The sequence below is a fragment of the Spea bombifrons genome, chromosome 4 (genome assembly GCF_027358695.1).
Source record: "Spea bombifrons isolate aSpeBom1 chromosome 4, aSpeBom1.2.pri, whole genome shotgun sequence".
In the NCBI taxonomy this organism is placed as follows: domain Eukaryota; kingdom Metazoa; phylum Chordata; class Amphibia; order Anura; family Pelobatidae; genus Spea; species Spea bombifrons.
Genome location: NC_071090.1, coordinates 53,796,653 through 53,868,741, shown reverse-complemented (window position 1 = coordinate 53,868,741; position 72,089 = coordinate 53,796,653). Strand labels below are relative to the sequence as shown.

General features: G+C 38.7%; 2 protein-coding genes across 2 annotated transcripts; both read right to left on the bottom strand.

Annotated features, from left to right (window-relative positions):
* Positions 1 to 14,496: 14,496 nt before the first annotated feature.
* On the bottom strand, positions 14,497 to 33,781 carry CAV1 (caveolin 1). Its single transcript, XM_053463493.1, has 3 exons — positions 33,633 to 33,781; positions 29,999 to 30,169; positions 14,497 to 16,215 (listed from the first exon to the last, which is right to left on the bottom strand). The coding sequence occupies exons 1-3, from the start codon at positions 33,660 to 33,662 to the stop codon at positions 15,874 to 15,876; spliced, it is 543 nt and encodes a 180-aa protein (XP_053319468.1). The 5' UTR covers positions 33,663 to 33,781; the 3' UTR covers positions 14,497 to 15,873.
* An 8,346-nt stretch (positions 33,782 to 42,127) lies between these two features.
* Positions 42,128 to 47,477, bottom strand: CAV2 (caveolin 2). The gene is made up of 4 exons (XM_053462589.1): positions 47,116 to 47,477; positions 46,752 to 46,939; positions 42,998 to 43,621; positions 42,128 to 42,782 (listed from the first exon to the last, which is right to left on the bottom strand). Exons 1-3 carry the CDS (start codon positions 47,257 to 47,259, stop codon positions 43,471 to 43,473), a joined length of 483 nt encoding a protein of 160 aa, XP_053318564.1. The 5' UTR covers positions 47,260 to 47,477; the 3' UTR covers positions 42,128 to 42,782; positions 42,998 to 43,470.
* Positions 47,478 to 72,089: the final 24,612 nt, after the last annotated feature.

Below are 72,089 nucleotides of genomic sequence, written 5' to 3'. Positions count from 1 at the left end.
AATCATCCAACTATGGTATCAAAAGAAAGCTCTATCTCTCCTTGAAAAAACAATATAGAGTTTACATGGGTACACTATTCACAGGAAAGGGGAATAATCGCCAAACCGACATACCGCAAAAATGGCAAAATTTCTATGGGACTTGAGGTACCAAAAACCCCTGGGATTGAAGGGATTAATGTCAAAAGTCATACACCATGGCAAGACTGACCAGTGAGCACAACAACAAGACACATGGTAGCATCAACAAGGTCTCTCCCAGGCATACATTTTAAAGCAAGTATAGGGTTCCAGATGTTCTGTCCACACTCTTTTAAAGATGCACTAAGAAATGATTGAGTACCGTAGACGCAGTGGTTGGCCAAGGAAATGAAAGCAGATGAAAGACACATCATGCTTACTTCCCTTCACAATCGGAAGATGTCCAGCAGTGCCATCAGTTCTGCATATATTTGGCTGTAGCAGAAGGCAGTTTGTTCACCAAACATCTGAAGAGCAGTACAAGAAGGGGAATTAAAACCAAATTGAAATGCTGATACATATTAGGAAATTGGAGATGACTACAATTCAGATTGCAATGGTCAGTCATCAAATGCAGCTGACCATAAGCGACAACAAATGATTATTCAAAAAGGTTATTGTGACAGCATGCCAATATCTTATCCTTTATTATCCCAAGGATCAAAAAGGTTCAGAATTATTTTTTTTTCTATTTAAAACTGCTGGGAACAAGGAGAATTAGCATCTGACACTCATTTATATTGAAATGGAATGAAAGGCCTGTTAACTGTTCTTGCTATTGTTGATCCATTGATTAATATTTTATAGTTTCATTATTACGCTGTTATCTCAAATAATTCCATGGCTGTTTTGCATTGCAGAAGAGAAATCAAAACAAAACAATGGAGAATTGTCTTCTCCATATATCAAATACCAACTAGTTCTACATGCAATATTAATGTGGACCAGTCATTTGAAACATGTGGAGATCCACTGCAGTAAAATACATTATAAATATACACTGATCGTTCATAACATTATGACCACCTGCCTAATATTGTGTAGGTTCTTCCTTTCCCACCAAAACAGACCGGACCCATTGAGGTATGGACTACACTAGGCCTCTGAAGTTGTGATGTGGTATCTGGGACCAAGACGTTAGCAGCAGATCCTTTAATTCCTGTAAGTTGCGAGGTGGGGCCTCCATGGATGCCTCCTGGTGCCATGTGTCCTCCAGGTAAGCGATGCACACACACCCAGCCATCCACGTGATGTACAAGAAAACGTGATTCATCAGACCAGGCATCCTACTTCCATTACTCCATGGTCCAGTTCTTATACTCATGTCCCCATTGTAGGCACTTTCGGCAGTGGACAGGGGTCAGCATGGGCACTCTGACTGGTCTGCAATGAGTTGTGTGCTCTGACACTTTTCTATCAGAACCAACATTCACTTTTTCAGCAATTTGAGGTACAGTAGCTCATCTGATTTGACCACACGGGCCAGCCTTCGCCCCCCGCAAAATGCACATCAATGAGCTTGGCCGTCCATGACCCTGTCGCTGGTTCACCGCTTTTCCTTCCTTGGACCACTTTTGATACTGGTTAAAAAAATACATTTAATTTGGTACTGACCACTGCAGACCGTTAACATCCTATAAGAGCTGCTGTTTTGGGGATGCTCTGAACCAGTTGTGTAGCCATCACAATTTGGCCCTTGTCAAAGTTTCTCAGATCTTTACGCTTGCCCATTTTTCCTGCTTCTAACTTTGAGGATGAAATGTTCACTTGCTGCCTAATATATCCCACCCACTGACAGGTGCCATGATAACAAGATTATCAGTGTTATTCACTTCACCCATCAGTGGTCATAATGTTATGGCTATATACTGTATATATTGTATTTTTATCCCTATGCTACCATTGAGATAATGGGGTTATTTAAAATGATTAATATCTTTTTTTCCTGTACATTTTCTAGCAATTAGCTGCCAAGTGAATCCTTGTCATTTTTTAATGATGTGTGTTTTAAATATTTACACCCCCAAGAGTTCCTGTTGCCAACTAGTTTTCTCTGCTTGTACATTGTATGGTACCCCTGGTATCAGGTGGTCTGCGGTAGTAAAAAAGCAGCCCCCCCCCTTGTAGATACAGAAGCACAAGGATGAAAAAGAAAGGGTATGAACAGCAAAATCAGGAACAGTCCAAAAAAGTCAAGGCAATAATCCAAAGAGAGTCAAGCAGAGGTCAATGACAAAGGCCTTTTAATCATAACACCTGCCTCTACCCCTCCTCCACAGGTGACAACTGCCCCCTGCACTGGACATGGATTGGATTGTGTTTGGGGGCGTCCACAAACTTTATACAGTGGCTTCGGCCTATTCCGCCTACTCTTACAGATCATGCAGCTGTGCAGCAGGGGACAGGCAGTGGGGACCACTGACCACCATGCTAGGTAACAGCCTGTGGTGCCTGACAAATTTCTTTATATATAATAAAAAAATAAAATATTTAAAGGCCTATCTCAATTCAGTTTACTTATTAAATTCCAAATGGCCTGCTGGATCCCTAGCAAGAAGTAATAACATTTTTTTTTTACTGTATGATTCCTAGGATTACCAAATGACAATGTAAGGCAAAACTACCTATTGAGAGGTTAACTACTGCCATCTAGTGTTAGGTTTCATGTTTTCATTATTATAGTAGCCTGTTATTTGGCGTTTAGTGCTGTGTCCAAAATGGCACCTAGATACCTCCCAGAAAGTACTGGAATGAAAGCAAATCTGAATTTAAATGCGACTCACCTGCAAATTCAGCAAGTCCACTTGACCCAAGTTAGGTCGAGTGAAGCAGTTATTAAGTTGTTGGTTTTTTTTTAATAAAACGTACTCCTTAAAAAAAAAAAACAGTTGGAGGGAGATGAACTAAGTGTATTTTTCTTTTCACAAACCAATTACCATTGGAGTTAAAGATTTAATTGTTTGACCTGAATAAACTGATGAGACATGCAGTGACCTGGCCCAGGCCCTCTCGGGCGATCAATCCCCCCAGTGTCCCTCCACTCAGTGAGACGGTTACAAGCAGTGGCATAACTACAGAGATCACAGTGGTTGCAGCTGCGATGGGCCTGTGCATATAGGGGGACTGGGGAAACCCCTGTGACAACCTGTTCATCTCTCCTCATGCAGGTTCAAAATTGTTTAGAAAGGGCTGTTCTGACCTGGACCACACAGCAATGGGAGAAAATAGTGCTCTGTGGCCTCCAGGTTTCAGGAAAATACCCATTTCAAAATGTTATTGTTCTGGTACCGGTAGCAATACTTTTCCCATTACTTGCATATGTGGTGGGACTGCCCAGTAATTTAAATGTTCATAAAGAAAAATCACTCCGCTAGCATTTACTCTGGAGGCGATGCTCCTTTGTCCCACTCCTCAGTGATTTTTGCTTATAAGCAATCTCTGACTAGGCACTTGTTGAATTCCACTGGTTTATTACCAGCTTATTGGAAGTCTGATGCGGCCCCATTCCATAGGGATTCTGAGAGTTGTAAAAATAATTAATGAAATCACTCTCTCATGCTCTCTCATACTCTCGCTCATGCTCAGGGCCAGGCTGGCCCACTGGGAAATTTCCTTGGGGGGGGCGGCAGCCCAACATTCAGGGTGGCCACGAGGTTCAGAGCACCCCTCCGCTAGCCACCTAATAAAATTAAAGTGGCTGGTGTGCATAAACACTGTGCCGCAGTGAGGCTCTTCTTCCGTGACGCTCAAGGGGGCAGGCTCACAGAAGTGCTACTCATGTCAATGGGAGGATGGTCACGTCAGAGAAGAGCAGGAAAAAAGAAAAGTAAAACTTAAGTATTTCCCCAAAAAATAGTTAGGGGTTAGAGGAAAGGGGACCCATATTCAAGGGGGGGGGGTTGCCTTCGGAGATCATTAAAAATGAAATACTAAATGTTTTAGCATTACAAGATCAGGGAGTGGTGGCTGGGAGTAAGATACGTGCAGTGGGGGGGGCATCAATAGACAATGGAGGGGGGTTGGCTGGTAGGCCTCACATAAATCAATACTAAGAGAGGTCTAGATGGGGGGCATCACATAAATCAATACACAAGGGAGTTAGCCAACTGCTCCTCTCTGCTTTCCTGCAGCTCCGCTTCATCTCTTGCCTCCTTTTTTTCTGTTCTTTCTTCTGTCTTTTTTGTCGACATCTCCCTTTGACTTCTTTGTTCATCTGCTTCTCTGTGAACCTGGCCTCCCAGATCCTGTATTTGGCACTTTGCCCCCAAGTAACTCACATACACACTGGCACACATTTTTGCACACACTTACACTCTCAAGCCAACAAACATACTCATTCTCACACAAACATATACATTCATGCTCACACACAACCACTTACACTTCCATGGGCACACAAAAGTACAGATCCATGTTCATACACATGTACATCTAGGTTCACACACACATCCATCCTCACACACATCCATGCTCTCACACACTTGCTCATACACACACACACACACAAAAAGTACGTATACATGCTCATACACGGATACACATCAATGCTCACACATGCACATCCATGTTCACTCACCGATATTTACACTTACATGCTCATACAGACTTAGACATTCACATCTGTGCTCACACACAAAAACTTACACATACACATCCATGCTGACATATTTACCCATACACATGCATGCTCACACATGCTTCCAGATCCATCCATGTAAGCATACATACTTACCTCAACCTTGTGTTTAACTGCAGGGTCACGTAACCTTGCGGTACATGACCCCGTTACATTCCTGTCTCCCTGACCCCCCCCAGTATGCCTCTGATTCTGGTGCACTTCTACAAAAAGGCAGGTCTCATGGGCACACCCTCTTCCCAGATTGGAGGAATGGAGAAGACTCTGTCCCAATGGCTCCTCCATTTTGCACAAATGCACGAGAAGCCAGAATAATGCAGATAATGCAAATAAACAATTCTCTTTCTCCGCAAATCTATCCGGAAACATGTCTTGGAATGGCAAATTGTGCCCCTGTCAAAGGGCTGCCTGGGTCCCATTTACCCACTGTGTGTATGTGAGCTTGAGTATATGTAATCCTATGCCTGTTTGATAAACAGGTTCATATTATTGAAAGATTTTGCAGTATGTGTACTAGATTATTGTTTTATTTTTTAATACCTTATGGGTGCAAACAAAGTTTAGTTAGATCAGGAAACAATGTTTGGTAAAGGACAATTGATCATTAAAATGTTGTATATTGAGCAGATATTGAGCAGATTGTTAGTGGACCAAAGTGTACTTGGGGATGATCAAGTCCGTCTTCTTTCAACCTAAATACTAAATGACAGAGATAAACTGACATAGTAGAAGACTCTGCTCCCAAGCTTACAGTCTACAGGTTTTGCACTGATTCATTACTGGATAATAGGTTAATGCCCCCAGATAAGTTACTTCTACTTCTAAGCTCAATATCGCTATACATATTTTTATATTAAAATCCAGTAGATGGCAGTCTTTGCATAACAATGACAGAACTGCGACAAAATAAGGCCAGAGTGCTTGAAGAATACATGTTTAACATCTTATACCTTTGGTGCCTTATGATATATATTAATATGCATATATCTATAAATCAGTATTTGTGAGAAAGAGAAAAATAAATTATAATAATTTAATCCAGACTTATTTTTTCTTTATTATAGTAAAACAATATATATTTTCGGGATTAAGTACACATATTCTATAAATTGTTGATTTGTGTATATTCTTTATTTGGGGCTTATTATTATTATCTTTTATTTATATAGCGCCAACAATCTACGCAGCGCTTAATACAATGCATATATTCAAGGGGTATGACAAGACTTGAATTGACAGACTAAGACAAACTGATACATTAGGTGGAGAGTTTATCTACATAGACCTGTTCATAACCTCTGGATGCAAAACAATTTTCATCTACAGATATCTATAGAGCCAAGGTACACTATTATTGTATGTGATTCAAGTGTAAGTGGAACAGAGGGCAAAAGACCTTTGCAAAATACACTATACCCCTTAGAATTTACTAAGTCAAAGGGTTTCATGCTGTATGCAGGCAATAACAATTTCTAAACGTTCCAGAACAATTTATTCAGGCAGTGAACAAAAGCAATTGTTTTAGATCACGCCTCTGTCAGGAAATGATTGTCAGGAAAACAGTTTGTACTTTCCTGGTATTTGGTTCTGCATCACTCATATTGTCCTCTGTATGTGCAACCCTGTCACATATTGACTGCGCATCCACTCTTTGCCATCACAAACATATTGTCGTGCTGTTCTTAGCCAGCCGCACATCACTTCTCCTGCTTTACAGTATGGGTCACACTGACACATTGTAATTGCCATTGTTCAGCGTTCTTTGTGTTGTCTTAAAAACATATTGCTTGCAATTTTGCACACCGAAAATCCCATACAGCGAAGACATGCTATATACATCTTAATCTGGGTCCTATTTTCCCAGTGCTGTGAAGGTCAGCAATGAATGACATTTTAATTATATGAAATGGGGAAGGGGGACATTTTATGGTGATGAACTCTTTGTGAGGCTATTATTTTTGTTTATTTAGAAAGTATTCATGTTTTCTCATTGAGATTCATGACAGCAGCACCATTTAGATCTGGCATAAATGTAATTACAAACAAACAGTATTGTGTCAGAGCTGACAAGGTAAAGTGCCCCCCGCTAATATTGGCACACGTGGTAAATATGAGCAAAGAAAGCTGTGTAAAATTGTTTAACCCTTTGATATTTTGCTAGTAAATATTTTTTTGGCCTTGATACAGGAACCCCAAACTAATCATGCTTATATAATTTTAGGTGTAATTGTAGAAGTCTGACTGTACGACTCATGTATATTTAGATGCAAACAAAACGTTGTATTTGTAAGTTAAGTATATATATTTGCATCTAAATATACATGAATCGTACAGAAAGAATGGACATGTATTTTACGCCATGAATAATATAGTAGGAGGAGCATATATATATATATATATATATGCTCCTCCTACTATATTATTCATGGCGTAAAATACATGTCCATTCTTTCTGAATACATTTAGACCCCTCAGTTTATCCCAGAAATTAAACAATTTTATATATTTTTTTTAAATATTTATTTGGGTACAATATTTTAGTGGTTTCATCTGCTTAATATATGATGCAAGAGCAATCATAACCTTTTGTTCTGTCTCTGGCAAAATCTTCCTAATTTATTGTACTGCGGACTGTAGATGTACGGGTTTAATCATTTCATTACAACATGCAATGGAAGCATATTAAAAATTAATAGCATACATGGGTTCTACCTCTATTAATTTAATGTAAATAGTGTTCACATATTTCCATTAAATTTGTTAATTACTTTGAGCACACATGGTGTATTTGCATTTATCATAGAAGATGTATGTAGAGGTGCAGTCATCAAATACTATACATCTGCAAACATGTAGGGGTACATATAAGCATACTTAAAATATTGTTGTTGGTTTCAGTAAATATATTGTAATGCAAAAAAAACTAATTTTTTCAGGCAAGTTTTTTTTTTTTTCATGCATGGGTGTGTGTGGTGCAATTTTAAGACGATGACACCTCTTTGAAGCCACTTTTGCCTTTATAACGTTCAGATCCCACATGTTTTCCTGCAGAAACAAAGGTTGTAAATTAAGTGATAGAATGTGGTATTATTAACATAAATATGTTAGCCAAGTAAACATGTTAAAATAATATGGAGCTCAGTGTATACCAGCACAATAACAAAATAGAGTAAACAATTGCGTATAGGTTTGTGGTATGATTGTGGATCTCCCACAGGATACAGATGCAAAAGCTAGAAGGAAAAGCGCCTTCCCGGCAAACACTAAAAAATGTTGCAAACCTTATTGATCCCATGGGCAAATTAATCTACATGTGTTTAAGTTAGCCCGGCCCTTTGTTAAGGAGCCGTTTTTAGGCCTATACAAAACAGAATGATATCTTAATGATGTTTAAAGCATGCTAAATCATAGTCATATGGACAGCAGGAAATGCTTTTGTTGAACAAGGACTGAAGTTACCTGGGTACCTGTGTTGTAATTGTGTTGAGAAGAAAGTCAAGGATCAAACTTCTGGAAATGTAAAAATCAACTACAGCACAATTTCTGTTGTGATGCATTTAGAATCACCACTGTTTTTTACTATTTAATATTTAAAGATGTGTGCACCCATTGCCAGTAAAACAACGTAAGGTATATGTGCTATTAAAAACATACTGGATATATATATATATATTTTTATGCACTTTATGAACTATACTATGGCTGAAATGGGTGCCACCCAACAAAAACGAGCATAGAAGCACAGAGTTTTACAGTAGATAATAGCCATTAGGCGCATCTAGTATGTGAACAGTACTGGACTGGAGTGGTATAATGAGCCCTAGTGCTTTAAACCCAGTGGCTTATAAATCGCAGGCCTGTGGATTCATTCTACCATTTTGTAGTATATGGCTGCATGCTAAAGGTATGTGGAAGGTGTTTTTGAGCACTGGAGCACCTGGCACTTGCTGGTGAGTGCAACAGACAGTCCAGGCCTGTATGTGTTGTGTACGTGTGTACAGGGCCACCATCAAAAATTTTGGGGCCCCTTACAGAACAAGTGATCTTTTTTGCTCTTTTATCTTGGGGCAAAGAAGGCACAGACATGCTTTTGGGGGGGGCATCAACAAGCTGTTGATGGCACAGACAACCTGAGGGCACTGACAAGTTGTTTGGGAACAACAATGGCCCAGTAGAACAATGTGATACACCAACCACTATGTAATCAAAGTGTCACCATTGCCACCTTTGTAATAAACTCTGCCACCTGTTAAAAAAAAAAAAAAAAGATAAAAACTCTCTCCGCCAAGGTGTAGTATAGACTGGGAGACCAGTATAGACTGGGAGTCCAGTAGGATGAAAGGTGGGATCTAAAGGAAGGTAGCCAATAGGATGAAACACAAACAGAAAACTAAGTTAATGGCCAATAGGGTAACAGAGAGACAGGACACAGAGTTAATGACCAATAGGGAGAAGGAGAACAATGGTACTTGACAAGAGCTAGGTGAACCTGGGCTATACTATAATGAAGGGGTGTAATGGCAAGTGAAGGGAAAGAGTAAAATAACTCATAATTTAAGCCAGCATCCTTTCATTGACCCTGCCAAGTAGTATTTAATAATAAACAGAGGGACAATTTGTCTGCCTGATTGGACCCCCAAGACAGCGGAGCCCCTTACAAGTATAATGGTTGTACCCCCCTGATGGCGGCCCTGCGTGTGTGCGCGTTTGTGTGTATCCAGGAAGTGGCCAGATGAGTTGACTTAACTGTGAGTGGGAGGTGCTATCAGGCACCAACCCCCTGAGCATTGGCCTGGAGGCCCTGAAAGCCTATAGGGGCCTGCATTTATGTCCCTAACCCTTCATCTTCAACTATAGCAACAGGTCCTAGCTTTCTTCTCTTCTCTTCTGAAAGCTACGTGGGTCATTGTTCTGAGCCTTCAATGGCAAGAGTAGTAGCTGGGGATAATATAGTATAGTAGAAATAATAATAATAGTAATAATAATAATATGCATTTTAATATTGCATTGTTACACTTAATCCCGGTTCAAGAAGTTACTTTCATTAAAAAGTATGTGATTTTATCCATATCCCTTACACTTCCTGGTTTAAGTAATGAGTTGTCAGCTATCGTATTATTCTTTATAAAATTGTGCATGCATCCAATATTCTTCAGGTGCTTAATATATTTAAGAAGAGTAAATAAACAAAAAAACAGCTTATTGACTGACCTGAGAAAAAAGATAAGTGCTTCTTATGAAGTTAATTGGAAAGAACTGGCCTCCATTTAATACATAGCACAGCAAACATGATTATTCCTTTTCATTAAATTCTCTCGCATGGTACACAACTTAAACCAGTCCATCAAAATAAATTTGTTTAAACACTGAAAATTGCTTTCTGTGGCTCTGCTTAACTGGTTGCTTGGCATAATATAAATACTAATGTGATGGAAATAATTGACAGCCACAGTAAAGACAGATGAAATTGTCATTTTATGTATGCTGTCATAATCAGAATTCCCTTTGTGTAAACATTATGCAAGATGCATATTAAGTATTTAACAGCCTGGCACTTATAGGATTACGGGTACTTTGGTAATATGGAATGCATGGCTCTATATTGATTGTCTGTACTGTATATAATAAAATAATCATATAATATATACATATAAACAATCAATAGAGCTATCATAACATAACAGGTAGCCTCATTACATTTCACAGTCCCCCTTCTTGTAAATAAAAAACACAAGCATACATATACAAATATATTTATTTTTTATTTAATGAGGTGGCAGAGTGTGTACCCAACCTATTAAGGGATCTGGATTCCCTGCGCACCACGGGCTGCTTGGAGAAATCAGATATCTCCCTTGTAACCAGCCCCTAAACACTATGAAGAACTTTGCCTAGCTGACATAGCCTCTATAGTGAACCTTCTCAGCACCCGGAATGAAAACCACTGGGATATGACATCATTTCTCACCACCTGGCAAAGTGAATGGTTGTTGTGAAGGCACAGAGTAAGTAGGGTCACCACATGTCCAGGATTGCCCGGGACTGTCCCGCAATACATTGTCCTAGAATGAGAATTCTGAGTGATGGAGTTCTCAGCTAATCAGGAGAGACTTCTCAATTCTTCTTTCTTGGCTCGCTTCCACCTGCTCTACTCTGCATTAACATGGCATCCCAGACCGCTTCCACAATAGGGTTGAGTTTCCGCACATACCACCTCCCCCATTGAAAGAATGGGGGAGAGACTATCCCCGTGGGTGCGGCATTGCTCCACATTTTTGGGAAGTACTCCAAGAGGCCAGAATAATGCAAATCTGCCGGGGGAAAAAAACTGGCCTGGTGTAATACTTCAGCAATTAGACAAAGCCTCGATGTACACCCTCTCCCCTGATTGGATGAAGTACTACCAGACTGTTAGAGAAAATTAGAGAGTGTGAGAGAGAGTGAATGAAGGTGAGTGACAACACATTTTGTTTCCAAATTGAATTAGCCGGAATGATAGCAGGAATGAGACGACTGCCCCTGGATGATGGCAAGCTGATGTAACAGTAGAAAATGATATATGTTATATTAATAATAGAATTCAAGATTTTAGGTTTTATGTAGCAAAAAAATACTAACCATATTTTTTAAAAATAAGCGCTATCAAAAATTATGGAATAAAATAATTTTTCAGGGATTAGGTATTATGCAGAAAAACAGGTTATTTCTACAGCATCTCCAGAAAAATATATTTATATACTATGTGTTGGAGTTCATTATATTTAAGTATCCTCTGTGGACAGATACATATTATTGTATAAACATATTTTTATTTACACATCTTTGAGAAAATAACTGTGCTTGGAACATTAGTTAACAGCCTCTAATGATTAGTTTTGTTTTTAAACATTTTATTAGAGCAATGCAACTTTACATGTTGCATGTTTAAGATTTTCCTTTTATGGGCAATAGGGCATTGCAAAAAAAAAAAAAAGATTCCAGAATGCCTTAGGGTATCATTAACATCTATGATTGGAAAAATGTTAGGCTTTATAGCAACAAAGCCAAACTCTTCTACAGCCTGTGAGATTATTTCTAAAAATTGGACCTTGTGCAGTACTTGTATACTTTCTGGAGTCTGGACTCAATCAACACGGTTTACTTCTTACATCAGCAGCACTAGAATTCTGCGAACAACCTTTCTAAAAATAAAAAAACCCTTTATGTACTAAATGGAATATTTTTTTTTAAAGGTGCCACCAAAAAGTATAATAAAATGATAAAAAATGTGCATGTTGCTTACATCAATCAGACATATGATCAAATCGAATTTCCTCTCCAGCGTTTGCAAGATACTGATTTTCACAATCCTGGGCAATGCCTTGATGTCCTTTGGTGGGGTAAGCAAAGTTCCTCTCGTTTCACGTTTTTATATTCTTCATCCTCTTTTCAGACACTCCTTGGTAGCTTTCCAATCCCAGCCACCAGTAATCTTATTTCCCTGATTCCATGACATGATGGTGAAAGCAAGGAACCAGCAAAGATCCTAATCTAAACATTTCCGCTTTTCCACCATAATCCTGCAAGAATTTCTGTACACGTGGTTAAGAATTATTTTTAAAGAGAATAATGAAAGTTGGATATGTTCTTCAGGGATAAACATGGATCAGACATGCAGTGGGAAGCATTTCCTTAATTTTGATATAACCAAAATAGATCAAACCAAAACAATTTGAGATTTATTAGATGAACTTTCTGTGGTTACTATATATCTTATTTTATTTTTGGAAATCTGGAGATATATTGTGTCTCACGCACTAACATGTGTTACTAATAACAGAAGACATGTTTTGTTGGGAACTGGGCCTGCTCAATCTTCATGGAACCAGCCGATAAAAAAGGTCATCCTTATTTCTGGTTCCAAAACAGAGCCTTGTAACAGATACAGAAGATCTCACTAAGAAAAAGGTTTATAAAGACCCTGACTGCTACTCTATTTTTAGTTACAAACATTAATAAAAATCTACATATTTGGTAGGGAGCAACTTAAACAAGCATACAGAAAATGATATACTTGTGCTATATTTGCATTTTTATTGTATATGTAATAAATATTTTGATTTTGCCTATTGTGATTTTTTTTTTATTTCTTTCTACACAAGTTAAAATAAATTATTAGTGGAAATATGTATAAAATATTAAAATATGCTTGGATACAATATATTCTGTAAATTATTCTTCAGGAATAACCATACTGGTAAAAAACTTACTTGATTCCTATTGGATTTCATATTTTACATTTAATTTGTAATAGAAAAATAATTTTGCTAATTTTAGTTTTTTTAGTCAAAACGGCCCTCATTAATGAAGAAGTACATTATCAGAAATAGTTACTAAACATCTTCAACCCACATGCTGCTAAAAGCAAAGTCAAACTATATTCTTACCTTCCAGAAAGCAAAATAATCTAGATTTAAAGCTTGCTGATAACAATACCTTATATGAACATTTTAAGCTGGAAGTTTACCCCGTATTTTTACACTTAGGAACTTGGACGCTTACTAATGCTATTAAATCTCGTGTTAACATAACCCATGAAATGATTACATTTCATCCATCAAGTACTGTACAGTAAAACAAGAATTATCCAAACATTGAAGGTTCCCTGAAACAAATACTACCGACATTTCTTTTGTATTTTATTGTTTGATTAAAAAAATAATTTATTAAATAATTCAGTCTGACACTTTTTAAGCCTTTCTGTGATTAAATTAGAACTTTCTTTATACAGGAAGGACAAAGCTAAATTTGTATTTTATTTTAGGATACGTTACAAAACGTTAATCTGTCATCTTGAGTTTAGGTATTAGGTATGTAGTGTTGAATGCATATTCATATGGAAAACAGGTGAACATGTCCACCATTTTTGGGTAACTGAATGCAGAACCGCTAAACTATAGCTTGTATGGCTGACTGCCTGTTTTTTTGTGGTTTATACTATTACATTTTAGTTCGTGTTCCAGAAAGCTAAGGCGGTTTATGAAAGCATATCCCTACATTTCAGGTGGCCAAATTCAGACACCTGAAATGAGGGTGTGTGGAAAGGGGCAACGTCAGCCCTAGAAGTATCTAGGACCAACTCTTAAGTGAGCGGTACAGGAGGCATGACCACTGCCCTGTCCTACCTGAACAGCCCCTTTGCCACACTAGCGCCACTAGCAAGCAAAGTCAGGGCTCTACTGCAAAAATTGGGACTGTTGGTAGGTATGTGAAAGGCAGAAGGCATCTGCTGCAAAACCCCTTAGGAATAAATACCATATTGATTGCTAATTTAATAAAACAAAGCACTGTTGACTCTGAGCTAATCTTCAAGTGGTTTACTACTCTGTTCTGTGTAATTGGCAACTACCTATAAGAACCCAAATTATAAAAATTGATAGCAGACAGTACATGTTGCCTCTTTATGCTTAAAGCATCATGGCAAGTCTTCATTGGTGACATGTGTTAGACTTGCATTAGATGGTAAATATGTCCTAGTATAGACCATATAATGGACCATATCTTTATACGGATGCTGTGTATGATGTTAAGTGTATTACTAAAGAAAATAACCAAAATAGACATGAGAAGTTATGTATCAAGAACAGTTGTGGTGCAAAGAAGTGAAAGTGTTGTAACCACCATAACAACCAACTTAATGTCGTTGCAGATTGCTCCACGTCACATCACAGTCGCTATGCTTTTAAACAAGCATTTCGGTTTTTTGCATGAAGGTTGGGTAAATTATAGACTTGGTCTTTTTTGAGTCTTTTTCAAAACAAAGCTTTACGTTTACGTACAAAAACAGCACAATCAAAAAGTTTCACTTTATAATTCACTTTATATAAATGAAAATTGCAAGTAACACAAACATTAGTTTGACTGTAGTAACCAAGCAGTGGCATGTACATCAGATGCAAAAAGTGTTGTTGTAGTGTAACAAGTAAGCAACTAAATCAATGGAAATAAAATATATATATTTATATTAAAAAGCTGGCTTAGCAACAGCCATAGATGCATTTATTATCACACATTTAATATCCATGAACATACTAGAGTTTTTATCTCAAGAATACAAAATTCTTGATAGTTTTGCAGTCAACCATCCAATAGAAATCTCAACTTTTTTGGATGGATAATTGAGATAATACTAAAAACAGATGGTTTCCCAGTGTCCATTTTTTACAAAAATGAATTGGTGTAAACATTAGAGGCAGCAGTGATATCTGATACTAGGGCAGCTAGGATCACAGTGAAATAGTATTGTTAGCAGTATAACACTCTGGGGTATGCTGGAGGAAGGTGTCATGATCTTGCCTCTCTCGAATAATCTGCTGTTTTGGCAAGAACAGGTAGAAAAATATATATTTGCAAAAATACTGTACATAGCCTTTATCGCTTTATCAGAAGCTGGTAAAGGGCACAAGAAATGTCTTAAAGCTGTGTCTTTGCTCCATTATGGTCAATGTTCTCGGTACATTGTATACAGTAGCATGCATTAGTGCCAAGGTATTGCCTTACGCTATCCATAGAATCACTGAATTTAGAAATCTCACTAGAAATGAGATGATCTACTTGACTAGGAGGTTAAAGATAGTGATTGCACAGAATGTAAGCATTGTTGGCTTATTACATTCTCAGTGATAGTCAATATTCTGCAAAAACTGTGTAGCCTTATTTCAGAAAACCCTTTACGTACTAGAGAGGTGACCTACAAACTACAATACAACGTGATAGTCACCCTCTGGCACTCAAAGGTTCGGAAATCAAACCAGTGAATTTAACTACAGCAGTTAGCTGATAATACAATGGGAAGAACATTCTTTCACAACCTGCCAAGCTGCATAGATCATTCCACTGCAATAGCTCTATGCATCACACCCAAAAATTGTCATAGAAAATATCAGCATGATTTTGTTGGATTTCTTAGTCTCTGTGCTGCACCAATATACGTGTTACATGTAAGTACAAGGTGCATAGAAAGTAAACAAAACAGTATTTCACACACATATGGCTGTCAACATATGAATTGTTTCACAAAATGTCAACTTCCTAAAGACAATACAAATTCTGATAATTACATTGCATCTGATATAAACTCATCTAGTGTTTTCTTTGATCTTATGTCAGTGCCCAAAAATCTCTGCAGTTGAAAACTGACACTCAGAATGTGACCTTTTCCTCTTAGTTAACGTCACCTATACTTCTTTGCGAACGGTAATTCGGACAAAACTGAAGACTTTGCCAATGGCTTCGAACAGGGGGTCACAGAAGGTGTGAATGCAGATGGAATAGACTCTGCTGATGCATTGTATCTCGATCAAGTAGCTTCGTATGCATGGCACCACTGCCCAGATGTGCAGGAATGACAAGATGGCAAAGTATATGCCCCAGATGAGAGCCAGCGGGATGCCAAAGATTGCCGACAGCAAGCGGTAAAACCAGTATTTTGTGACGGTGAATGTGGTGAAGCTGGCTTTCCAGATACCATCAAAACTGTGAGTTCCTTCAGGTTCAGCAATCACATCTTCAAAATCAATCTGAAACAGATACAACATGAGGTTTTGGACAGGTGGCTTTAAAGACATTGAAATACTTTTCACCATTCATTACACTAGAACACATTATTTCATATGGTATATCAACAAAATTATAATGGAAAAAATAAGAGTTAGAACAGAAGCTATCCAACAAAAAGCAAGATATCAAAGCATTAAACACAATTTTGAAGGACAGACTTACAATGCAGACACCCAGGCTGCCAGATTCCCTGGCCAGTGTCCTGATTTGGGCACTGTTGGCACCTTGGGTATATTGTACATGTGCTAAAAGGTGGAGGATGCTGTGACAACAAAACATTTCCCCAGTAACATACCCAGAGCATAACTGGTGGAGACCTACACATGACATCATATGCTGTTGGCTCTCCTTGGATTGGTTAGTATGCTTAAGATATGTAAACTACATCTATATTATCATAAATCAATTTATGTTGTTTCTTTTTCGATGTCAGAAAGGGATCAGGAAAATAAATACAATAGAGTATCTCAAATATCAGCAGTTTTAATGGCCAAAATATTTATTTTGTTACAAACTCATGGCACCAGGTTATTGTGGATCTAATAGTTTTCTTTTTTTAAAAAAAATGTCAAATGTTCGGTTTTATAGATTACGTCCCATCAGGCAGTCTGATTTAAAAGTAGACAGTAATCTATACGTACTGGAAAGACTAAATCGCAGAATATTGTATTTTCCCCCTGGTGAACTACTACTTCACTGTCAGAAATCCTGTAAACTCTATATTATTGGTCAGGCATTTTTAAAACTTCTGCATCTCTACCAGACATCAATTTTTCATGATCTGCGGAACTATTCTTCCGCTATAAAACCTCATTTGCACAAGGAGACATATTAATCTTAAAGTTTAATCTCAACGCCAAAGACATAATGTTATTTCTGGAAAAATAACATTTTTATCTTGATGGATGAGTAAATACAATATCCATTGATAATGTTAACACGTCCAGGCCATTCATAATACGATCATAACATTTCACATTTTCTCTCTTATGATAACGATTTCAAAGGTTATAGAACTGCATATGGAAATTGCACAGCACAAAATCATTAAAATCATACCGCTATAATAATCTATAAAAGTTGGCCTCATCTGATATTAAATAAGTAAATCTATATAGCAAATGGAATTGCAAATAAGGTAGTTTTACACTTGGGAACTACTTTCTATTGCAAATGACTTTTTTTCCAATTTTTAAGCCATATCAAGGTTGGACTGCTTTAGAATTTACATATGTATATTTTCCTCCCATCAAATCCTTAGTTCGATAAAAAAAAAAGCCATGATGGATTACAGGACTGAGTATCCTTCACTTGGTTAACGAAGATACTCTTAGGGCATCACCTCAATCAGGAAAAGTAGTAACTCAAATGTAATCACAATAAAAAACTCACATTTTGCCCATCAGCTATGGAAAGGATCTTGGCAAAATTATTTAAGTTTCATGTAGAAACCGAGCAGCATAAAACAAGCCGATATATTGGGTGAAGTAAGTGTCATTTCCTGGGAATTACATCAAAGGGATTCTTAGATGAATTATTTCTCTGAATTGCAACTGATGTTTTATTAGCTAGAAAGTTTCACATTTTTCAATTTATTAAAAATCCTAATAAAACTCAGACTCGGGCAGAGCCCACACAGTGCCATTTACATTTTAATTATCAAAGTCTACAGAAAAATGCACTGCAAATATTGCAAAGTGATATATATTTACTGCCATGAATGCACCGGTTCACCTTAATGACTCCATTTATGTAGGCAATATGAAAATATTTCTATACGTTAATAATTCAGAAAACAATGAAGTCGTATGCAGGGCGAGATCAGATTTATACATATACATGAGAGAGCAATTCAGGTGGTTTCAAAGGGTCTTCGGCATATGGTTTAGTTTTATAGGAGAAGATGCTAATAAAAGCTCGGATGAAAAAGCATTCTAATTGGTGGAGGCAAGTAAAATATTCTGCCAATCAAGGAAATGAGCAGAACACTCTGCTGCTCATCAAAAGAAAATGGGACCTTAATCCAAGAGAGGGCGCTATGATATTGGCAATGCTTCTAAGAACTTAATTAATACAAGGATGCCGCCTTACATGGAATTGAAAATGAAAATATAACCTAGTTGCCCAGATGATTTGGATCAGAGCATCTAAGTATTCTGCTGTCCACCATCCTAGTCCTTGCTGGGGTATCTTTCAACTACCTACACAGAGATGGGGTATACTGCATGAAAAAATATAAAAGTGGCTACAAATTGTTCAAAATAGACAGAGGGTCATCTATCGAATCAAAAAAAAATAACCTTCATACTGCTATATTAACAGGAAGGAGTATCCTTATGAAGAGTAATTATGGAACAAAATAGCAAGTTGGCCAGTTTCTAGGAACATTCATTTAACTGCAATGGTACCGTCATAGTACTTTCACGTGCCCTATGAAAAGTTGAAAGGGGGGGGGATAGCTTTTGGAGAAGCTGCAGAGCTGCAGCTACCTACCCTCCCTATGGTCTGATGTTTCATGCCACGGACTGGCTGCTTGAAGCAGTCAATCAGGGCAGGAAAGTGCTTCTTCTGAAATCAATGGGATACATTTCTGCACATGTACACTGTGTGTGTGTGGGGGGGGGGTTCTTAGAGCTAAATATATCATGTCTCTTGCATGAAGTGTGCAGGGAGGTAGGTGGGAAAAGACACCTTGTAAATTTAATAGAAGCTGAAAATCAGGCTGCAGCTTTTTCTATTGCAAAAATACATTTCTTACTGCTGTGTAACAATACACTTAATTTGTGTTCTGTGATGTTCTGGTGTGCCCAATGGGCTACATGCCAACTTGGTTAATTGCTAGTACTGAGCCATAATCGTCTCCAGTCACATCTGGATTCTTTTTGTCCAATTGTAGCAGTTTAAGGTCCTAATTAGTTCCATTGGAAAAATGGTTTGCCTATGGTTCATAAAATGCACTAATGGAATGTGAATTGAAATAACTTTTCAATGAAAATTTACATTAAATTATCCACGTTAACACCATCTTGGATATGTGGTTCTCATTTAAAAAAAATATGTTGATTCGATGCCCTGATTGCCATGGAAACCACTTTAGGATATGTTGTGTTATATATGGAAACTATGTGCATAGTAATTCCTACCAAACGTTACATCTGTAGTCACATATGCTACTCAGCTGGGAAGAGAATTAGTCATGAGTCAACATGCAGAAATGTGTAACTTTCCATCCTTAGCCATCAAGCTAATTTAGTCAGGACTTTGATTTCTTTTTTGAGATTTAAGAGAAATAAAATGTTAGACAGTATAGTAACAGACATCAACAAACAGCCCTGATTATTGCATTTATAATTGTTGTGGATTCATCTATTTCCGATTAACTTTGAGTATGACAACATCAATGTCATTACACGTTGCTTTATTCCCATCATTAAACATCATTAAACTTTGCTTTATTCCCCCTGATGCAGAGCACATGGTCCTGAAGCCATGCAGGTATTTTTAAAGTACAAGTCACTGAAATACTGTACATCATTGTGGAATGTTTTAGGCAGACATGAAGATTTTATTTTTTGACAGTCACTAGCTTCATACTAGGAATTAAAAACACAAACATATTTCATAATTTCCAAGTGCACCAAGCTTGTTTCCCCCACCCAATAAACCCATATTTTGGGCTAGATGCCATTGTAAATCAGACTGAATCCTTGCCATTATTTCCACCCATGTCTGGGGTCTATTCCCTACTTGGCTGAACTTAAAAAAGATCTAAAAGCCATCGAAATCTGGAACGCCTTAGAAATTTCTAATGTTTTAGCCAAGCAACTTCGAGGCTCTAATAGTTCTTCTGCGTCCCTGTTGACTATAACCTGTCTCCTAGGGATTTTCACTACAAGTACCGCATCAGCAAATTTATCGCAGCAGGGAAGCTAGCTATGTAATGGGCTATTTTACTTAACTGTACTGTATCAAAATTATCCCCAAATCACACATAGAAAGTCAGCTCTGTGACATTATTCTTCCGACTTCATCTTACGTTTTATTAAAAAATGTGACCGGCATCACATATTAAACTCTGGGGCCTGGGAACGTGGACAATTGTCCTCTTAACATTCTTTTTTGGTAATGTGGCAGAGTATTGACTTTGTTTCATGTGTTACTATTAACCAGAGCTATAAAGAGTATAACAGATGTGGTGAATGAAAACTATCTTCAGAACACAGAGAGGAGCTCTCCTAAGATCATGTTATTTGTTTGTCAAGTCACTGAAGGAAAATCAGACAGAATTTACTTGGAATTTGGATGAAAAAAGACAATGACATGACCCCATAGCAGTAGGCTGGCAGCTTGCATTGTCTTCAAGCACCTATGAAGAGAAGGCAAGGTAAGCGTGTGTTGATAGTGTGTGTGAGTACGTATTAGATACAAGGGGAGAGGGCAGGGCTGTGGGACAACAGATCTTAACATGTCCCCGGGTCAAAAGCATAAGCTTTATCACCTGTCAAGTAACAATTTTATAATGCATGCTTTTGTTTCTAGGACCGTTTGATTGTCAGGGATAGCAAGCCACGACATTAAACCCTTATGATGGACTATTACATTATTAATTTGAAAAAGTCTCTCACTCCAAATTAGGATACAGTTCATGCCAACCATCCATATTACTGCCAGCACATGTATGCAAAACAGAGCTTTTGCTTTTAAGAACCAACCATAAGAATGCTGCTAGTTGTATTCGTTTTTCTATTATGGAATTTGGTAACACAGCTAAATACCAAGGTTGGTCATAATTTCACCTCAGCACAGTTCACTGAAAATGGCAGGTAACCTTTGTCCCACCACAAGCACTTCCTTCCCTGAGCTTCACTACAGGGTTGAGTTCTTACAAAATCCTTTGCGAGTTTTACACGAGGACTCGCATTTAATAGCAGCCACATTATATTCCTTGAAAATGTTGAAATCTTTTGTCAACACCTGGGAAATCGAAGGGAATCAGCCAGCAAAAGGCGATAGTCAAAAAGGGTCAGAAGTTTAGATGTAATGTAAGGAAGTTTTCTTTTACTGAGAGACTGGTAGATAAATGGAGCAGCCTCCCATCAGAGGAAAGGCTTTATGTTGGAATAAATTACCATGTCTATGGAAGAGGTGTGCTGTGTCATTTTTCTGGTGGATATAGTATATTGGGATATAGAGTCCTGGGATTACTTGCTATTACTCAACAATATATCATACTGGTTATTACATTATGCTCTATATGAGATGACATGTATGCAGTAACAATTTTAACATCTCACACCTAAACCCCCCTAAATGCCTTTATAAATTCTATATAGAAAATTATTATTTTAGTTGAAACTAACGAATACAGAGGTGATGTCACATTTTCCATCCAGCAGAATGTTCTACTAGATTTGAATAAGCAACACCACTACAAATAGAGACATCAGTTCAAAATATTTAGCTGCGTCCTGCATTCCTTCTCATAAACTTACATTAGGTGGGAGACCATGTACAGTTTAGTTCTCAACAAATTCAAAGAATGTTCTTTGAAGACAGGAAGGGTTGTTCATCCTGTATGATAGAGACCCTTTTGTACAGGAACATTGTGAGGTTGTAACTACAATAAGTATATTGGTCCCCCAAAGACTTTTTTAATTAACCCGGATTTAGCAGGTAATCTGCAGTGATTAAAACTAACCATATGATAAAGGGTTAACCCAAACATATTATTCCTGCAAGGAAGGACGAGATCACCCTGAATAATGCATGGTTAAATCATTGATAATTCTATATTAGTTATACATTTAGCCAAGACAATGCAACTTTCCTTGCAGGAGAAACTTGTCAGCTTGTTAAATTGGTGACTTGACATTTTTTTACGATGACTATGATCCACACAATGACAAGGTACAAAATAAAAGGACCCACGCTGCGTGTAACATATACATTGTAAATCATGGTCGCAAGAACTGATGTCTCATTTACTGTCTTTAAGATGTGTCTGCCATACCCAGGGTTTCCCCCCGATGTCTACACCTGTTATCTACCCATGCTTGACATGCTTGACACTCAACGCAACCCATCTATATACTCACTTTTTCGTCAATTATCCCATTTTCTAGGTCATGACAAGGGCACTTCTCACCCTTAGCATTGCTTGGGCTATGAATTCACCTTTGTACAACATAGCTTAAGGACAGATGTATAATTCAATAAATATTGGATACAGCTGGACATTTTCAGTGTGTGTATGCTGTAGATGAAGTGTCTTTTCCATTCACATTAAGCATGGTGGAAATGCTTTTCCATCCCAAGCAATAAGGATGTCAGGCTTAGTGGCAAGGGGTAGTTGGAAATACAAAAATATAATGGGGGTACCAGTAATTAGTGAGGCAACACTATCTGTTTCAACAAAATAGTGATAGGGTCACTTTAGTTAGGAACTGTTAGATATGAAGATACAAAGCATATGGTTTAGTTGTCAAACTGCATTGCTGTTTATTAATATTTAAATGGTTACAGCTAAGATCCAGAGAAAATACTTACTAACAAAAAGAGTTCTAATTAAAAGTATCTTATAGTACATAATGGGTAAATTGTTTTTATGCTTAGTGCATACAATTCCAGTGACACGTTAGTTTATTTATTGCTCTGCTAGATTAGTCAGCCTACTGTAGTCATCGCCTTGCTATTAAAGCTTTGTCTGTGATCTCCAAGTGCAAAATTCATTTCTTATCATCTTTCATGAAGAATGCAAATCTTTCACCTTAAGCTGTTTTGGAATGTCCATCTTTCCCACTCAAGATTAGTTTATCAGCTAACAAATACAGGAAGCAAAATGTGTCTCTCAAACTTCAAAAAGCACAATCTCCTGCTGGCCTACAATAAAGCAATTTTGTATTTTTAATAAATATGTTTTTGGAGATGTTCCATAACACGCAAATGTTGATTCATTGTCTGGAAGGGATTCAAGACTGAGGCACATTTAGCTATTTATATAAAGCTTCACAATGTGAAAACTGTTGCACATATAGAAAACAAACATGTAATAGGAGAGTATGAAATAAATATGTTGGGTAATTCCTGCTGTTGACCCAGGCTACAGGTGCATGTCCAAAGCACCTGCATCACTCTGGTCCTATGCGTATTGACTAGCCTGGTTCTTCACACTGGGGCAGATGGTGAGCTGATTTCTATTGTTAAAGCTCCCATTTGCATTATTGATCTTCTAATGTATATTAATAATATTACCATGATAAATCTGGTCTCCATGGTATTAATGGGTTGGTTGGGGAGATCCGTGAACAGCCCACAGATCAGTAAATAGTGTTGGTGGTACAGTCATAAGTGGCATGAAAACTGGGCTACTGAGGGGGTGGTGAGCTGCAGTTTCTCCTAAAGGTTAATGACTTTTTCATCTGCAAGAATGCAAATTAAAGTTTTACATAGTAATTTCATATCCATTTCATGTTAGTGAGATTTCAGTAGCATTCAAATAGGTTTGACACCAACTCTGCTGAGAATGGACAGCCCATTGAAATTAGAACATGGTGGCTGTCAATTCTGCATGCTATGCGGGCACTGAAATGGTCTCCAGGGTTCATTTTTAAGAATCCTGTTCCTCGAACATTGTTGTACACAGTGACAAGACGTCTGCTTTAAAACTTAAACATGTTTTAATGGAAAGAGAGGGGCTACAGTTTCCATATAAATAGAAAACTGATGTTTACAGTTAAAACTGTTTTTCATTACCAGTTTTCCACTGACATATTGTAATCCTTCATTTATGTGTTTTCCTCTGGACGGTTACTTGGTGCTGGTTTCCAAAGGAGAACAGAGAAGAGCCAGTTCATTAGGCTGCAGCTGCCTAACAACTGTTTGGAAAAAAGTCTTTGCTTGTCTAAATAAGGTGGTATAGAGATCACATCAGGAAAAAGGCAGATGTGTCGAATTTTTTTAGCAAGAAAATCAATACAATTATGCTAAATTTGGTTTAAAAAAAAGGTGTATGTAAAAAGCCAGTACAATCCAGTAGAGTTAGATAAAGGGGTTCATAAATCATGAATAAACATTGCATATGTGTTTATTATGTGTAGCAAAACAGACATGGGCAGAGGGGTGACAGTCACTGGCCCACGTTACTAGTAACACAGCTGTAAGTGGGCCAGTTGGGGAGATCAGCGTAAGCTTGTGAATAGATTATAGGGTGCAAAAAGGAGAGGTTCAATAACAAAGGAGCAACATCTGGATAGTTGTTGCAGACTGAATCTTTATTCTTACAAAAATATAATATCAAATAGCCGGGGAGGGGTAATGGGAAAAAAATAACAACACTGCATCCTCTGTCCATGTATCCACATCCAATGCAGTTTCCTTAGGTTGACCCATCGTTGTCATGGGGTTTTAGGCTCCCAGCAGTAAGTCTCACAGAGAGAGAGACTAGACAAATTGCTTAAATTAAGCAATCCATGTCAGAAAAAATACTTTCTTTAAGACAGAAATATTACAATTACTATCATTAAGGGTTATTTTTAGGGACTGAAAATAAGTTCTAAAAATAAGTGAAGACAGTATAATCTTTTCTACTGAAAGCTCGCTTGAGCAGGGCCCTCCTTACCTGTAACTCTAAATTGTTATATGATAGTACTATATAATAATAATAATAATATTCTATTACTTATCATTCAGATATAATAAAGAACATTATATCGACACCTGTTTTGTCCCTTATATATGCAATGCACTCACTTTGTGCTGCTGCAAAGGATTCGAGAAAAGGGATATAAATTTTGTATATAACATCAAAACTATCTTGCCATAAATAAAAAGCAAAATAATTTAATTATTTTACAAAAAAAGTCTTTGCATTCGCTATTTCAATCAATTGCTGCTGTGCAATAGGAAGATGTGGAATTTGACATGACAGCTGCAGATTGGGACGCTGACAATACAGAATTTGAGGTCCATTGTTGAGTCAAAGGCACGCTTACTTATTTAGCAAATATTTCCACTCAATGTAGCACTTGTGTGACAGTTCACTTTGAACGAATTTAGCTTAATGAGAATTACACTTAATATTTGACTGGCAAAATGTTAAAATATATGAACATCATACTAAACTACAGCATAGCCACATGTGTTTCAATTACTCGAGCACTTTTAGGAGTAACGGAACGCTATGTAATGATGGTATCTGTCTTCGAATCTTCCACTGGTCAGGGCATAGGAATTTGCTTGTAGATCACTGTATGGCTGGAGGTATGGAATGCTTTTATGGTGCGCCTTACAGAATACATGGTTCCATATCTTTCACAGCTGGTTTACACACATTGAGTTCCTATGTTTTCTTACATTGCCATGGCAGTGAATGTGCCTTCACATTTGCTGGAGTCAGTGGAATAACATACGGTAAGTCACACACACTCTACAAGTATGCTGCATATAGGCCGTGTTTATTCTATATAGTGCACGGTTTTCCACTGTCTGTCGGTTCATGTTAAGTAGAGGTGACCTGTATGCTATGGTATTTTAAGCCTCCAGGATTATACAATTTCTAACACATTAGTAAAAGATGATAATTGGAAGACTACCAGTATGAAAAGCCCTCTATGTCTATGTAGAGATAAAATTTGTGTCAGGTATCTCATTATGCTGATGCTGACCTACAACTCTTACCATTCCCAACCTGTGTTTCATTGGAGTTTTAAGTGAACAACAGCTGGAGAGTTACCTGATTTTATCCATACCCATTATTCAAGAACTGGAAAAGTGTCTATCTCTGGGAGGTTGGCAATGATGAATTCTGGTTTCCCTACGTCTGACTCAGGTTCAGCTCACCAGCCACCCCACAGAAGTTACCTCTGTAGGTGCTGTCCTCTATATGACATCATATCCCAGTGGTCCATCTCTTGCTAGGTTGCTATGACAAATTCCATATTGTAACTGGGCCAGTTCCAAGAGGCACTGGGGGACCCTATTCACCCAAAAAGGGTGATCTGCTACCAGTTATGCAGCAATTAAGTTTAAAGAATTGTCTGACCCTTTAACGCTGGAGTGGCCAACATGAATTTCAAAAGCTGCTGCTCTACTACACAAGATGGCTAATCATAGGAGCTGCCTATTACATGCACAGCTATGACCTCTTCTTGTGAGTATTTCCCCACAAGGATGTTAATAAGTGGCGTTCTAAGCAGAGTTATCATAAAAAATCATATGTATAATGTCAAGATGACTGCACAGCTAGATTACTGTTCTAGCATATATCAGAATACGACAACCATGCAGAGGGCTAGCGGAACCCATTTAGGTGATCTACGTTAATGTCTAGGGGACCAAGCTTGTGGGAAGCAACCCCAATAGGATGCTGTCCTGTTTAGGTTAGTATATGCAGGAACATGCATAATAAACCCCAGCTTTGGGTGGTGTTTGATTTTGTTTGGTGCTCTGAAAGAAAGAGGACAGGGCACCGGAGGCATGGTGCATAGACAAAAGAAACACTAAAGCTGGCGCTGGACACACCAAAATTATGACTTTTAGGTAATTTGGCAATATTAATTCATTATTTATTCTCTTAAAAAAATCAGGTCTGCTCAGCTAAATCGCAGACCAAGCATAGTGTTTCCAGTTCCTAATCTGGCAAAATTAAATGTAAGGTGTAGATTTAGCCACGGATGACCAGATACGACTGGAAAGTTTTCCTGTTGCATTGTAATATTACATAACCAGGTTATATAATATCACAGTCCAACTCCAAAAACTTAGCTAGTCAACTAGACCCTTGCAATTATAATAGCAATCGTTGTTTGCTACGATTGCAAATTGGATTTGACATTTACAGGCATGGTTCAAAGTGCTGGTTTAAAGAGATGTTTATTTTTTTAACAACACACCCTACTGAAGATAATAACATATGATGTCATATCCGATAATTGTCTTAAATGAAATGTGAAAAGGTGTGAAGGCATTGGCAACTGTTATGACATAAATGTCACACCTGACAAAAAATAAGTTCTTATAAATAAACAAGTGAACGATATCACAAAAGTAAAGTTTTAGACAAGAAACACATGAGCCAGGAAACCTTTCAGTTCCTTACAGGAAAAAGTGTTAACATACAGTATGTAATGGATAACTAATGGTTAATTTATAATAAGGCACACTTTATAGCTCTACGTCAGTTAACAAAAATAGGGTTTGGTAACCCTTCTTCTGGACTACATAAAACACTTGAATTACAATTAAAAGAATAGAAAACATTATTTAGGAATCAAAACTTAAAAAAAATATCTTCTTTCTGTTTTATAATCTCAAAATACATGAATGAATTAATCAGAGATCACATGACCTTCCCTATGCCTCTGTAATGTGTAATGTTGCTGCGATGATGGTGCCTATGGTTACAATGCTGAATACAAGCACCCTGCAAAATGCATTGGCGGGGCAAGTTATGTATTGGAAACGTAAGCATAGTAAACTTATATATTGTAAATGTATGTGGCGTATATATGTATGTGGTTCACAGGGTTTATCACTGCTGTATAAGTGATACAGCAATATTTCACATTTTAACCTACTTATGTGGCTGTTAGCCCTGTCCTTGAACAATTAAAAAAATTGAAAGGTCCCCATTAAAATGTATATGCGAAAACATGACACTTTGCCAATGAAAAGCTATAACATATTTGTATTTACAAAAATCTATAAATTTAGCATTAAATAGCTCCCAGAGTCAAAATGCATTTAAAATGATTAGACCTCTATAATATGTATTTATCTCGATAAAAAATGTAGATCAGTGATCCAGAAATTCCCCATTCCATTAACGAAGATAATTATCTAATTTAAGGGGACAGGCGCAGCGTAAGAATTTAATGTGGGTTGTGGGAGGAGATTAGTCTAAAAAAGGCAACCAGGGGCGTGGTAGAGGTGGAGTTACACAATACTACCTGTGTCACAAGAATAGGTCACACAAAAAGTCAAACTCCAAGCTTCAAGAACAAAAACAGGAGACCCCCTCTCAATATAGTGGTGCATAAAACCCTTCCTTAATACACTCATTCCAGCATGAATCTGGGGTGTGCATATTTAGTGGGGCAATTAGGTTATCCATTTATGTACAGCATTGTGGGACACAGCTAAAGTAGCTCTAAGCCTTAAGTCTTGGAGAGTTGGGCCACCATAACTCTCAGCATCAGAAGGTCAGAGGGGGGCAGTATAGGTGTAAGCATCAGAAGGTCGGAAGAGGGCACCATAGACCTCAGTATCAGAAGGGGGCACCACAGATCTCAGCATCAGAAGGTCAGAAGGGGCACTGTATGTCTCAGTATCAGAAAGTCAGAAGGGGCCACCATAGATCTCATCATCATCAGGTCAAAAGGGGGGCAACCATCCCACTGCCCGATCCTACTTTCCCAAAATGTTATCATATCAATGGTGCAACATATACGGCTCCTCCTGGCTCCAGAGATGTAATGCTGTATTTTTAAAAAATACTGATAGATGTGTCTACATGTTGTGATCTGGGGCACATAAACACCCTACTCATCGTGTAGTTGGTATGATTTATGGATTATAAATTAGAATCTACAAACAGATGCAATGTAAACTCTCTTCACTATTCAACATTTTATTCAGAGTATCCTCTGGGATTATTTGAAAGAATTTGTGAATCCCTCCATGTAAATCAGCAACTGAGAGAGAAGCATCTAATAGTTTAAATGTGCTTCAGGAACAAGTTAAAATACTATGTTTATATAAAATAACGAAACACTTAATAGATATTCTGTGATGCCTGAAATACACTATTATGGCAGTATTTAGTAACCCTGGAGTTTGAGGGAGTTTGCTGGGGAGGTAAATATTTCATCTCCCCAACTTCACTATGCATTGTGAAGGGCCAACCCCAATCAGTGTCACTTGTAAGAACGGAGCATGTTAGCCCTGTATGTTACATAGGTAACAGAGCAAGATTTCTTGCAGGTTGGCCATATGCAAGATATGAAAAGTTTGTGTTAATGTTAAATAATACAATGATTAAATCCGTGCTGTCACCTGGAATCTCTCAAGTTCAGGCATAGACAGGAACTTAGACCTTTCAGGTTCAGAACTCAAAAACTTTTTTCACACTTTGCCAGCATGAATGGAAAGCAAAACAAATGAAACATTACACAAATGTCACAACATGTCCAAAGTAACACACTGCATGTCTATACCCCTTGGTTCATGAAAAGGGCAGTGTTAACTTAATGCATCCACAGCATTCTCTGAACAGGTACAATCAGAATACCGCCTGACAACCCTGTTACTTAATGGGTGCTGTACACCCAACAGGCATTATAGATTGCATTGGCAAAGGGTCTATGCAGCCTTGTTAGATGGGGTGCATTACTTAAACAGGTATAATATACAGCTTTTCAGAAATCACATGTATAACATACAACACATTATAGCCAACCTACACGTGTAATGTAATGTCTAATCTATGGCCCCTGAACAGGTAGAAACTGAATGAAACAGATCAGAGGCTTCACTAAGTGAATGTGCAAAACTTACGACATTAAGGGTTAATATTAGGAACCACAAGCTCATTCTAGGGGGAGAGGTGGGCAAGCTCTGCATATCCAGCTGTTACCCACCCGCAACTCCCATCATGCTCTGCCAGACCAGTTGTGGTGGCAGGGCATGCACTGCTGTGCACTGGGGCCAGTCCCAGCACACCCTCTCCCTGCGCAGCGCCAGCCTCACCTTAACCACGTCGTCATTGAGGTGCTTGGGGTCCCTGTTGACCAGGTCGATCTCCTTGGTGTGGGCATCACGCTCAGCCTTCTCGCTCGCGTACTCGTCAGCCATGATCTTGTTGTTGGGCTTATAGATGTTACCTTGATCTCGGATGATAGGCGAAGTGTACAGTACACCCTGAATGGGGGGGTGAATCGGGGTGTGTAGGGGAGGGAGGATGTAAGACAAGTGGAAAGGGGAGGAAAAAAAAAAAAGAAAAGAAGCACTTTAGCAACGTGCAACCATAGATGGAAGAGGCAGAGCTGTCAGCCGGAGCAGAGCAAACTTCTCTCTGTACAACTAAGGCTTGGTTTATAAAAGGATCCATGCAAAACACCACACCCCTCTGTACCAGAGCACCGACTGCCTCCAGCAGGGGTCATCGGATCGCCAATTCTACATCATTCCTGGGGGATTCCGACCACCCCCGCAGGCAACCCCTGTCACACCCCGGGAGGGGGGGGGGTGCGGGAGACAGCGCACGGTTTCCATGCGGGCCCGGAGGGGCCACACCCTGCAACCATCCCCATACTTTTTTCCATACACTGGACAGGGAGCAGCTCTTCCCAGCATCTCACAAGCCCCAGACTCATTTAATTCAGGCAGGGATAGATGCCACATAATCTTCTTTAATTATATGCAGTGCATCAGACTCCTATGTGCACCCAGGGCTTTATTTAGTAGCACTCTACATACATGTCTTTACATACACTCTACATATGATCTCTGCTGATTGGTTGAGCTAGCATGCCATAACATAGGATGTATTAATGTAGACATCAATGTAGGAGGCTGTTACCAGGTACGCATTCTGTGCCTCTGGGCCCCTTGTGTGTAAGTGGTTTGGGTGTGTCTGTAATTACTGACATGTAGAGAGGGATAGATGGAGGTCTGAGTCACTGTGCCCAGCTGGATGTGTACATGCCAAGTATATCCTCCCCCTTCATTCCTTTCTTAATAGTTCTAAATATGTGCCGTGTGTCTGTGCAGCTTTGTAGTTCACATGCGTGTAGCATGTGCTACCCTTGGTGATAATGTAAATCACAGACTAACAGACTTGTTACTTCTGTATAATTTGGCGCAGGGAGCCATGGCCATACTGCACTCTGGATTACAATGGACTGCAATTCCCATCATGCTTTGCCATAATGTGCAATGTAGTCTGCAGCAATTGGGACGATAAAACCTGCATTTTCCTTTGCTGCTTCATGTTGGTGATCAAACTTTTTAATGTCTGGGCATCACATGACAAATTGCAGTGGGGTGCAAAAAAACTACCCTAATAGATTAGTGTGAAAGATTGTGCGGACAGTGTTTCCAACTCGCTGATGTTTGTCAGCTGTCACTGTAATCCTCATCCTAAAGGGATCCTTGTCACCTAGCGTAACCTTTGCCAAAACTTGCATTCAGTTTATAATAATAATGCTAAACAATCATTAAACCATCAGGTTACCATCAGGCACATTCAAGTCTGTTTGATTTCACATCGGCAGTACCAACCCTAACACCATATCCCAGGAAATATGGTTTCAGCGACAGGGACTTTAAACCCAATGAACCCAGAAAATAACTTGATTGAGTTATCGAAAATACCAAGGCTGGGACATTTCATTATAAACAGGAAACTGATATCAAAATGAAAAATAAGGAAGAAATTAAATACAATGAAAGCTCAAAACAAGTTCATGACTAAGAAATTGAAACCCACAAAACATAGAACATTACTCCACTGCGTGTATTTAATGTCGTGTATTTCCAAGTGTGGAAGAATTTGCAGTTTTTATTGTTAAAAGAATAAGCCTCATGTTGAACTCCATCTGCGGTGAATTTAAAAAAGCACTATACTCTGTAATCCAGATTATGAGATGCGAATATAATTAGGCATTTTTTTTCATCAAAAAGAACAATGTGCCCAAATATCAATAACTTCCCTTTTTATACATTTAATCCCAGGTGAATAATCCAATGTATTTTCAACATTTCAAATCCTCAAAACCAAAATAAAATGCATATAGTGTAAAATTGCATTAACAATCGTTCCAACTACCCAGTCCCACAATGTAAATGGTGAGAACTGGAATTCACATCAAATGGGGTGACTGGGTGTGTATTAAAGCATTAAACATCTATGGGCTTAATTTGTTAAAGTTTGCCGAATACCTGAGTTTTTTTGTGATTTCTTCCAGCTGGGCCTACTGTAAACACATGGAGCTTCCTGAAAGTAGTATAGTGTATTAAAAGAAGTAGATGCAAAAACCAATTACATGTTTTGGCAAGAAACCACAAGATAAGGGGGCTTCATAATGCAAGCATTGTGCATCCATTGAACTACTACTTTGCATTTAAGGGACATCCATTATGACCTAAACCCTCAACTCCTATGTGTTATATGTCATATATATATGTGGGAAACAAGTGGTATGTTCCTTGAATCAGGAGATCCCTGGAAAAGTAAACATTTAACTATTCATTATGAAGACCACATCACTCTCAACTATATAATACGAGGGGCCAACCCCAAGCAGCTTGTTCCTCAATAAGAGCTAATAATAAAAAATAATTATGCATTAATAAACATTATATTCAACTTTCCTCCCAAACTCTCAAGTTCTACGCTCTTGGTGACGTTTCTCTAACATATGGCACTTTAATGCATGTACTCCCTGATTCTAACCTAATTCTACCCAGTCTTGTCCTGAGTGTGTTAGGACTTGAGACAGGACAAGTGACCTTCTTTATCATAAATGTGAACATGTTAGTGGTAACAACTTAGGAAGCCTGTCATCAGTCCGTTCACACATATGAAACTTTTTAACACTGGCATAATTAGTATCTTTCTATATATACCGTAATTAATGAAAAGCGTTTAGTGTGACACCTGCAACACAAAAGTACATGTTTAAAGGTGACCCTAACTCAATAAACATTTTTTTGTCATTACATTAAATAAATATTTTAGCTAATTTTTGAAATGCTATATACAGTACTGCCACCTTTTTATATGAAATCAATTCTTTATGAAACTGAATTTTAATATCTTTAGCTCATGTGCTACTTGCAGAAGCAAAAATATGACCAAGTTGCTGATCTGTTAAGTTTAGAGCTGATGTCTTAGAACATCTGTACGCTGTTATACCATGTACACCCAGGTTTAAGATTCGTCAAAGAGCATTCCATTGTCCTTAAAGTGGAAATGTGTGCCCCATATCTGCACCAGCACACCTGCAAAAAACAAACATCTCTTCCTAGCGTCTCCTATTGAGTAATATATCAATAGTTAAAAGGGTGCCAAGCACTATAAAACCCAAACTGAAGGAGCCAAGTTACATTCCATTCTCTACTCCCCCATGAAATGTTATTCTCATATAAAGGTATTTTTAAGGAGATAAAATTCCCCTTGTAGTTTGCCTAAGCTGCACACTTTGAATAAGAAGTCAGGGAACAAACTGCTCTGGAGCCTGCAAAAGATTGCTTTACAGCAACTCATCCATGGTCACATTAGTGTGCCCAGGAACATTGAAACACATACATATATAGAGAGAGCGAGAGACAGAGAGAGAACACCCAGAGTGACTGTGCCACAAACAGTGCCAATTCCTACCTCCTCGTCTATGTATTTGCCACCCGACATGCTGTCGTTCAGTCGCTAGGAGTTCTGATTGAGATTTCAGTGAGGTATGATTTAAGGGATCTGTGCGAGGAAGATACAGTATTGTGAAAAGGCACAGCTAGGGAAAGGAGGGGAAGGAGGTGGCTGTGTGAGCAGGATTATTTCTGGCCAAGCTCCAATGTTTGTTCTGCTTGGCTTTGGCTTGGATGACAGCCGTGCTGAACTGAGACGTATCCCCAAGGCGCATGGATCACCAGCAAGGAATAGGGTGCTTCAAGCCACAAAACTTTCATGCAGGAGGAACGCTCGGCTAAATTTCCAATGCTGACCTGAACAGCATGCTCCACCAACAACCCCTTGAAGCTTATTAAAATGAGATAACATGATCATCAAAGAGCTGTGCACAATTTGTTTACACTGGCACTTCTGTGTTGTAAACCATGTTTAATTTACATATCTATATATGTATATAGTAGTTTTCGCTGTAAAAAAGTAAAATCCTTTTGTTTATTGTAATAAAAGACTCAGTATGTATATAATATACAATATACTCTACATACAAAGTGTTTCAGCATTTCATACTCATTTATTATACATGTATTGTAGCGAATGATGCGGAGGACAGGCCCAAAATGCTGCGGAGGACAGGCCCAAAGCTCATTGAACGGGCTATGAGACACTGGCTAGACGCAACAAGCATCAGAGGTGCAAATTGCGGACAGCATGATATGCGAAGCAAATATGAAAGTCAAAAAACATAAAGTAGCGAATGGCGTACTGAATTGTAAGCGAGACATACACAGTGTAGCAAATTCTATACCGCATAGTATGTGTGTGATTCTGAATACAAAGTACATTTTCTCCTGAGAGGATGAGAAATTATACGTCTGACAGGAAAGGACAAGACAATACAAGAGTTAATTTTATGTTAAAATAGTTGAGCAGATGTTTTTGTATAATGATGTTGTTTACACCAAATGCTTTAATGACATTTAAAGCAAAAACTAATATACTTTCAATTTACATGTGACCTAAATAACGATTTACCTAAATTAGTAGACTGGTGGAGAGTGTGGCAGCTGCGGTTTAATGTTGATAAATGTAAAGAAATGCACTTGGGACCTAAAAACCCAAAGGCAGAATATAGCATTGGGGGCACTGTTATGTTAAAGACAACGGAAGAGAGGGACAAGGGAGTAATTATTTCCAATGCAATAAAGTATCATAAAATACAAGCAGGGTTCTGGGTAATATAGCGTATAGGACTCACCTAGATTATTGTGTTCAGTTCTGGAGACCTCATCTCCAGAAGGATATTGACACATTGGAGAGAGTTCATAAGAGAACTACATAGATAGTGAGTGGTTTGCAGGATAAGATCTTAATATGCGACCCGCGAGACCCGCGAGACCCACGAGACCTCGAGGTGTGGCCCGCGTAAGATCGGCAGCCAGGGCAACCGATCTTACGCGGGCCGCACCTCGAGCCCTGCTACTTACCTGTGGGAGGGTCTTCTGTACTGCATAGAGGAAGCAGAACCTAGCAGAGTTCACGTGACATCACATGACTCTGCTCCAGTCCTGTTTCCTCTGTGCAGTACCAGAGAACGCAGAGGGAGGCCACGCCCTCTGCTGAAGTCTGTGAGCGGCATCGAGGAGCTGCAGTGCAGGTAAGGGGGTGGGGAGGGTGTTTGAATGAGTATGCGTGATTGAGGGAATGAATCTGTGAATGAATGAGTATATGAATGAATGACTGTGTGATAGCATGGATGTGTAAGTGCTGGAACCTAGGCATGATGGGACTGTGATTGCTGTTAGCAATCACACTCCCATCATGCCAAGTCAGCCAGTACATGCTGAAACCTAGCTAGCTGCCCCCTTGTGTATTGATGCTGCCAGCAGTATGGGGTCTGCACATCACTTACAGCCACCCTGTACCAGCATGTACTGGCTGACTTGGCATGATAGGAGTGTCATTGCTAACAGCAATCACAGTCCCATCATGCCTAGGTTCCAGCATTTACTGGTTGGATGTGTAAGAGCTGGAACCTAGGCATGATGGGACTTTGATTGCTGTTAGCAATCACACTCCTATCATGCCAACTCAGCCAGTACATGCTGAAACTGCTGAAAGCAGTATGGGGTCTACACATCACTTACAGCCACCCTGTACCAGCATGTACTGTCTGACTTGGCATGATAGGAGTGTGATTGCTAACAGCAAGCACAGTCCCATCATTCCTAGGTACCAGCATTTACTGGTTGCCTGGGTATGATAGGAGTGTGATTGCTGTGTGGGCAGTGTGGACGCCAGGGCTGGCTTTGGGGTGTTCAACCTGTGGTCTATGCCTGTAATTTAGGGGGTTTTAAATATACCTTTTAATGACGTGTTTTTATGTGAATTCCAATTGATCTATACCTGCAAAGCTGGGTTTTTGCGTTATTCTGTAGATCCATATCTATATATTTCCATACATTATTTATACCTGCAAATACAGTGTTTGTATGTCTTATTCAGTTGATTAATACCTGCAATGCTGTTTCCATGTATTTATTTGATCTATACCTGCAATGCTACATTTCATATATTATTATTGTATACCTGCAAATACAGGATTTTTATGTCTGATTCTGCTTATTTGATATATACCTTCAGTGCTGAGATCACAAGTGAATTTCAGTTGATCTATACATGCAAAGCTTGGTTTGTGTGTTAATATGTTGATCTATACCTGCTATCGGCAACTGGGGCTAATAATATATATGGGCAGCAAGGGCATCAGTACACAAGGGGCAAAAACACTAAGGGGGGTATAAACGACAATGCAGTGTGAAAAAATCCATCCTGATGTAGACGTCTGTGACGTAAATTGTGTCCTGCTGTTTGTGTGTTTTTGGTTATCAGTGTAGCAGAGCCTGTCCTGGTGTGTGTTTGGGTGTTGGTGTGGCAGAGCCTGTCCTGGTGTGTGTGTTTGGGTGTCAGTGTGGCAGAGCCTGTCCTGGTGTGTGTGTGTGTGTTTGGATGTGGGTGTGGCAGAGCCTGTCCTGATGTGTGTGGGTGTCTGTGTGGCAGAGCCTGTCCTGATGTGTGTGGGTGTCTGTGTGGCAGAGCCTGTCATGGTGTGTGTGGTTGTCTGTGTGGTAGAGCCTGTCCTGGTGTGTGTGTCTGGGTGTCGGTGTGACAGAGCCTGTGTTGGTGTGTGTGTTTGGTCATCTGTTTCCTGGCACTTAACTTACAGTAGGAATTATTTAATTTATATTTATCCAGAGATAAAATGCCCTCCTGAAGTTGTAGTGACTTCAGGGGACAAAACGTTCAAGGCCCTGAAATCATTTAGTGGAAAAGTTATTTATTGTGTTATAATATTTATTTCAAGGATTAGTCGCACTCAATTGTGGCTTCAGGCTTCCCATGTTGAATGATCAAGTATTATTTTAGCCCAATAACAAAAGTATAATTCCATAGCACATTACTTTTGGAAATTATGAATGCCCCCCCAGTTTGACTGTGGTATCTTGTGTTTCTAGAGTCACCACTGCTTGGAGAAAAGAAGAGACAGGGGTGTAATAGAAACATTTAAATACTTAAAGGGATTTAATAAAGTAAAAGAGGTAAATTCATTTGAAAGGAGGTGTAAATTTAGAACAGGAGGTCATAGTCTAAAACTAGAGGATTAGAGGCTTTGATAAGTTCTACTTTTATGAGAGAGCAGTAGATAAATGGAACAGTCTGCCAGCAGACGTGGTAGAGGCTAATATAGTGTGGAGGTTTAAACATACATGGGATAGGCATGAAGCTGTACTCACTATGGGAACAGACCAAGGACTGATAAGGGTTTGAATCCCTTACATCAGGTAAAATAGGCAGACTAGATGGGCCAAATGGTTCTGCTGTCAAATTCTATGTTTCTATGTAAGGATTAAGGGGGATGATCACCCTTACCTAGGGACCCCTTGCCAATAGCAATACCTGACCAGGGTCCTTAGAAAGTTATATACATTTATACATGATGATTGTATTCATAACGAAAGCATGTGGGCACCTGTTTTAGGGCCCAGCGGGGCCCTAATTCTCCTTTAGCTACAATGTATGTTTTAACTGATATGTTTAGAGTTTCTGTCACCCTGTTGAGCTGCACAATTGGTTGGTATGTTTGAGATGATTAGAACATACAATAGTAAGAAAAATAAGTATTTGCTCCTGTGACAGATTTTAGTGAGAAATTGTCATAGACCTGTTTAGACAAGTACAGGAAGAAAGCCAGAAACAGAAATGCTATCCGTTCAGGTTCCCTGGGTTCTCAGGACTGATAGTTTTGTGGATGTTATGGATGATGTCACTCTCTGGGTATGATATGAGGCCTCAAATACCTTTCTGTTTAGTACTGTTAGACTGTATATATGGATTGGGTTTATAAGTGCAGGCTAAAAGTAAGTACTAAAGTAAGTACTAAAGTAAGGAAAGGCCCATCGTCAGAGCAAGACTATGGACCGCACTCACTTGTGTCACCATCTTGACACCATGCGGGTGGTCTGCTTTCTACAGCATTGCATATAATTTTCCACTTTTCCCATGCAATGGTTTACTGTATTACAAAGAGTGACAAAGGGTGCTTGCTTGCATTTAGTATCACATTTGTGCTTCCCAACTTAATGCAAGCACAGACAGATGGCTGAGGAACAAGTATCTTTGGCATCAGACCCACAAATCTCGCTGCTGTGCACTCGGCTTAGGAGATGCTAGCTGCAGATTTCATTAGCCCCTATAAGGAAAAACTATGCTTAACACATATGCACAATACGTTTCACCGAAACAAGGCAGACATTTGATATTTTACAGTGACCTTGCTCTTCTAACATCATCTCAAACATAATGTGATAAGTCTTTTACAAATAATAGATAAGTTACCCTGAATAAATAAAGAGCTACAGTCCTAATCTCAAAGCGATTATGTGTTTTAGATATATTGTGAGTAGCAATTTCATTAAGTGAATTTAAACATTAGCTATGGATTGCTGCGTATGGACAATAGCACATTTGGAACCATACAATGGGCACCAAAAAAATAATTTGCATTAGCGATGACCAGTAAAAGATGGGTACGTGGCTTCACAATATAGCATAAATCTTCTAAGAGGAAGACGTCACTTTCTCCTTTATAAGGACTGTAACAGGGGTAGGCAGCAACCTGCTTCGTGAAGGACGATTTACTTAATGCCCCAGAAGCAACAATGACTTCCACAAGTCTTTCCATGGACACTGGAATTGGACATAGAGACGACCAGAATGGCTTGGTGTCATTTTCTTTTGAGAATAGATCAAGACAGATTAGTGTTAATAAACATGTTTATAACAATGTTATTATTACCTATAATAAAAATGACATTAAATGAAGGATTCGACTAACTTTGCATTCTAGCACAAATAGGGTTAAAGTGTGATGACTAAATGGAACAAACTATTTTCAGAGCTAAATTTGGATTGAAGCCATGGGCAGAAATATACCAATGCAACTACATCTAAAACAATTTGAATTTCACTACTTTCTTATTTTCCTATAATATTCTAAACAGCTCGGCACATTCATACCATTCCTTGGCTCGCATTGTAATGCAGAACAATTACAAGAAACGATGATAACATATTTTCCAGGGATTCTCTGCCCCATGGAGTGCGAAAGGGTTGGTTTACGTTAGCACAAATCCTTACACAACATCTTATAGAATCTGAGGCCGCCATAGGAAACAGAAATGGAAAATTATGGAAATCATGGCAACAACTGTTCTCACACAGAAGAAAAAAACATTTCCATGAGAATATTTTCCATATTCCACTCGTCTTCTGTGATTGGAAATGTAGAATAGCTAGTTTAGTTTAGCTTGCAATTAGGCTGTGCCCAAAAAAAACATTTTATCTTGAAAATAGAGGTTTGCATCAGAAATACATGTATACTTAAAAAATGACAATTTTTAAATATGGTTGTTCTGAATGTTCAGCCTGAGAACTATAGATCTATAAAGGAAAAACATGACCATTTCTAGAGCTTTGATTTTTATGATTTACCAGAATTGCTTGAATTTACAGCGCTCCTCTTCCAAACACAATTTTGCTTGGGTCGGTCTGAGTTTAAATTCAAGTACAAGACTGAAATGGACATTCCAGCCATCATATATAAATACGATAACTGAGTACCCATGTTAAATTTTCATTTTGGACCCCCTTTAAGGTTTATAGAGGCATTCTGCATAACCCTCTTAAGCATTTGCCCATTATGACTTGGTTGCCAAAGCACACATGTGGTATAGCCACTGCCAGCCATTATCAGCATTGGCTTGCAAGATATTATTGTTCAGTGGATCTATGCATTATAAGTAAGCGTCAAGTGAGACACGAAACACATTACATTTTGCACAGTTTTGGTTTGCAAAATAAATAAGAATATGGATTGATTATTTCACGTTAGAATTTAAAAGACTAATTCTATGCGTTGTGCTAATAACGTGAGACGGAGCATCTGGAGTCTTATTCACTGATACTTGAGTGTTAACTGTAGACCAAAGTGCACTGTGGACCTCCCAGCTGGTCTTAACTGGGTCTCTTTGCATTAGCCGTGTGTATTTTTAGGGAAGAAGATCCAGATGAAAGTTGGCAGCATTGCCCATTTTTGTGGGAGTTTGTTTGATAATGGGTTCTAAAAATAGCTGTTTTTCACAAACTACAGATGTTCCTGTATGTTTCAATTGATTTTACCAAAAAAGGAAGAGACACTGCAAAAGGTAAGGTGATTTATTAAACTGCTGGTTTATCAAGTATTTGTGGAGTATAGCTACACACTGCCTACAAATTACCGTAATTAGTCATTTGTGAAATGTTCATATGTTTCCCATCATCAGTGCAACAAGAGCTAAAATTATATTTCTAAAAATCGTATGGTATCTAAGTCAGATTCTGTTCGTACTCTTTTGTTTAAACTGTATGTAGAGATTGATCAGAATCCAACCCTATGCATTTCCAATCTTTTCCCACTACTGGCTCCTTGGGTGCACTGCTTACGAGTGTGAATGTGCGCCATACTCACCACCAGCCAGCTAGCAGTTACATCACCGTGATGTAATATTGCAATATTTGTATGTGATTAAATGTACTGTTTTAAAAAAGGTTCCCTTAAATCCTTTTGCTTAGGGCCAGTATAAACCTTGAACTACCAGAAAAGCACATTCATTATGCAACAGATGGATGGGGGAACATGGATCCAAGGCTCATCAAGGGACCAATCTACCATGCTTTCAAACTCATCAACACAGAAGAACACGGCATTGGGTCTGAGAATCTGGCCACTAACAGGGTGGTCCTACAGCAGCACTCCACTTCTGTCCACATGTGTTTTAATAAATACGCTGTGGATGTTGAAAAATGACTTTCTATATATAAAATGCATAATAGTAATCCTCAGAAAATGACATCATGGTTGCTTTATCTGTGGCATATTATAAATGCAGTTGTATCCATGGCATTGGCCAGGTGAATCCTGAACTGAAACTACTGCTGCAAATTACCACTAACTCTGGCATGACTGAGAATTAAACCACAGGGTGCATCACAGTTATATGACTGGAGTGGGTCCATGATATTGAAATCACTCATCCATACCAGCTGGACCTTTGCTTAATTACAACACATTCTCCTTTAACACAGTTCTGTTTCACAAGGACTTTGGATAGAATGTCATACATTGACCTCCAGAAATCAGTAATTTTATCAGATGTGCAACGGAGACACATATGGCATAAAATAATCCAGTGACAGAAAAGCCAACTTTTTTTTCTGAAAGATAAAAGATACATTGTATACAAAGCAATTAAGTGTTTCACTTGGGCCTTTGTTTCAACAACATTTAGAAAGGTCATTTAGACATCCTACAAGTTATATGCAGAATCAAAAACAAGACTTGTTTAAGAAAATTCATATCTATATTTATAGAGCAGATCATTCTGGTCGTAAGACGCTGACCTTTTACATCATAGCACGATGGCAGGAGACCCCCAAGCTCTGAAATGTTTTGCCCCCACAGTTCGTCATCTATAACCATATGAAATCATATGTATTAACCAGCACAAGGGAGGGGGGATGGTGTATATGTCTTGGGGCAGTCAGTGCCTGCGGTCTGGAGTGTTGAGGTCTCTGCCTATTCTGCTTCCCCAGGCTCCAAAGTCTGGGGAAGCAGAGTCTCAGGCGCAGTGAAGGGAATATGGGAACACAGTGAATATAAAGTGGTGATCATTTTGGTGACCTGGCAGTATACATGAATTGCATTGGATGATTAAGGCAGTATTGTGTTGAGCTGTAACATTTGTGAAAGGTCCACAGAGCACCCCATGTACTTTACTTATTATTAACAGAATAATTAGTCCGCCAGTTGATAAAAGAGGTGTGTTCAGAGAGATACAAAGAGATACAGATTAGATAAACACAACTCTACAAAAAGATGAAAAATGTATAGCTATTTATTTAAATGTACAAAGAAGCATTATATTTCAGTGCATTGGAGGCTAAAATACAGTAAAATACTTTATTATAAAGAATCAGTTCTATATTTATATATATATATATACTGTATATGTCATATGTGTTTTAAAGAAGATATATTCTCCTATATTGGCTCCTGGTTTGGCCCAGCTCATCAGAGTTTAGGAGTGTGCACCATCCGCATACTACATTGCAATTCCTTATGTTGCGGATGAGCCGACTTGGCTCATGTCGTGCCACTGGCCGGCTTCCCCACATCTAGAAATAACAATACTTCAAATATGCTATATACAGGAATAGTATTATTTGTGTAATTTTGGTGATTTTAATCATTTTGGGTTTGAGGTGGCCAAGCAATGTATCCTGGGAACATCCCAGGATACAGGATGCGAAGCTGTCAGTGACAGTAGAATTCATTGTGTGTTTCGCTATGTCCCCAACTTTGTTCGGTCAGTGTGGAAGTAGGCAAAATAAATTACTCTTATTCCAAAATAAATCTTATCTCACTGTAACTGAATATAAATCAAGCCCCTTGCTTTACTATCTCTCTTAGGTTCCATCACCATGCGTGTGTCTCTCTAGATCAGGGGCGTCTAACCTGCGGCCCTCCAGCTGCTGCAGGACTACATCTCCCATAATGCTTTCAGGTAAGGGGCTGGCTGAGGAGGATGGGAGATGTAGTCCTGCAGCAGCTGGAGGGCCGCAGGTTGGATGCCCCTGCTATAGATGAACAGCTATTCAATACCTCTCCTAGAGAACAGGTAGCAACATTCTATCCCCTAGCAGCACGGTTCAGGTTTGAACCCTGACAGCAACAGAGCCACGAGGACCTGCAGAATCTTTCACATATAAACACTCTGCAGAGCATTGGGAGACTGGGGGCACAGTCAGGTTTAACATAAAGTAACAACCATGACTGTTCCTCTAAGGATCCATTTGCCAACACATGCTTTATATATGTTTGCTATTCATGTTTTAGTAATAACAAGCTTGGTGTAAGGTGATATATACTGGCAGTGTTTGTTGGGTCCAGTGTATTGAATATACTTCTCCTATGTGTCAGGAGCAGACTTCTACTGAAAAGGTTTGATTGGAACTGATGTATACCACCCATATCCAACTCTTAAGAGAATGTGAGTTGGCTATGATTAGAATTGAACATTTCTTTTTTGCACATTTCTGCATTAAGACTGAGGTTTTATCCGGAAAGTACATGTACAGTGTTAGAATGTGTTCCATCAGTCCAGCTGCAACGTTGTTCCCCATGTTTTTGATGCGTTCAGAAGAGGATTTGGACTTGTGCCTAATTATGATCCAGTTGAACACTAACTGAAGAAAAACACCGTCCCATGCTGGAAAACAAAGGCGCAACAAGATTGTCTGTCACGCCCTTCCATATTGCTTTCACAGATGGCAGTACCATTAGCCAGGTCTTCACAAATGGCATCACAATCCTGCAAAGAATAAAGTTTCCGTAGGTAAGTCCAATAGCTAAGGGATAACAACAGCGCAGCATTCATTGGTAACTGAAAGACGATTGAACTCTTTTTCACCTTAACAATAACAATATGCATGAAATACATTTTTCTGACTTATCATTCTAGAGCGTCACCCCTGATGCTGCTCAGGGTGTTCTAGTATGGATACTGTATGTATGTTCGTAGTAGTGAGGTATCTGTAAACAATGGACTGGTACTTCTGCTGTTAGTCAACAGATCTACTAACCAGGTTTCATTTTACAATTAGCTACACATTAAAAGTTTTTTTGAATGCAGACTATCCAATTTTTGTGGAAGCGTGTGCACCGTGTGATATCTGACTCATCTTGTGTACAATCAGTCCATTCAGTGACTACTGGCATATGCTATGTTAGATACAGCAAATTAAAGAACACTGTGTTAATTCTGCCAAAAAGTAACATTACATTTTTTTGCTTATCTAATCCTGGTTCAGGTATAGGTCAGCTACAAGAAGACAATAGAGTTAATCCCCAGGTACCCTCAGTGAAAACATCCAACATACAAGGGAATCATTGTAGTGTATTGCAAACTATTAGAACACAAGCGATGTGATCGTATACTTCAATTCTACATCTGCCGGATTGCCTTCTAGGCAGGCTTTTTTGCCTAGGGCGCCATGTCTTTGGGGGGCAAAGGGAGGCTGGAGTGGCCACCTCTACTTCCATCCAGTGAAAATGTTGAATGAACTCTCCCATTCCTATTAAATGTTGGTAATTTGTGTTTTCATCCAATTCTTTCATCTTACGCATTACATAGATCACATTCACAAAATGCGTGAGTTTACAATGCCATTGCCTCCTTGGTCCATCACTACCCTGTTTAATAAATCCAACCAAATGTTCGTAACTTTATGTTAAGTTTACTGTTTGTATAAAGGTTGTTGTATTACTGGATATAATCTCTGCATCAAAATATCAAGATACCAATCTAGTTCACTTTTTGCCTGCTTTTTCCACAAGTTATGACATGGAGCTATTGTGTTTTCCATGCCAAACATTTGTTACTGCAGTAGAAACTCCCCATATTTAAACGTGTTCTAACCGAGAATATTTGCCTACCGGCTATAAGAAATATCTTTTTTTTTTTCGTTTATAGTTCACAATACCCACAGTAACACTTAATTGAGCTTACTGTGTATTATTGTGTGTATAGGGTGATTCCCCATAAAACAGAGTACACTGGAGCTTAATATATTATGAACCAATGGGAGAGAAATTATAATTAAAGGAGACTGGAACTTTGACATAATTTACATGGCTCACCCAGCACACCTTCCATAGCGTAAACAGGCTGGTTGGGGAGATCAAAGATCTTCTTTGTAACTGCCCCACTGTGCAGCGGAATACCAGGGGGTTGGTACCAGGGTGACTGCCCCCCCCCGGATCCGCTGCCCTAGGCTTAGGCCTAGTTGGCCTAGGCTGGGGCACCTCACTACACCGAAGGTCACTGAAGAACTACACTTACTGTATACTTTAAATGCATGAAGGGAGCTATTAACTAAAGAGGGGGTTTATAGGAGAGCTGAACATTTCATGGGAAGGTCCGATCCCAGTGAGCCTCTTGTGCAGGAGTGCAGAAAGGGCTGAGCTGGCCCTGTATGATGCATAGGTAATGTGGGGGATTTCTTAAAACACTAATCACTGATTTACCTATACATTATACAGTGCCAGATCAGATATTCTTACAGAAGCTCTATGAGTTTGGCTTTCTTTGGTGAACATTTGCCAAAGAATGCACGATGCTTCCCACAGTCACTGGAACAGCTCAAGTGATGGTTGAAAATATCCATATTCTCAAGCTTTATGAAAGGGCCAAATACCCACAGTGAGGTAAAAAATGGCATCATATTCTGGCCTAAATTAACTAGGCCTAGGGCAGTAGATCTGAAGAGGTGCTACTCCTGTGCCATACTACAATGGGCAGATCACCATCATATCCCAGGGCCCAGTGTATAAGCACTGCCAAAAAGTGAGGGATATCTTTCTACAAGAAGGTCTAAAGTGCTGCCCTGGGTCAAGCCTAGGCCAGCGCCACATGTGCAAACTTCCAAAAGAAGCTACGGATTTGTATTTACTAAAAATATGCATCTTTGACAACGGGCATAAAGCAGCACTTTCACCTGAAGCAAACTCTTGTGTGAAAAACCATGTTTCTGTGTCTACTGAAAATGTGTTTAAGAAACATTGTTGCACTGTAGAATATGATTCACTATATAAATCAATTAATAATAATATTTGCATGTGACATAACATCAGTGGGTGGAATCTCCCAGTTTATGGCCTGATTCTTACTCCTCAATACTTCCACAGGAGTCACCATCGAGGCCAGCCTTTTGTTCTTTTGTCCTCCGAAAGCATTTTTTACCCTTTTGCCCTGCATTATTTATTGCCTTAAACAGAAGATTAAAGATTCTGAACCCACTAACAGGCCTGTTCCACTTCATTTGCGAGACATATTATTGTCTGTCTCATCTGGGTGGGCAAGTCAGTAATTGTAAGGTTGACCATCCTACAATTAAATAAAGAGAATATATCTGTGTAGTCTTTGACTATGTGAGTATCTCTGGGTTAAGCAAAACATTCATTTTTCAGAGCTATACATACATCTTGCTGACATATCATTGCCCCTCATGGGGCAGCTTTGTACGCAGTAGGCTGTAGGGGTGTCTTCCTTCTTCTCCAGCCCTGTTACCGAGGGACTTGCTGTACAGTGGACAACATTAGGCTATGTTGTCATTTGTGTTGACACTTGAGATGCACTAAGGTAAGAAAGCTCACTCCAGTGAGTGGAATCTCTAAAATCTCTATGTTCTTCCATGCTGCAGAGACTTTTTGACAGGGACCTCACTGAATAAAAATAATGGAAACACCTGGCGTCCCTGTCATTAATACTGAAAATACATGATATGCCCCAATTCTTCATTATTACCTTACAATCACATTATTGACATTAGACATGGATCTACATGTGTGAAGGCTACTTAGACAATGTTTGGTGTGCCATCATAGCAGGATGCAGGACAGTACCCCCATAGTCCACCATGCAGGACAGTACCCCTACTCACCATATGTGAAGGCAGCTGAGGATCGCAAAGAGCAGCCCCGCTATAAAGGCCAGAGGAATGGCCAGGACCAGGGTGAGGATCTTGTAGATCACGTATTTACTGATCTCGAAGAGCGCAGTGCTGCAGATCCAAACTTTATCGAAGCTGTAAGTTGTCGGAGGCTCCCCGATCACATCTTCAAAAGCTATCTGCAAGGTAAAGCCAGACATGAATGTGAAGCATGACCCTTCTAGCTGAAAACTGCATATCCCCATATAAGTCCAGAGCAGATCTCCAGAGCACACATAAAAGGAGCGCCCCGGAATCGCAAGCAGGTACCGGCACTGTAACCCCGCAACATGTCAAGGGAGCCCCACCTGCTTACCTTCAGGTGACTGTTCAGTCTGTGAGGGTCTCGGTTTGGGGAATTATCAATGTTTTTCTCCGTCAGCATTGGCACGGAGGAACGATTGAAGTCATCCTCATCCATGAATATCCGGGCATCGGCTTTCTCTTTCTCTAAGCCCATGGCTCCAAAGAAGGGCTCCTTGCTACCTGTTGTGTGAGTGACCCCCGCTTCCCGGATGCTGCTCCCGGCTCTCCTGTTGCTCTCCCCCTCCTTCCCAGGCTCTGGCTGCCCCGGGCTGCAGCTCGCAGTCGGTGGAAGAGGAGGCCCCGCCCAGCGCTCTACACACCCTCAGCAACATGAGGAGGGCATGCGAGGGAGAGCGCTGCGCCGCTGAGCCCTGCGTGCAGAGCAGCGCGCGACACACAGTGCAGCGCGAGACACACAGTGCAGCGCAGGAAACTACATGGCATGTTATTTTGTTTGTCTCTATAGATTTGTAACCGCAGTAGAGGTACAGAAAGTTCATAATGGTGTCCCAAGCAGGCCTTCAGTGATTTCTGGGACAATCGCTACTAGAATGACATGTTTATATATATTCATCACGCATGAACAATTCGTTATTAGTGTAATTGTCATGTGACATTGTTTGCCCAGAGTCCCTGTAATACCAGTGTTGGCCTTCCTTTGTCCATTTTAAACTGTGGGGCTGAGCAGCCGGCACAAATATCTGAAATTTACCCCTAGCAGGGGCAGGCTGGCCAAGGCCGAGTGTGAGATGCTCAGGTGATAGTGTGTCTGTGAGCTGACGTGTATGCTAGTTACTGGGAGGGTGTGTAATGGGCTGGAGGGCACTAGGCATCACCAGTCCCTTGGGTCAAAAGGTGCCAACCCTTCCCTACCCCAAGACTCATTTATTGTATGTGAAAAGCAGAGCTTTGGACTGTAGTTCATGCGTCGTAAGGATCTTTAATTATTATTAATATTTATATTGCACCAACAATTTATGCAACACTTCTTACAATATATATATATATATTCGAGGAGTATGACCACTAGTATGACGACTAAGACAAACCGATAGTAGGTGGAGAGGGCCCTGCTCGCAAGCTTACCATCTTGAGGGAATGGGTGAGGAATTCACTGTTTTTCTGGTGAAACACAAAAGTATTCCTAAAATACAAAAAAATTACCAAAATATTAATCACGACAGTTAGATGGTAACCCAGTACTCAATTGGATTCTCTATGTAATCAACTGCTTTGTTGATGTATAATTAGATTTAAACTGATGGTGTTACCGTATTTGCTCGAATATAAGGAAATGCTCTGAAATAAACCCTTGTTTTATATTTGAGGTTGTATTATAATCTGACCTCAAATAGAGGTCTAACTCTAAGACTAAGATCCAGATTCGCTGAAGCGCTGCAGGGGACCTGGATCCTCCCCTCTGGCAGCCGGTGGACGTCTCCGCTGCTACCCGGCACTTCCGCCGGGGCTTCTATGATGGAGCGCCAGCGTGACATGCTCGGGCGGAAGTGCCGGGCAGTAACAGAGGTTGTCTATGTGCATTGTGCAGATGTCCACCAGCTGCCCCCACTAGACACCAGGGAGTCTGGAGCACGGGGGCAATCCTGGGGATGCATTGGTAAGTCTGGGAGACAGAGTGACATATCAGTGGGGCAGAGTGGCATATAGGGGGGTAGAAGGCATATCAGGGAGGCAGAGTGGCATATAGGGGAGTAGAAGGCATATCTGGGGGCAGAGTGGCAAGCCTGGGGCAGATGAGCATAACTAGGGTCAGATGTGCATAACTGGGGGGGCAGGTTGGCAAATAAAATAAAAACAAGAAATGCATTTTCTCAATCAAAGTTTTTATTAAATATGAAAAAATAGTGTACATGTGAATTAATATTTACTAGTAAACAATTTTTCCTATAGAGTAGTCCTATAGTCAGGCTTTTTCTTTTTTCCCGAATTGATATTCAGTTCTTGGGGGGGGTCGTCTTATAATCGAGCAAATATGGCACATTTGTCTCTGTTTGACCTCCATTCCCAAGATATTGCATAGAACATTGTTCTCTGAAAGAATACTGTGTAAATATGTTCAGTTAATGTTTATTTGGACTCTGTACATATGTTTTAAAACAGTTTAATTGCATTAGATTATATTTAAGATTGTAAATAAGCAATAGGAATTAAAATGTCTTCGGAGGAATAAATACTTTATTTGACATGTGTAGATATACAGTAGTTCTGAAGAAGGAACTTAAAATTGAGTCATCTACATAACAATGCCAAATGTTATAATTATGTAGCATGCCCTGGTGTCGGAAAGACATACTTTTTCAAGTATGTGTGGAGACTTTGAAATCCTGTGGGTGGGTGACCAATCTGCCATGAACTGCTCAGCACTACCACAAGTAAAACTAGCCATTTGGATTTCTTGTATGAAGTACACTTATTGAATAATATATATTGACACTCCTCGCAGCTTAGGATGCATGATGTTGTGCTTTCTGGAAGAAGGGAGGATATGAGTGGCAACTGCTGAGGTCATATTTGCCCATCTAGTGGACATAGCATGAAGTATACAGTATTATGGAAGGAGCCATGTACAATACTTCCTGCTCTGTATACCACTGTGGGGCAATTTACAGTAGGCCATTATGAAGCAAAATTTCAATAAAAAATGGCAGAAATGCTAAGGGGGAAGAAAACAGTATATGTCAAAGCCAAACAATATCATTTCTTGTGGACAGTGCTACGTCTGATGGAATCAGTAGAAAACATCTGAAACAATGGAATGCTTCTGCTACAAAACAGGGATGGTAAGCTGGCTATTCAGATATTCAGGGCCCTCTTTTAAAATGTGTGCAAAGACCCAAAGACGTAAGAGAAAAGGTCTTATTTCTTTTTAGCAGCCTAGGCTACTTGCATTCTTCCTCTACTGGTGAACTGACCTTAAGCCCATACTGGCCTGCCTAAAACTAGCAGGTTAAACTGAAATTGCTTAAGGTGGCTTCATAAATGGGATCCTTTTTATTCTTATACCGTTAGCTAATTTTTGTTTCATTTTTTAGATAATTTATAATATACCAACATCATATATATTAAGGGATTTATAGAATTCCACCATGCATTTGAACGGGGGACAGTACATAAATTTAGAGACCCCTCGGCTGTCATATGCTCAAGTTATTCTAGCTTTCATATGAAGTGCCATACACAACTGCCCCTTTATTGGGCATATTGTTCTTTTTTCATGTTTATCAGGACTTTCTATATTATATTTGCTGTACAAGCACCCTGATTTTTTAACAAACATCAATCAACAATCATTAGTGTTGCCATACAGTATCAGCTCAGTGAGGTGTTTGAGCAGGGAAAAACACCCAAATGATCACATGACTGAGTGCCCCTATTTACCACTCTGCCCCCCCCAGATATGCCTTATTCCTCCCTATATGCCCCCCTCAGACTTACTGATGCATCCCTAGACTTGCCCCCCGTGCTCCAGACTCCCTGGTGTCAAGTGGAGGTAGCCGGTGACGCCTGTGCGATGCGTGCAGACAACCTCCGCTGCCACCCAAGACCTCTGCCGGGGCTTATATGACTGAGCACCAGAAGGTCACGCTGGTGCTCTGTGGAAGTGTCGGTGAAACTCCGGTGGAAGTGTCGGGTAGCAGCGGACACTTAGATATAAGGACAAATATCGAGGCAAACTCAGTTTTAAACAACTGCTACTATATCAAACTAACGTGGTTTGTTGAATATTCCCAGCATGCCAAGAATTTTCTAATAAATACCATTGAGTACATGTGTTCATGTATTTAATGGCTGGACTCACTGGACACGTATTTTAAAAGCTGGAGATGCCAAGAAAAGGAAATTAAAAAGCAAGGGAAAAAATACTTGGTTTAGTAAAAGAGTTTACGAAGCTTCAAAAACACATTTCATAAAAAAGCAGATATATAAATATTTTAATTTGTATTGAGAATGTTTAAAGGGGCAGCTTAATGTCGCGAAGAGCCTCACCTAAGACGTATGCATATTAAGATACATTTCTCAGATGTAATAAAATAAGATGGAGTTATGTATGTAAAGGAGAAGCTGCAGCTATAGGCTCCCTGCTACCTTTGTGTCCTGATGATTATTGTCTTAAAGCTGGCAAGCAGTGGCAGGAAAGCACTTCCATTAAGTCAATGAAAGCACTTGTATCGTATACACGATACAAGATAGTCTACAGTAGTTTTAACCTCGCCATGATGTCTGCTGAGCAAGTACTGAAGCTGACTGTAAGTATACCACCAGTCAGGAGATGTATTTGATCGAAACACATCTGCATGGCATATAAATGGGGAGGGAGGGGGCACAAAGGTCTGTAAGAGGATTCTGCAGGAATAAATTAACAGGCATATACGTTATGTTTATTAAATGTCTTGCGTACTGAATGAGATGGTTGTCAATGAAAATCAGTGCTATGTATAATATAGTGGAAATAAAAAAATCACAAAAATGTGTGTATTTGTAGCTTTGGAAGGTGGGTAATAAAACATTTATATGATCTCAATGACCACGCTGACCCACAGCACACTGTGGAGAAGGATGTAAAGCTCCTCTGCTTTATTCAGCATCCTTATTGGCAGGTCAACAATCATAACCATAAAACCCATTACATCACTTTTCCTTTGTTTGTGAAAAAGGCTTAAAAGCTTGATCTGTCGCAGACTGATTGGATGGAGAAATTGTTACCATAGTTTCGGTTCAATGGAATGGCTGAGCCACTGCCCTTCCTTTTCCTTACAAACATAAGTGACATATAGGATAAACTACAAGGGCTTCTAAACTTTTGCGATGTTAGACGTATGTTTGATGGTATTAACTTTATAGTTGAAGTGCTTGAATAAGAATGCACAAAAAGCTAAAATCCCAAGAACCTTAACTGCAGTCCTTGGGCTGCAGGTTATGCAAATGATAACACGCATGATATAAGGTTTACAGACATGTTCAACTCAGTCTTGTTGGGGTTCAGGTCTAAAGATATACCTTATTAACATGTAACCAGTCCAACCTGGATCACTGAACATTGTGTTACATGGTAAGTAGGTTTGTGGCCCTCAAGAACTGGAGTTGGTCAATTCAGCATTTTGTGTGATGTAAGGAATTCCGCCATCCCCAGCTATTTTCAGTGTTTGACTGACACATCTCCCTGCATGTGATATGAGTTCTTTCCTGATACTAGTTGGCTTCTAGGAGCCAAACAGTGGCAAGGAACATTAAGACACGGAGGAGGTGAGGATCTCCCTGAGGTAAGTAGCTGCAGTTTCTCTCTAAGGTAAGTACCTTTTTTATTTTTAAACGATGCATATGAAGCTACTTACAATGTACATTCATATGCATTGTTTTGTTTAGAGGGCTCCCTGGGTTCACAGCAGTACTTTTGCTCTCTGAGTGGGGGAATGATGAGGTAAATCAATAAAACAGGTTTCTTAAACTAAAATATGTGATCATTTGTAGTAGTTTTGCTCTTTACAGATGGCCCTTATCTCGAAAAGATGCATATCATCAGTCTGACTTATTATAATCATATTGTTTATCCTGAGTGGAAATCCTGACCCTGTAGGTCGACGCAGATGAGAATCCTGGGTAAAAGCCAAAGGGTTTGGTTTTCACATTAAACATTTTTCCCTTTCGGTAAATACTTGGATAAAAATCAAGTTCCCAATGTGATTTTATTATATTCATTTGCTTGCTTCTGTTACAGTTCTGATCTTACTCCAATGTATGCATAATGAAAGATTTGTTTTTAACATTTACCTGTTTTGGAGCTTATTCTACATAAACAGCACTATGTCATAACTAGGGTTGCCACCTGTTCAGATCCCTGATTTAGCTCTTTATATGCTGGAAAATTCAGGGGTATTGTCCATGTTTGTCCACATTCTGCAATGATGGGGTACTGAGCAGTCTTTGGAAAGGTGAAAGTAGCTGGTTAGGTCCTAGAATGAATGTTAAGGGAATGACCAAAACAGTATGTGTAGGAGGAAGGGTTTATTATATACTGTAGCAGAAAGGGTCAGCTATAGTATCAGGATGTGGAGGTGACAACAGTCCAGTCAGTGCACATTATGTGAAAAGAAGAGGGTCTTTGACACTGTTTGGAGCACTACAACCGTGATCAGATTTTGAAGGCATATTCTCTTTTTTCTGATGCAGCTGCTTGGCCGTCCAAAAGTCATTACTATCTATGAGTAACAGGGTTTTTCTGTCTTTTATGAATTTATTTTTTCACCTTTCCCCTCTTATTGCTCTTATCTGCCCTTCTTTTGCTTGTTTGTTTTGTTGTTTCACATTTCCGTTCTGTCGTTTCTCCTCTCTTTTTTCTCTCCTCTCCTTTTTGCTACATTCCCTGTCTCCCTTTACCCCTCTCTGTTTTCTCTTCTGTCCATTCTCTCCTCTCTTTCCGTCATTTCTCCTACCTTTTCCTCCTCTCTTATTTATCTTGTCCCCTCGCCCTTCTCTTCCATCTGTTAATCAAAACATTTCAGCTGTTTTTGATAAAACCTTGCCCACAGTGAAATCCTTACCACAACCTAGCCGCAACCTCTTAATCACTGTCCAGGACACGGCTCAGCAAAAGGTGGCAACCTTAGACGCAGCATTAACATGCGTATTGGCCTTGTGCATCGAATTTTAACAGTCGACCTGTATTTTCATCATTACATATTTATATTGCCTTAAGTAACTTAACAGCACATTTTAATGGGCTCTTTGTCTTGGGTTTTATGTCATAGATCCTACATGAACCTATTAATACAACCAATTCTTAATTGGCACTGCACTCCTGAGGACACCAGTGTCAAGCCTTTACATACGTTGAGTATACATATGAATACCTGGAAATGTTTCAGGGTAGGTTACCTAATGCTATTCCTCTTTAGGGGACCGGCTTTGTGTAGGCTAGCTGGAGACAGAGCTAACCTTGTGTAGCTGCTTGTCTAGTCCGAGATGGGCTTAAGAAGGTGTGTCTTATTATAGGTGTGCTTTTTATGTGCACTCTTCATTTTTGTAGACATTTTAGACAGGGAAAAGTATAAAGCCCGATATTACTATACAATGGACTTAGTTTGAGATGCAAAACATTAAAGACCTAAAATATAATAAATTGTCAAATACTTCTGTCTCTGTTTACATGTGTCATTTTTGTACACTACTGTGAGATCTTTTGGCTCTATGTAAATAAAAGATTAAACTAATGACATAGTAATACCAAGAATGTGAAGCTTACAATTTAAAGAGGTAACAATCTGTAGAAAAAACTGAGCAAAGAGCATTAAAATCTTCTCGATGGAAAGAATTTCTTTGTCAGATAACCTTTGACAAGCACACACCTGTTGCCTGAGGCCTTACTAAAACTTAAACTACACATGACATAATGCATATCATGAAAAAAATCTGAAAGCCTGGCACCTTCACCCAGCCAGTAAGGCTTCACATAGCAGTCAAAATATTTACAATATGTGGTTTTAACCAAGGGGGATTTTTTGGAGGATCTTCCCACACACAATTTGCTCTCAGAGTAACGTTCACCCTCAAGAATTTTATTGCAAAGGATGTGCTCCAATAGTAGTCTTTTGTTCATGTGGGCACATATGTATATTGTAGCCAAAAATTTTCATTCAAATTATATGTTAGTGATTGAGAATAGTACCTTCAGGTAAAAACTGAAAAAAACATGAAACCTATGATACTAAAGAAAAAATATGTTGCCCATTGCCTGGAAAAAAGGGATACCCCACTGTTACTGTAACTATATCTATTAGGATTTTCCAGATTAACATTTTGTTGTACCGCGATGTGATTGGCATTATAGTATAACCATATTGTGCCTATGGCCATTCTGTGGGGGATGGACCAGCATAGAGGTTCTCATAGTCCAGGTATGTCATGGAAAGATGTCCCTAGAGGATCAATAATGTTCCTGGTACTGCATCTATAAAAACAAAACAAAACAGTTCCACATTGCGATAATGGCAGTGTCACTGGTGTTGCTGACTGCTCCATAACCAGAGTGGTCAGTCTACACCAGATCCCCTGAACTTCCGTACATGTGATCACTTATACCGTCACTATCACTGCCTATGATACTATGATCATGAGCTGGAGAGAGACAGAGAACAGTTTGAAACTGTGATTTCCTGGGTCTCAAGATCCAGGTTTAGAAAAGTACATTTTTTATTTATATCTGACCTAAAGGGTTAATGTTTAAGATGTACCTTTTAATGCTTAGTAAAGTTAGTGTGGTGGGGGTTAGTTAATGTGAAATTATTATTGTTATTTATTATTATTTATTGTTTTATATAGCACCATCATATTCCGTAAAGATGATAGATACATTAGATAGGGTTAAGTTTAGAGTTAGGTAGAGGTTAAGAAATAAAAAATAAAAAAAAAACACTTAAAATAAATAAAAATTATGTAGGAATATTATAAATTATATATACAGTATCTCACAAAAGTGAGTATACCCTGCACATTTTTGTAAATATTTTGTTATATCTTTTCATGTGACAACAGTACTCTGCTACAAAGTAGTGATTGTACAGCCTGTATAACAGTGTAAATTCTCTGTCCCCTCAAAATAACTCAACACACAGCTATTAATGTCTAAACCTTGGCAACAAAAGTGAGTACACCCCTAAGTGGAAATATCCAAATTGGGCCCAAAGTGTCAATATTTTGTGTGGCCACCATTATTTTCCAGCACTGCCTTAACCCTTTTCGGCATAGAGTTTCACAGGTTGCCACTGGAGTCCTCTTCCACTCCTCCATGATTACATCACGGAGGTGGTGGATGTTAGAGACCTTGCGCTCCCTCACCTTCTGTCTGAGGATGCCCCACAGATGCTCAATAGGGTTTAGGTCTGGAGACATGCTTGGCCAGTCCATCACCTTTACCCTCAGCTTCTTTAGCAAGGCAGTGGTCGTCTTGGAGGTGTATTTGGGGTTGTTATCATGTTGGAATACTGCCCTGCGGCCCAGTCTCCGAAGGGAGGGGATCATGCTCTGCTTCAGTATGTCACAGTACATGTCACAGGCATTCATGGTCCCCTCAATGAACTTTAGCTCCCCAGTGCCGGCAGCACCCATGCAGGCCCAGACCATGACACTCCCACCACCTCGCTTGACTGTAGCCAAGACACACTTGTCTTTGTACTCCTCACCTGGTTGCCGCGACACACGCTTGACACCATCTGAACCAAATAAGTTTATCTTGGTCTCATTGGACCACAGGACATGGTTCCAGTAATCCACACCTTCAACCTCTGCAGCAATGCTGGCAGTACTCACACTTCTATTTCCCAAAGACAACCTCTGAAAATGACGCTGAGCATGTGCACTCAACTTTTTTTGTTGACCATGGTGAGGCCTGAGAGAATAAACATGGTCTTTAAGAGGTTAAGCTCACACTGTGTCATGTGATATGTGTTTATAATAAATTACCATGACTGGGGAATGACTTTGATTAGTTGTATCTGAAAAAAGTTTTGTTTGTTCACTTGAATAGACTGTTATTGAGATTTGAGTACTGTTATTTTACCACTACCATTTTTAATATACTGTATATATAAATACCTACAAACATGATGCTGAATGCCTCTTAACTATGTTTATCGCGCATGTAAAAAGCTGCTATTCATAATTATTTACATTTTTTTCTGAATTTGTGAATAGAAGGTGAAATGAGGAAAGCCTAATCAAATGTGTTGTTTTTGCCCAGCAGTGCAAACATGATAGAGCTCATCTCACACTTTGCAGTAAAAAAATGCATCTTTATTGACTTCATATATGACAAACGAACATATAGTAACAAGACACCAAAACACACCTTTCATCCCAAATGGATTTAATCGTACTCCACAATATAGTTGTTTAGACAGTCTTGTTGATATGGTCAGTGATATGATTATCCTTGGCTCTGCCCTAAACCTAGCCTAAAGAAGTGCCCCCAACTGCTCCCTGTGATTCCTCTCTGTGGTCGCACATCCCAAAGGTGGAGCTCTTATGGACGAGCGGCATCTGTGAAAGGTGGAGAACTTCAGGCCCTGGTTTAGATGCTACCACTTGAAGTTTGTTCTGCTCCATGTGCCATTCGGAATAATGAGAACTTTTGCCTCCTGTTAGCAGGTCACTTTTATGACATCACTAAGATCAATATATATATATATATATATATATATATATATCTATATATATGCTCTAAGGAGGTACAGTATATCTGAGTTAATGAGGTGATTGGTAAGATAAGCAAATACTATAGATCTAGTACATGTGTAAAAAAATAGAGTACATCATATACTGTATGTGTACAAGGGCAAAAATGTAGAGGGCTACTTAACACGTTAGACCCCCACCCTATGCGCATATATAATACTAATAGATTTACTGCTTTATTTTTTAAATCACCCAGGAGTAAGTCTTGTAAACTCCATGTCGGTGGAGGCAGAACACAAAGGCATCATCACCCGGATCGGGTAAGCCATGTAAATCCACACAGCTAATACATACACATATCTAGTTCTATTACATGCATGCTGTAAGATTTTTAAAGATTAAAGAAGTTTTTAAAGATGCCACCTGTTAGTTATTTTCTTTGTGAGTTAACATACTTTGCTTCACTGGTATATAAGTACAACATATTTAAGGACATTTTTCCAAGTTATAGGAAAAAAACGAATAATTTTTATTTGTGCCACTTAAACAGGAATAGATAAGAGAGGCTAGAATAACATTTGTGAACTTCACTCAGCGGGAGAAAATTGATTGAAGATATACTTCAATGGTAGTCAATGGGATTTGGGGAACATTTTAGTTTGAACCACAAAGCGTTAGCTTTTGGATAACATGGAGAAAAGTACCATTGTAAACTTAAATACCAAAACAGTTGAAAGAATCATAGCGGCAAGTTTGATTCTGTCAATGTGGTGTGAGTACAATATTTTGGACAGCTGCAATACATGATTAAAAAAGCATTATTACATCACTGAAAGTATTACTGCAGTCCCCAGCTGTTAATTTTCACTTAAAATACTTTGGTGTTACTGAATGTAATGGAAATCCTAACGCGTATAATCTTAAGAAGACCTGTCTATTTTAGTCTTGAATCTTCCTTGGCAGTTTTTTCTCTTTATCATCGCAAGAGCGTGACATCTTACAACCTTTTCATTGTCCCTTGTTCCTAGAAATATCTCGGTAGCGCATGTGGAAATTCTGTATTGTGTGGAATGAATACTGCAATTGGCCAACCTGGATAGACCCATTTAATAATCGAGAGTGAAATGTCTCAAGGTTTGGTATTTGTATAATAAATACTTTTTATGCTAAGTTCAGCAATTTCCACGATGAACAGCTATTGTACAAAATATGAAACTGTTGGTAAAAAGCAACACTTCCCCATGATTTAGAATGTCTGTTTATTGTACTCTACATGAGAAAAGAGAGTGATCTGTGCTAAGTTTTCTTACCCTTGGTTTATAATTCATTTCGTTTTTATATTCACATTGTCAAAACTGTTGGTAATGTGATAAAGCTAGAGATAGTAGTGGAAATGTTTAAAATGTAGGCTCATAAGCATTACCTGAAAGACAGGTAAGTTGGACCACAGTACAGGAGGCTGTCTAAAAATCCCCCCCTAGCCATTGAGTTTTTATGTTGCAGCCCAATGGAATGGTTGAAAAGGATCCTCAGAATATGAGACTTTTCTGAGCAGGTATATGCCTTGAAGGCTATGATCCTAGTCCATGGATATTGTTCTTGTTAGCTCCTGATCGTTACTCATGTAAGGCTAACACGGAACCCAGTAGGATTAAGGATTTTCTAACAAACCAAGATTTATCACAGAACTTGTAAAATCAATACCCATCTCCTGGTATTGTAACAGACTCTATAGAGAACAGGCTAACTATATCTGTGAATGGCCCATGCCAGATGAAAACTCATTAACTACTTAATAAGCCCAGCCCTTATGAATTATTATATTTGATCAACACAGTTAAAACATCTAACAGAAATTATTCAAATAATGACAGGATTTTTATATTTTTTTCTGTAAAATGTGTTTCATTCTACAATGTGTACATAGCACAGCAAATTTGTCTTCATAATGCGCAACAAGGTTGTTGTGTCACTCTTGTGTATGTATATAAGAGTCGAACATGCCTGCTTGTCTAAATTTAATCACCAATTAAACCCCTTGCAAGATTAACACACCCCGAGACCCCTAGGCTCATAAAACTAAACATAATTCTTCAGACTCTTCTGATTCGTATTTGTCAATCACCTGGCTTACTTCTATGTGCACCTGGTGGGAGCTGCCTTGCTGATACTATAAGGTCACATTATGCGACCTCACTGAGCATCTGCCTCATGGCTAAGTATTGTGGATGGCTACTGGTGCTATGAGGCTGGTGACTGTGCAGTAGTTGGATTATTCTGTAAAGAACTGCAGTCTTGTGCAAACTCCTGGGTTTGCAAATACACACCAATGGTGTCTTATTCACTAAAATGGAAGTTTGCAGAAGAGTTCCCGTTTCAAGACACCACCTTCATTACACATTATGAAAGACCAAACCAAGTGTGCTTCATGCGAGAACAGACTCGTCAGCCCTGTATAATGCCCAGCTACACCGACACCCAAACACACACACACCAGGACAGGCTCTGCCACACAGACACCATAACACACACCAAGACAGGCTCTGCCACACCGACACCCAAACACAGCCACCAGGACAGGCTCTGCCCCCTTGTGTATCGCCCCTTCCACTTTCGGTTTGCTTATTTTATGATAAAATAAGTGTTTTTTTAAAGATAGTAGTAGTTGGTGAGTTTCCTACTTAAGTTAAGTACCTTTGCGTGAAGCAGAATTCCAGCGCCCATGGGAATGTCATCAAGAATTCCTAGTATGTTGTGAAATTCTTTAGAATGTGTTGAACAGATAACCAAGTGCCCGTGTACCACCTTGCACCATTTTTTTTCTTTTATTTTTAAAACAGTGGAAAAAGGATTTAATAAAGTAACAGCTTGCATACAAAATTATTTCAAACTATTTTGCAGAATTTTACAGCCTCTCTCTCTCTCTGTATGTTGTTTTATCGTATATGTTTATGGCAAATCATAATATTATGCTAACTTGGATAGTTCTTTCTTTTAAATGTTGGTTTTTCGAAGTAGTAAAATTGTCATTTTGAACAAAAACTTGGGAAGTTATTATTGTTATTTATTGTTATTCATATAGCGCCGCCATACCCTGATTATAAGACGACCCCCCAAAATCTGAATATTAATTTATGAAAAAAAGAAAAAGCCTGAATATAAGACGACCCTATAAGAAAAAAAGTTTTACCAGTAAATGTTAATTCATGTAAACTATGTGAACAATTTTTTTTAATAAAAGCTATGATTGAGAAAAATATTTTGTTTGTATTTCCTTTTTTTTTTCAACCCCCCCAGTTATGCACATCTGCCCCCTGGCTTGCCACTCTGCCCCTAAAATGCCTAATACCCCCTATATGCCACTGTGCCCCATGATATGCATTTTAACCATCTAAATACCACTGTGCCCCATGATATGCCTTTTGACCCCCTATGTGTCACTCTGCCTCCAGAATTGCCTTATACCCCTATATACCACTCAGAGTGGCATATAGGGAGGTATAAAGCATTTCAGGAGGCAGAGTGGCATATAGAGGGTTAAATGGTATTTCTGGAGGCAGAGTGGCATTAAGGGGGTTAAAAGGCATTTCACAGAACACTCTGCCTCCAGAAATGCCTTATGCCCCCCATTTAACACTCCCTCCCCCTCCCTCCTCCAAACTTACCGGAGCTTCTGAGTCCCCGATGCGTAGTCCTGGCAGCGTGTAGAGCTCTACGGGATTCGCGTAGACAACTTCCGCTGCAGCTGGGAGGAGGTGCGGTTAGCAGCGGGGGTTGTCTGCATCCATCACGCAGACCTTCCCCGGCTGTCAGAGATCATATATATAGTATGTATATATATATATATATATATATATATATATATATATATATATATATATATATACTATATATATATATATATATATATATATATATATATATATAGTATATATATATATATATATATATATATATATATATATATATATATATATACTATATATATATATATATACTATATATATATATATATATCATGCAAAGACCAGGGTGATAATGAGAACCTGATGTCATGATAAAGGGACACCTGGGGCTACATACTGTAAAATGAGTGCTTTGTAAGACATAATAAGCAAATGTATGAGTGCGAGTAGGCGATCCTGCTGATTTCTTTGGGCAGTCCTGATGGGGAAAGTCTGGCTGACGTCACACACAACTTTGTGGAAAGGAAAGTGGGCGGGGCCTTACGTGTGACTATAATTATTGCTTATATTATATTATAAGTAGTGTTGTATATAAACATTTGTGAAATTGATTAACACCCGCTGTTTTTCTAATGCATTTTTTTATGTTCATACACATCCAGCAGATCAAAAAAAATGGTAATCAATACAATCCAATCTTTATGTCCAATACTTTATGTCTCACACAATTGCTTCAAAGACCAAGTTGCTAGGACTTAATACACAGTATAATCAGTATGATCACCAGATTACAAAAACAAAAGTGTCCCGATTTTAAATGTGGGATTTAGGGACAAGGGGATATCTACAGTATGACTTTGAAAATGGTGCTGGCAGCATTGATATCAGAGACCAAAGCTCAGTCAAAATTTAAACCCCATGACTAACCATCATTTTCAGATATTAACCCCTTAAGGACAACAGGTTGTCCTTAAACCCATTAAGGACAATGCATTGAGAGCCTGTACACGTACGGGCTTTGTCGTGAAGGGGTTAAGAACAGTCAGTGATGTCATAGACACTGCTGATGATGTCACAATAGCTGCCTATATAACCCCTTCCTCCACACTAGTCACAGATTGCTTTGGATAGAGATATTGAGATAGGTTGCAAATTTTTTAGGTTGCACATTTTCTTCCCATGTTCTCCCCGCCTAAAGTAAATCAGCAAGTATCTTGATATATCAGCATGTTTTAGGGGACTAGCTTTACAGGAATTTAAAATAGCAATTGTGCAGTATAGAATCACTCGGTTTAAAAGTATTATTTTTTCTGGTTTCATATGAATGCCTGTTTTTCTAGCAGCTTTAGTCTGCACATTGTTTTCTCTCCAAGCTTTATCTCACCTATAGAAAATCAGCAGCAATCCTGCAAGGCAAAGGAGAGCCCCATATTGGCAACATTACTTCACTAAAGTGGAGACAAAATGTTACCAACAAGTTTACAAAACAAAATTACAGAGATCATCAAGTGAAAATACTGTTGGTAAAAAGTAAAGCCTAATTCAAACCCCAGGGCTAGCCATCTTGTTTGGATAGTAAGAACAGTCAATGATGTCATAGGCTAATGACTCTCTGATGTCACAATAGAAGCTGCCTCTATAACTTCTTCCCCCACACTCATCAGTCAAAGATTGCTTTGGATAGAGATATTGAGGTGCTGTTTTTTGGCAGTGTGTTATGTTTCGAGTTGGGAAATCTGAAGATTTAAGAAATGCTAAATAGAGCTATCAAGGATGGGATATGTGAAGGTTGAGGCTTCCACAAAATAAGGTATTGGTGATCTTCAATATATAGTGGTGTCATTTTGTAGTTCAAGGAATTCTAATTTTTGAAGGCAAAATAACAATGGAGATCCAGTTACATTCATCCATGCTTGACATTTACAGGTACAAGTTTAGGTGAATAACAAGATTACATAATACATGGTGCAATATAGAGTAGCTCAGTTTAACATGAGATAATGTATTTTGACTGATTCATGTAGCAATTTTAGGTGCACAAAGTTGTGATTTTTAATTTTATATAATGACCTGCTTTTTTCTAGCGCTTGGAACTTTTTAGGTTGCACATTTTCTTCCCATGTTCTCCTCGCCTAAAGTAAATCAGCAAGTATCATGATATATCAGCATGTTTGAGAGGACTAGCTTTAGAGGAATTTACAATAGCAATTGTGCAGTATAGAACAGCTCGGTTTAAAACGTAAGATTTTTTTCTGGTTTGATATGAATGCCTGTTTTTGTAGCAGCGTTAGGCTGCACATTGTGTTCTCTCCAAGCTTTATCTCACCCATAGAAAATCAGCAGCAATCCTGCAAGGCAAAGGAGATGCCCTTATTGCCAACATCACTTAAATTCTTAATGAAAATGATGGAGTGCCGAGAAAATGTTACCAACAAGTTCAAAAATTACAGAGATCATCGGGTGAAAATACTGTTGGTAAAAACTAAAGCCTGATTCAAACCCCAGGGCTAGCCATGTTGTTTGGATAGTAAGAACAGTCAATGATGTCATAGACACTGCTACTGACTCTCTGATGTTACAATAGAAGCTGCCTTTATAGCTTCTTGCCCCACACTCATCAGTCAAAGATTGCTTTGGATAGAGATATTGAGGTGCTGTTCGTTGGCAGTGTGTTATGTTTCGAGGTGGGAAATCTTAAGATTTGAGAAATACTAAATAGAGCTATCAATGATGCTGGCTACCTGGGATATCTGAAGGTTGAGGTTTCCACAGAATAAGGTATTGGTGACATTCATTATATAGTGATGCCATTTTGTAGTTCAAGGAGATCTAATTTTTGAAAGGCACAATAACAATGGAGATCCAGTTACATTCATCCATGCTTGCTGTTTACAGGTACAAGTTTATGCGAATAATCAGATTACATAGTACACGGTGCAATATAGAGTAGCTCAGTCTAACATGAGATAATGTATTTTGACTGTTTCATGTAGCAATTTTAGGTGCACAAAGTTTTGATGTTAAATTTTATTTAATGACCTGCTTTTTTCTAACACTTTGAACTTTATAGGTTGCACATTTTCTTCCCATGTTCTTCCCGCCAAAAGTAAATCAGCAAGTATCATGATATATAAGCATGTTTTAGGGGACTAGCTGTAGATGAATTCGCAAAAGCAATTGTGCAGTATAGAATAGCTCAGTTTAAAAAGTATGTTTTATTTTCTAGTGTGATATGAATGCCTGTTTATGTAGCAGCTTGAGGCTGCACATTGTTTTCTCTCCAAGCTTTCTTTCACCTATAGAAAATCAGCAGCAATCCTGCAGGGCAAAGGTGGGGCCCTTATTGCCAACATCACTTCACTTAAATTCTTAATGAAAATGATGGAGTGCAGAGAAAATGTTACCAACAAGTTAAAACAATACAGAGATCATCAAGTGACAATACTGTTGGTAAAGAGTATAGCCTGACTTAAACCCCATGGCTAGCCATCTTGTTTGGATAGTAAGAACAGTCAATGATGTCACAATAGAAGATTCCTTAATAACTTCTTGATATATCAGCATGTTTTGGAGGACTAGCTTTAGATGAATTCGCAATAGCAATTGTGCAGTATAGAATAGCTGAGTTTAAAAAGTATGTTTTATTTTCTAGTGTGATATGAATGCCTGTTTTTGTAGCAGCTTTAGGCTGCACATTGTTTTCTCTCCAAGCTTTCTCTCACCTATAGAAAGTCAGCAGCAATCCTGCAAGGTAATGGAGAGTCCCATATTGCCAACATTACTTCACTTACATTTTTATTGAAAATGATGGAGTGCAGAGAAAATGTTACCAACAAGTGTAAAAATTACAGAGATGATCTCTGATGTCACACTAGAAGCTGCCTCTATAACTTCTTCCCCCACGCTCATCAGTCAAAGATTGCTTTGGATAGAGATATTGAGGTGCTGTTTGTTGGCAGTGTGTTATGTTTCGAGGTGGGAAATCTGAAGATTTGAGAAATACTAAATAGAGCTATCAATGATGCTGGCTACCTGGGATATCTGAAGGTTGAGTCTTCCACAGAATAAGGTATTGGTGACCTTCATTATATAGTGATGCCATTTTGTAGTTCAAGGAGATCTAATTTTTGAAAGGCACAATAACAATGGAGATCCAGTTACATTCATCCATGCTTGCTGTTTACAGGTACAAGTTTATGCGAATAATCAGATTACATAGTACATGGTGCAATATAGAGTAGCTCAGTCTAACATGAGAAAATGTATTTTGACTGTTTCATGTAGCAATTTTAGGTGCACAAAGTTTTGACGTTAAATGTTATATAATGACATGCTTTTTTCTAACACTTGGAACTTTATAGGTTGCACATTTTCTTCCCATGTTCTTCCCGCCAAAAGTAAATCAGCAAGTATCATGATATATAAGCAAGTGTAAAAATTACAGAGATGATCTCTGATGTCACACTAGAAGCTGCCTCTATAACTTCTTCCCCCACGGTCATCAGTCAAAGATTGCTTTGGATAGAGATATTGAGGTGCTGTTTGTCGGCAGTGTGTTATGTTTCGCGTTGGGAAATCAGAAGATTTGAGAAATACTAAATAGAGCTATCAAGGATGCTGGCTACCTGGGATATCTGAAGGTTAAGGCTTCCACAAAATAAGGTATTGGTGATCTTCAATATATAGTGATATCATTTTGTAGTTCAAGGAATTCTAATTTTTGAAGGCACAATAACAATGGAGATCCAGTTACATGCATCCATGCTTGACATTTACAGGTACAAGTTTAGGTGAATAACAAGATTACATAGTACATGGTGCAATATAGAGTAGCTCAGTCTAACATGAGATAATGTATTTTGACTGATTCATGTAGCAATTTTAGGTGCACAAAGTTGTGATTTTTAATTTTATATAATGACCTGCTTTTTTCTAGCGCTTGGAACTTTTTAGGTTGCACATTTTCTTCCCATGTTCTCCTCGCCTAAAGTAAATCAGCAAGTATCATGATATATCAGCATGTTTGAGAGGACTAGCTTTAGAGGAATTTACAATAGCAATTGTGCAGTATAGAACAGCTCGGTTTAAAAAGTAAGATTTTTTTCTGGTTTGATATGAATGCCTGTTTTTGTAGCAGCGTTAGGCTGCACATTGTGTTCTCTCCAAGCTTTATCTCACCCATAGAAAATCAGCAGCAATCCTGCAAGGCAAAGGAGATGCCCTTATTGCCAACATCACTTAAATTCTTAATGAAAATGATGGAGTGCCGAGAAAATGTTACCAACAAGTTCAAAAATTACAGAGATCATCGGGTGAAAATACTGTTGGTAAAAACTAAAGCCTGATTCAAACCCCAGGGCTAGCCATGTTGTTTGGATAGTAAGAACAGTCAATGATGTCATAGACACTGCTACTGACTCTCTGATGTTACAATAGAAGCTGCCTTTATAGCTTCTTGCCCCACACTCATCAGTCAAAGATTGCTTTGGATAGAGATATTGAGGTTCTGTTTGTCGGCAGTGTGTTATGTTTCGAGGTGGGAAATCTTAAGATTTGAGAAATACTAAATAGAGCTATCAATGATGCTGGCTACCTGGGATATCTGAAGGTTGAGGTTTCCACAGAATAAGGTATTGGTGACATTCATTATATAGTGATGCCATTTTGTAGTTCAAGGAGATCTAATTTTTGAAAGGCACAATAACAATGGAGATCCAGTTACATTCATCCATGCTTGCTGTTTACAGGTACAAGTTTATGCGAATAATCAGATTACATAGTACACGGTGCAATATAGAGTAGCTCAGTCTAACATGAGATAATGTATTCTGACTGTTTCATGTAGCAATTTTAGGTGCACAAAGTTTTGATGTTAAATTTTATTTAATGACCTGCTTTTTTCTAACACTTTGAACTTTATAGGTTGCACATTTTCTTCCCATGTTCTTCCCGCCAAAAGTAAATCAGCAAGTATCATGATATATAAGCATGTTTTAGGGGACTAGCTGTAGATGAATTCGCAAAAGCAATTGTGCAGTATAGAATAGCTCAGTTTAAAAAGTATGTTTTATTTTCTAGTGTGATATGAATGCCTGTTTATGTAACAGCTTGAGGCTGCACATTGTTTTCTCTCCAAGCTTTCTTTCACCTATAGAAAATCAGCAGCAATCCTGCAGGGCAAAGGTGGGGCCCTTATTGCCAACATTACTTCACTTAAATTCTTAAAGAAAATGATGGAGTGCAGAGAAAATGTTACCAACAAGTTAAAACAATACAGAGATCATCAAGTGACAATACTGTTGGTAAAGAGTATAGCCTGACTTAAACCCCATGGCTAGCCATCTTGTTTGGATAGTAAGAACAGTCAATGATGTCACAATAGAAGATTCCTTAAAAACTTCTTGATATATCAGCATGTTTTGGAGGACTAGCTTTAGATGAATTCGCAATAGCAATTGTGCAGTATAGAATAGCTGAGTTTAAAAAGTATGTTTTATTTTCGAGTGTGATATGAATGCCTGTTTTTGTAGCAGCTTTAGGCTGCACATTGTTTTCTCACCAAGCTTTCTCTCACATATAGAAAGTCAGCAGCAATCCTGCAAGGTAATGGAGTCCCATATTGCCAACATTACTTCACTTACATTTTTATTGAAAATGATGGAGTGCAGAGAAAATGTTACCAACAAGTGTAAAAATTACAGAGATGATCTCTGATGTCACACTAGAAGCTGCCTCTATAACTTCTTCCCTCACGCTCATCAGTCAAAGATTGCTTTGGATAGAGATATTGAGGTGCTGTTTGTTGGCAGTGTGTTATGTTTCGAGGTGGGAAATCTGAAGATTTGAGAAATACTAAATAGAGCTATCAATGATGCTGGCTACCTGGGATATCTGAAGGTTGAGTCTTCCACAGAATAAGGTATTGGTGACCTTCATTATATAGTGATGCCATTTTGTAGTTCAAGGAGATCTAATTTTTGAAAGGCACAATAACAATGGAGATCCAGTTACATTCATCCATGCTTGCTGTTTACAGGTACAAGTTTATGCGAATAATCAGATTACATAGTACATGGTGCAATATAGAGTAGCTCAGTCTAACATGAGAAAATGTATTTTGACTGTTTCATGTAGCAATTTTAGGTGCACAAAGTTTTGACGTTAAATGTTATATAATGACATGCTTTTTTCTAACACTTGGAACTTTATAGGTTGCACATTTTCTTCCCATGTTCTTCCCGCCAAAAGTAAATCAGCAAGTATCATGATATATAAGCATGTTTTAGGGGACTCGCTTTAGAGGAATTCCCAATAGCAATTGTGCAGTATAGAATAGCTCAGTTTAAAAAGTATGTTTTTTTCTGGTTTGATATGAATGCCTGTTTTTGTAGCAGCTTTAGGCTGCACATTGTTTTCTCTCCAAGCTTTCTCTCACCTATAGAAAGTCAGCAGCAATCCTGCAAGGTAATGGAGTCCCATATTGCCAACATTACTTCACTTACATTTTTATTGAAAATGATGGAGTGCAGAGAAAATGTTACCAACAAGTGTAAAAATTACAGAGATGATCTCTGATGTCACAAAAGAAGCTGCCTCTATAACTTCTTCCCCCACGGTCATCAGTCAAAGATTGCTTTGGATAGAGATATTGAGGTGCTGTTTGTCGGCAGTGTGTTATGTTTCGCGTTGGGAAATCAGAAGATTTGAGAAATACTAAATAGAGCTATCAAGGATGCTGGCTACCTGGGATATCTGAAGGTTAAGGCTTCCACAAAATAAGGTATTGGTGATCTTCAATATATAGTGATATCATTTTGTAGTTCAAGGAATTCTAATTTTTGAAGGCACAATAACAATGGAGATGCATTGACATGTATCCATGCTTGACATTTACAGGTACAAGTTTAGGTGAATAACAAGATTACATAGTACATGGTGCAATATAGAGTAGCTCAGTCTAACATGAGATAATGTATTTTGACTGATTCATGTAGCAATTTTAGGTGCACAAAGTTGTGATTTTTAATTTTATATAATGACCTGCTTTTTTCTAGCGCTTGGAACTTTTTAGGTTGCACATTTTCTTCCCATGTTCTCCTCGCCTAAAGTAAATCAGCAAGTATCATGATATATCAGCATGTTTGAGAGGACTAGCTTTAGAGGAATTTACAATAGCAATTGTGCAGTATAGAATAGCTCGGTTTAAAAAGTAAGATTTTTTCTGGTTTGATATGAATGCCAGTTTTTGTAGCAGCGTTAGGCTGCACATTGTGTTCTCTCCAAGCTTTATCTCACCCATAGAAAATCAGCAGCAATCCTGCAAGGCAAAGGAGATGCCCTTATTGCCAACATCACTTAAATTCTTAATGAAAATGATGGAGTGCCGAGAAAATATTACCAACAAGTTCAAAAATTACAGAGATCATCGGGTGAAAATACTGTTGGTAAAAACTAAAGCCTGATTCAAACCCCAGGGCTAGCCATGTTGTTTGGATAGTAAGAACAGTCAATGATGTCATAGACACTGCTACTGACTCTCTGATGTTACAATAGAAGCTGCCTTTATAGCTTCTTGCCCCACACTCATCAGTCAAAGATTGCTTTGGATAGAGATATTGAGGTGCTGTTCGTTGGCAGTGTGTTATGTTTCGAGTTGGGAAATCTGAAGATTTGAGAAATACCAAATAGAGCTATCAAGGATGCTGGCTACCTGGGATATCTGAAGGTTGAGGCTTCCACAAAATAAGGTATTGGTGATCTTCAATATATAGTGATGTCATTTTGTAGTTCAAGGATTTCTATGTTTTGAAGGCACAATAACAATGGAGATCCAGTTACATGCATCGATGCGTGACATTTACAGGTACAAGTTTAGGTGAATAACAAGATTACATAATACATGGTGCAATATAGAGTAGCTCAGTCTAACATGAGATAATGTATTTTGACTGATTCATGTAGCAATTTTAGGTGCACAAAGTTGTGATTTTTAATTTTATATAATGACCTGCTTTTTTCTAGCGCTTGCAACTTTTTAGGTTGCACATTTTCTTCCCATGTTCTCCTCGCCTAAAGTAAATCAGCATGTATCATGATATATCAGCATGTTTTTGAGGACTAGCTGTAGAGGAATTTACAATAGCAATTGTGCAGTATAGAATAGCTCAGTTTAAAAAGTATGTTTTATTTTCTAGTGTGATATGAATGCCTGTTTTTGTAGCAGCTTGAGGCTGCACATTGTTTTCTCTCCAAGCTTTCTCTCACCTATAGAAAATCAGCAGCAATCCTGCAGGGCAAAGGTGGGGCCCTTATTGCCAACATCACTTCACTTAAATTCTTAATGAAAATGATGGAGTGCAAAGAAAATGTTACCAACAAGTTAAAAAAATACAGAGATCATCAAGTGACAATACTGTTGGTAAAGAGTATAGCCTGACTTAAACCCCATGGCTAGCCATCTTGTTTGGATAGTAAGAACAGTCAATGATGTCACAATAGAAGATTCCTTAATAACTTCTTGATATATCAGCATGTTTTGGAGGACTAGCTTTAGATGAATTCGCAATAGCAATTGTGCAGTATAGAATAGCTGAGTTTAAAAAGAATGTTTTATTTTCGAGTGTGATATGAATGCCTGTTTTTGTAGCAGCTTTAGGCTGCACATTGTTTTCTCACCAAGCTTTCTCTCACCTATAGAAAGTCAGCAGCAATCCTGCAAGGTAATGGAGAGTCCCATATTGGCAACATTACTTCACTTACATTTTTATTGAAAATGATGGAGTGCAGAGAAAATGTTACCAACAAGTGTAAAAATTACAGAGATGATCTCTGATGTCACACTAGAAGCTGCCTCTATAACTTCTTCCCCCACGCTCATCAGTCAAAGATTGCTTTGGATAGAGATATTGAGGAGCTGTTCGTTGGCAGTGTGTTATGTTTCGAGGTGGGAAATCTGAAGATTTGAGAAATACTAAATAGAGCTATCAATGATGCTGGCTACCTGGGATATCTGAAGGTTGAGTCTTCCACAGAATAAGGTATTGGTGACCTTCATTATATAGTGATGCCATTTTGTAGTTCAAGGAGATCTAATTTTTGAAAGGCACAATAACAATGGAGATCCAGTTACATTCATCCATGCTTGCTGTTTACAGGTACAAGTTTATGCGAATAATCAGATTACATAGTACATGGTGCAATATAGAGTAGCTCAGTCTAACATGAGAAAATGTATTTTGACTGTTTCATGTAGCAATTTTAGGTGCACAAAGTTTTGACGTTAAATGTTATATAATGACATGCTTTTTTCTAACACTTGGAACTTTATAGGTTGCACATTTTCTTCCCATGTTCTTCCCGCCAAAAGTAAATCAGCAAGTATCATGATATATAAGCATGTTTTAGGGGACTCGCTTTAGAGGAATTCCCAATAGCAATTGTGCAGTATAGAATAGCTCAGTTTAAAAAGTATGTTTTTTTCTGGTTTGATATGAATGCCTGTTTTTGTAGCAGCTTTAGGCTGCACATTGTTTTCTCTCCAAGCTTTCTCTCACCTATAGAAAGTCAGCAGCAATCCTGCAAGGTAATGGAGTCCCATATTGCCAACATTACTTCACTTACATTTTTATTGAAAATGAAGTGTAAAAATTACAGAGATGATCTCTGATGTCACACTAGAAGCTGCCTCTATAACTTCTTCCCCCACGGTCATCAGTCAAAGATTGCTTTGGATAGAGATATTGAGGTGCTGTTTGTCGGCAGTGTGTTATGTTTCGCGTTGGGAAATCAGAAGATTTGAGAAATACTAAATAGAGCTATCAAGGATGCTGGCTACCTGGGATATCTGAAGGTTAAGGCTTCCACAAAATAAGGTATTGGTGATCTTCAATATATAGTGATATCATTTTGTAGTTCAAGGAATTCTAATTTTTGAAGGCACAATAACAATGGAGATGCATTGACATGTATCCATGCTTGACATTTACAGGTACAAGTTTAGGTGAATAACAAGATTACATAGTACATGGTGCAATATAGAGTAGCTCAGTCTAACATGAGATAATGTATTTTGACTGATTCATGTAGCAATTTTAGGTGCACAAAGTTGTGA

Bases quoted from the DNA above. Each gene is read 5' to 3' on its own strand.
- CAV2 (XM_053462589.1), bottom strand. From the start codon at position 47,259: ATGGGCTTAGAGAAAGAGAAAGCCGATGCCCGGATATTCATGGATGAG. The intron at 46,940-47,115 runs GTAAGCAGGTGG...TTTACCTTGCAG, and splicing joins GACTGAACAGTCACCTGAAG to ATAGCTTTTGAAGATGTGAT. The intron at 43,622-46,751 runs GTGAGTAGGGGT...TATTCTTTGCAG, and splicing joins CTCAGCTGCCTTCACATATG to GATTGTGATGCCATTTGTGA.
- CAV1 (XM_053463493.1), bottom strand. From the start codon at position 33,662: ATGTCGGGTGGCAAATACATAGACGAGGAG. The intron at 30,170-33,632 runs GTAGGAATTGGC...CCCCCCATTCAG, and splicing joins GCAAATACATAGACGAGGAG to GGTGTACTGTACACTTCGCC. The intron at 16,216-29,998 runs GTGAGGCTGGCG...TATCTGTTTCAG, and splicing joins TCAATGACGACGTGGTTAAG to ATTGATTTTGAAGATGTGAT.